Raw genomic sequence first — 71,109 nt, 5'->3', positions numbered from 1 at the left:
GATAGACAGGGTCCATTTGTCAGTTTTTTTTTTTTTTTAATCCCCTTCGTCCCCAACAGAGCGCGACCAACGGAGGCCTGCGGCGCTCGCCTGCCGGTGCGCGGCCCCTCGTGGCGCTGCTGCTTGCCTATGGTCCCTCGCGCCACCGCCGCCCGCGCGCGGCCCTTTGGACCTCTTCTTCAGCGCGCGGCCGCGACTAGACACCCCCGACCTCTTCTTCTTCAGCACCGGTGCCGGTCTGCTTTTCTTCCCCATAGCGCACGCTCGTGCTTGCGACGGAGCGAGAATCGTCTTTCTCCGGATGACTCCAAACCAAACACCAACCAAAGTGGAATATCCTCACCTGGGATGATCCCATTCCCGGAACCAAACGGCACCTAAAAGTACCGAAAACGTAGCATTCCAGCGTCAACTGAATGTCAAACTTCCGACATAAATTTAACTGAATTTGGCTATTCCTTTAATTTAGTTGGAGATACTATCATATACCGAGTCGCTAGCTTGTGATAGCCTTGTCAATCTGAAAGCAACAAACCGATCGAAGGAGGGTTCTTATTATATTGGCGTAGAATCCAGGAAAAGGTGAGGCCATTACAACAAGTAGGCACGCTAGATTCCTCAAAGAAAAAAAAGGTAGGCACGCTAGATCCATCAGACACGTCGTCGCTAGCGACTAGCCGTAGCAGCTGACGAATCACGATTAGGACATCCACACCACACATCTTCCACATCACACATCGTCCTGTTTGTTCAGACTTCAGAGGAAGCGGTTGAGGTATTCGTCGACGGTGGTGTACTTGACGTCCGGGTACAGCTCGGTGGCGTCCACCCCCTTGGCCGGGTCGATCTCGAAGCCCGTCTGCTCCCCCCGCACGTACGCCGCGTGCCCGATCGACAGGATGATGTTCACCGGGATCGGCGACTCTGCACACGCACACATGGACACCGTTATTCACTGCCATGGATCATCCACGGATCGATGAACTGAACCAGAACCAACCTTGGATCTGCTTGAGCACGGCCTCCTCGGGCACGTACTCCCTCTGGAACGTCTTGCCGGTCTTCTTCTCCCACAGCGACAGCAGCTCGTTGTGCGACAGCGTGTTGGCGGGGGGCTTGATGTACAGCGTCTTGTTCTCCGCGCGCGGGTCGTCGGCGGCAAGCACCGTGTAGGTCCCGATGTCGCCTTCCTCCACGTACACCACCTTGGTGTCGCCGTCGCCGAGCACGACCGCCTTGTCCGTGGGCGGGCCTTGGGCCAGTTGCTGCCCGATGTTGGGGAGCGCGAACCCCGCGAAGTAGCCCGCCACGACGTACGTGTAGGGGATGCCCGCGGCCTCGGTGGCGCGCCGGATCGCCACCTTGCCGCCGAGGATCGACTTGCCCGGCTCCACGATGCCCGTGCGGTCCACGTCCAGGCCGAACTCCGACGGGAAGAACCTCTGCAAGCGCATATATGCAGTTGCAGACTTGCAGTGCAGCAAGGGGAAGAAAGAACAAGAGCTAGAAGCCTAAAAACAAGCAGGACACGGCCGGCCGACCTTGACGTTGCCGGCCTCCTTGATGGCGTCGATGAGCCTGGTCTGGTCGGCGATCTGCAGCGACCCGACTGTGGAGATGACCACGTCGGCGCCCTTCACTGCGCTCACCAGGCTGGCCTGGTCGTACAGGTCGCCCTTGAGGAGCGTCACGCCGGCGTCCTGGAAGCTCTTGAGCAGCGCCGCCTTGGCCGGGTCGGAGGGGGCCATGTCCCGGACGAGCGCGACGGTGGGGTGGCCCAGCCGCGCGCTCGCCGCCACGACGTGCCTGCCCAGGAACCCCGCGCCGCCGACCACCAGGATCTTGCTCTTCACCGACGCCATCTATCCGGCCTGATTGTCAATCAGTTACCGGCAATAATAGTGCAGGATCGATGCAGCTTGTCGATTTGTGGACCTGAGAATTGAGAATCAAACACCACTATATATAGGAAAGCAAGATGCTCCTAGCAGCTGGTTCCATCGACCGATCGATGCTAGGACGGACTGGTGGCTGTCGTTGCCGGCGATTGGCCAACAGTGAAATTCGTCAATCTTTTACGGATGACAGGCTCGAGAATGTTCAACGAGTGTGGGTATAGTATCTGAAATTCTAGAAGACATTTGTTTCAAAAAAATTCTAGAAGACGTGACAAAGATAATTTAGTGCTGTACTGCTAGTGTGGTGGTAAGTGAGGATAAAGACTTCATCAAAAATAATTTAGGAACGTAGTACTTTATTATCCAAATAATTTTTGAACGTAATACTTCATCAAAATAATATAATACTCATGGGACCGGGAATCTGATGACCCTAGCAGGCTGGTAGGTGAGGTGGTTAGTGCTGTACTGCTAGTGCACCCGGACGCGGGCTGTGCTCGTCCGATCCGCTCCGCGATGAACCAGTCCGTGTTCACGTCCTAGTGAATCAGTCGACGTGTCCAGGTTCACGAGGGTACCTGTGATTAACTAGGATCCACTGAGAAAGGTCTGGCGCAACTGATGGGCTCGTGGGTCACTTTCGGCTTTGCTTAGAAGTCAAGTGGTCATCAGGCCCTGCTTAGTTAGATAGGACTATCAGTAGTCCCTGCCATTTTAGTCCCGGTTAGTTCTAATTTACCAAATAGATGGACTACTAAAAGGACTAAAGTGGATTTAAGCTGTAGTCCTTTGAGGAAAAGTTTTTTTTTTTGGGACTACTGGCCCAAGTTGACACCATATGCCCCTCAATAATTACAGTCGCCTCGATAGTCCAGAGAAAGAAGAAGGGTATTTTAGTATTTGTTCAACAGTTTTAATGCCTTTTATTTTATTAATCCCCCCTAGTCCTTATAACCAAATAGGATACGAGACTAAAATTTAGTTCATCTTTTAGTCTCTAGTCCTTAAACTAAAGAACCAAACAGGGCCATAAAAATCACGACCATGTGACAGTAATCAGCGTGTGCGGGCCCAGCAAGGACACATGGCACACAACCACAGTTATTTGGACCAGACCGGACCGGCGGTCCGACCGGTATTAGACCGAACCAGGTCCTTGGCCGGTCTGGTCCACCTAAGAGACCGGTATGCAATCGAACCACAAAAAACCGTTGAACCACCGACTTTTTTGAAAAACCGTGAATCAGACTGCCAAAGAACCGGCAACCGAAGGAACCATGCCGCAGTGACATGTGGGAAGGAGATTCGAACACCCCCCCCCCCCCCACTTCAGCTCTGGAAAAGGAGAAACTTCACCACTTAGAGCTAGATACATGCTTGTGTTTGTGGTATAGATCGCGTACTATTTGAACCATATTGAACCGACGGTTCAAATGGTTGAACCAATTAAACCATGAACCGAGACCTTCGTCAGTTCGATTTTTGGTCCGGTCCTAATAACTATGCACACAACTATTGGACATGACATATTAAACAATACTCCCACCATCCCAAAATAAGTGTCGTGCCAGTTAAACTTTCTTAAGTTTGACTAAATTTGTAGAAAATATTAACAACATTTGTATCTTTAAATAAATTTATTATGAAAATAGATTCAACGATAATCTAATGATACTAATTATATATTATAAATATTAATATTTCTTGTATATGTTTGGTCAAAGTTAAAAACATTTGACTCCTCGAGAAACGAAAACGACACTTGTTTTGGAACGGGGAGTACTCTTTCCATCCCAGAATAAATTAATTTCTACAAATGTTTTAAGTCAAAAATTTTATGTTTAATTAACTTTGCAGAAAAAAGACTAATATTTATAACACAAATTAGTATAGCCACATACAAAATGCAATATATTTTTATACTCTATCTCTCCCAAAGTTTTTTTGATAGATTTAGAAAATATACCAAAAATTTGATGATCTTGGTATTGGATATGCACTTTCTCTGCATGCCTTCCTGCAACACACTTTAATTGGAAAACTTAATCGTTACGTCTCTCATTTTTAGGAAATTTCCTGTAACAAAATAGGAGTATTAGAGTCATTTCTCTCCTCTACTAATTCGTCTAAGAAATCCTTGAACATCAAATTTTTTTGGACGGAGGGTGTACTATATTTTTTTAGTGTCATAGATGTTAGTACTCTTTTATATAAAATTGGCCAGACTTAAAAATGACTTAGAACAACTCTAGAAGTTGATTTAATTCGAGAGCGGAGGGAGTAGCTGAATAGTAGCACTGTAGCAAAGCCAATTCTTGGGCGCATGTGAGTTTGGTGGACAATTGGCTTGCAGTTATTGGCTATGCCGTCATAAACACTCCAATTAGCGGCGTGTGAGAGTTTTAGAGCAATTTTAACCAAACTCCTAACTGAAGCCCCATCCTATTTCGAGAGACCAAAACATAAAATTTGCTCTCCAACTGAACCCATATCTAGACCCCGATGGATGAGAGGCTCTGATTCTCAGGAGCCCCTCATCCGTTTCTCTCTTCCCCACAAAGCTGACAAGTGAGGCCGATGAGTAGGGTCCATGACAATCTAATGTAAAGTAGGAAAAAATTAGGAAATCGGTTGAAGTGTTTTGAGAAGTATGAGATGAAAGATGGATGAGATCATTTGAGAGATAGGGGGCAAAATTTGAGAGCTAGGTTAGAGTTGCTCTTAGTTGTAGCCTGTAGGTCGCTTTAGTTCTGTTCTGCTTTAATTTCAACTGTAGTTATAATATTATATTAGTTTCATTGAGTTCATAATATATTTTTAATATTCTAGATATTAGAACATAGGTTTTCAGTTAAAATTGTTAAAAAAAAGTTATAACTTATGATAAGCTAAAATGACTTATAATTTGAAATGGCCAAAGTATTAGGTTTTTAATGCTATTTGGAAAACTCTCACCTAATAAAGTTTTCATTGCTGTTGGGCCTCAGTCTCACCTAACGGCCCAGTTCGTTTCTCTTATAATTCGTACTTTTCAGCTTATTTTTTTAGTCAGAACAGTATTTTTCTCTCACAATAAATCAGCCAGAATAGTGTTTCAGCTTATTTTTTCAGCGAACCGAACCGGACAACGTTGTGTCGGAGGAAAAAGACTTGCTTGCGGTCCCAGAACAAAAGGCAACAGGTACGGATCTACATGCAGGTGAGTGGGTGGGTGGGTGCATCAGCCACTCAGCCATGATTTTTTAACACTTTTTTAAACTAATTTTAAATCTAACACTGTTTTTATTTTTTCTCTAAAACCAACACTTTTGGCCACGCCTATTTCTCTGGCGCGGCGAAACACCTGTGCTGCGCCATGCATGGTGGCGCGACGAGGGGGATGACGTGGCGACGACCGGGACGCTGACCGGTGACGTGGCAGGTTCTGCCGCGCCGCACTGTCGCGCCATCCCTAGCGGCACGGCAGTCACAGGTAAATATCGCCCGCGAGCCGCCCTGGCTCTGTCTGCCTGCCTGCCCCCGCGCACGTCCACCCGCCCGCCCGCCCTGCCGATCGCCTACCGGCCGGCAGCGCCCACCCGTCGCGCCGGCCGCGCCCGCACGTGCTTGCTGTGCCGGCTGCGCCACCCACATAGGTATTTATAAAATTCAGCTAGATTTTATAAAATTCATATAGGTATTTGTTAGGGATATCAATAGTCTCGTGTGCAATGAATTCTGCGAATATGTTTCGTTAAATTTCTTTTGTAAAATATATTCATCACCTTTCGTTTTAGAGTTGGCAAAGAAGTTTCTAGTATATATATTATTATCCTGGGGCTATGGTTATCTTTCTATATTATCTATATCTATTTTTATTTTAAAGTTAGCAAATAAGCTTTTAGCATGCTCAGTGGCACGAAACCATGGTTTTGTTTTCCTAAATTGTCCATAGATACGTTCACCCGCTCATAGATACATTCATCCGTTTTCGTATAGCAGCTAGTAACAGAACCTCTAGCATACTCATTAGCACGGTGCTGTGAATAGCTTCCCGTATTATATGTATTCGTTTTCATTCTAAAGTTGGCAAAGAAGCTTTTAGCATACTCGCTAGTGCGAAGCCGTGGCTTTAATTTGTCTTTTCAAGTTGGGCGTAAATGCTTAAATGTGGGGAGCGAGTGGGGAAGGCCGTCGCTTCTGGTGGATGGAAACGGGCTATCATGAGAGGAAAGAAAGGAAAGCTATATAGCAAATGCAGTTATGGCATCTCCCCAATTATAGACTGTGTAAATTATATACATTAAATCAACAGTGCAATGAAAAAAAAAGAAAAGTTATATAGCAAATGCAGTTATGGCATCTTCTAGTTGTCTTGTGTCTGAACAACTATACATAGAAGTTGCTTATTTTCCTAGTAAAGTTGTTTAATATGTCTATTAATGTTACTTTGAATATATACATGTGCTTTCATATTATGTTCGTATTGCATAACAAGTAGTTCAAATTTTGCAATGCTACATAATGTTAATTTGAATATTGTTAATTTGAATACTCTAACCCTTTGTTTATCAATTTGTAACAGGATGGCCCCTCCCACGCAGCACCCGTTGTACCCCTTCTTGAGGTGGAGTACGACGACCCGCACCGAGCACACTTCTTGACTGACACCGACATAGAGGTGCCCTTGCCTCCTTTGAGGCCCCACACGCACACCAGGACGTACCAGTGGGACTAGCGTTACACGCCGTACATACAGCATGCCGGCTTCCTCGAGCTTGTCCGTGTTGTCAACTACAGTCTTCCGCCCCTTGACCCAGCACAACTTACTGCAGCTATAGACAGGTGCGAGTGCCTTCATTGTAAGTAAACATTCTTATAACAAATTTGAGGTAACTAACAGTCGTTCTATTCTTATAACAGGTGGAGGCCTGAGACCTATACATTCCACCTACCTTGCGGCGAGATGACCTTGACCATGCAGGACGTGAAAGGCTATCTTTGGCCTTCGGTTGGGGGGACTTCCAGTGACAGGTATAGTTGACAACGATCACTGGAGGGAGCTGATGGCTCAGTTCACTGGCTTTCTTCCACAGGACGATGAGGTTTCCAAGAAAAATAAGTGAGCAATTCAAGCCTATTTAATACTTGCATTGCTTTTCTGTAGCCATCGGGTCTCATTTTCTTTGGTGAATTTTAGGAAAAGTTCCGATGTTTCGTCGTCGTGTATCACAGAGCGCTTTGATTACTTGGACCCACAGACTGATGAGGCTCAGATCGATAGGTTTGCTAGAGTGTGGCTCTGGCACTTCCTTGGTGCTTTCCTATTCTCAGACGCCTCGGGCAACACCATCAGCTGGATCTTTCTTGATATACTATGCCAGCCGTGGGATAACATAACAGCGTATAGCCGGGGCAGCGTAGTCCTGGCATAGACATATCGACAGCTATGTGTTGCCTGCCGTCGCACCTTAAGATATGCGAACCTTGGGGGTTGCTCTTACCTACTCCAGGTTTGGTGTTAGGAACGATGGCCCGTTGGGAGGCCCCTTATTACTGGTTTCCCTGTAAGTACTTCGGTTCACTATATTCTTCGAGGCAATTACGACTGATGAAATTATTAATGGCTAATTCATTATTGTGTTCAATGCAACATTGGAACGGGTAGGATACACTCCCTACAGCTCTGTATATCTGGATGCAAGTGTAACACTCTCGGTGTTACATTGTATAGTTCTTGCTAAAACATTGCATGAGCATCATACTTGTTTGTACTTGGGTGTAATCTAGGGTATAAATCAACGTACGACACTTGAAACGTTCATTTGAAACATGAAACAAATGTTATAATTCATGTCTCTTTGTATCGTTTAGGGTCCTACGTGAATTTTTATTGAATAGAAATGCTATGAAACGTAGTAAAGTTGGTAGCCCAAACTTCGTAGGCGGTGGTGAAATACGAGCGGTCGATGATGAGGTTTGCTAGCTAGTATATCAGATAGCTCAGAAATGGAATCTGACGCAAAACCGTTCGAGGTTTAGTCGTTTCGCTTAAGTTTGAAAATGGGTCGACGAAGCCATGTTCGACAATTTTCGTAGAACGATTGGGTTAACAAGTGGCAAGACGTTTTGGCTTAGCTCGATAGCCCTATCTACCCTCTTGAGGATAGAAGAGCTGGTTTAGCTATAGGATCATCGGGTAGGATTTTTCAATAGCTTTGAAAAGCGTACAAGTCACCTGTTTTGAACGGAGCCAGCGCTGGCCGCGGTCACCGCCTCTGCTTGGCTTGGCACCGCTGCTAGCCGCATAGCGCGCGCTACCGCACCGGCCGTGTCCTCACTGCCGTGCCTGTGCAAGCGTGTCCGCGCGCGTGGTCCCTACGCTGCTAGCCATAGTCTTCTACCGCACGCTCTGGCACAGCTCGCGCACGCCGCATGCTACTCGCCGTCGTCGCGTCATGCTGGTCACTCGGCCTTCACTACCACCGGTCCACATAGCTATTACGCGCCTGGCTCACGACTCGCAAACACGCGCATACAGGGGCCAGTGGGCCTGGATGCCCTGCCCTTCCATCACGCTCGCCTGCGCCACTGCTCGCCGCTCGCTCGAGCATGCTCACATGCACCGCCTACATGAGCGTTGTTGCCATTAACACTTCGGCTGCACGCACGTGGCCTTGTCCGCCTAACTTCACAGTTCTATCCGCGCTTCGTGCCACGCTGCTCTGCAGTTCTCGGACATGCCAGCCTTTATGGCGTAGTGCCGTGTCGCCCTCACCTTGTGTGTCGTGGAGCTACGGTCACGCATCGCAGTGCCGAACTCATGCGCACGTCTAAGGGTCGCATTGATGTCCAGTGTCATGCCAAGCCCGCTGCTGTTGCAGTCATACGTTGTCAGGGGCCTTAGTTGGAGTTTTCCCCATCGTCGAATCCATTTAGCCGAACACTGTCGCTCACCAAATTGGCTGAGGTGCAGTCTATCCCTTTCCAATTCACCGTGCACCCTAATAGCTAGAGTAGTTAGCTTCCATTTGGAGTCATCTCGATGGGCTTCTTTTCTACGGTGAGGTAATGGGGAGAATTTTCCCCTCGGTGGTCTGCCATGGCCGGCGAGACAAGTCTTGGCCTAGGGCACTGCTCCTTGCTCTTTTGTTTCAATCGAGCATGGCTATTGCCTCCCCTTGACTTGTTTGCCTCACCCGTGTAGTGGCTCCACCGATGGTGTTGCAGGTCGTCGGGAACGTCTTCTCTACGGCCGATGTGAACCGGAACCACCTCGTGCACGTGGCCAGCCCATTGCAGTTCCTCACGTCTTCACCCAGCCCGTCCGTCACACCGCTGGTGAGGTCCTCTTGCTCCTAGGGTAGATGGTTGACTCAATTAGGGCCGAGGTTCGCCGGAGCGCGTGGCCATCCCCGGTGGACATAGGTAGATGCCATTTCCGTGGCCAACACACTAGAATGTAGTAGCGGTTCAATTTGGACTTCTACATTGCTTAACGTAGTCCATAGATGGTTAAGGAGTATCGGTTGCGGTGTTAGGCAAGGTTTATTCACTAGCATCGACAGCACCATGGCCAAACACCGCTGTGGTGTGTGGCCATGCCTCTGTGCGTCACCAACCGGGCTATTTAGTACCTCTATCGGATGCGCTTGGGTTGAGGAGTGTCGCGGTGGTAAGAATTGAGGCCGTGGAGGTGCATGCTTGCCGGTGTTAGGCCGGGAGGGTCATGGTCTCTGTTAAGTCCGGCCAAGGACATGCGACGTAAATTTGAAGCAAACCAGGGGGCTAAGTGCTAGAGTTAGTGAGAGAAGGGAATAGTGGAATGGACTACGGTTCCATTTGTTTGGAACCCGAGGGCTCTTTGCTTAATGTAGCGCGCGCGTGGGTTTTCCCTTCGTGGGCCGCTGGCTCGCATGGGTCATGCCGCGCTGGGCCTCGCAGGTGAGCTGCGCGAGTGCGCGCGTGGGTGTCGCGAGTTGGGCCAGGTCGCTCGCGTGGGCCGTAGGTTAGAAATCAGTTTCATCTTTCCAGTAAATTGTAAATGATTATTCGATTTAGTTTTCAAGCTAAACTTTGATAATTTGTAGTAAATTGTGTAGTTGTCCAAAATAGTGAAACTAATTTTGTTAGGTTTACAAAAATACCATCTACTCGTTAGTACAGTTAGATTACAGTTAGTTGTGATGATGGTAGGTTCATAAATGCAAACTAAAGAGCTTAGTATTATGTAGATTAATAATTGTAGGAATTTTTGTGGTAAATTGGTAATAGCTATAGCTATGAAAAATGTTACAGTAGACTCACTAGATTATTATGTACTTGCTGTAGATTTGGTAACCCTAGAGTAGGTTGATAAGTAGAGTAGCTATTATTCTTGCGTTATCATATCTACTGTAAATCAACATTAGGCGTAAGAATACCTGTAGTGGCTATATTAATGAATGCCATACTTCAAACTTGTTATCGGTAACAATAGATAGCTCAGTACCGTGGTCAGTAGCACTAGCTTAGTAGTAAACATATGTGCTTTTATTTTAAGAGTTGCTGTTGCTATATTACTAAGCATTGCATCATCATTTCATGCATATAGATCACGAGCTGGTAGAATTCGTGCCAGTCGTTGAACAGGAGTATGATGAAGTCATTGAGGAATACGAGGAGGAGATCCTCGTGCAGGAGGGAGCCTCAGAGCCTTTTGGAGTTGACCCTACTGACCCATCGCCTGCCCAAGGCAAGCCCCGGTGCATAACCCCAATTTTATGAATCACTGAATATATATATATATATATATATATATATATATATATATATATATATATATATATATATATATATATATATGATGTGCATTTAAGTTATAGGCATTTTATGGGAACTACATGCATAAATATATCTACCTATGAGTCCTACTAGTATAGGTCGAATAGTTGCTATGCTCTGGATATCGATAGCATGAGTAACCTGTCGTTACTCACAAATAGGAGATAAGTATGATCACTCATGATAAAATAGTGGAAAGAAAAATGACGACCGGGCAGGGATATGGTTTGGGTATTGGTGGGTGTAAGGGGTTATGTCCTACGGCCAACAGGGCATAGCCCGGTTACACTTTTTCCCTGTCTGTGTCAATTAAGGACCGGTCGTTGCCTAAGTCTCGAGGCAAGTTACAGATCTATTATCCCGAGCACATACTTTGGTATGGGCACAGGGAAGACTCGTTGCTCTCTTTTCGTGGATCCGAGTCTTTTCGGACCGACTGATTGGAGGCGAGGATGGTGGAGGTCCTTGCACCGCACTGAGTCCGAGACTCGGGAGTGGGGGCTTGTAACACCCTGGTGTTACGATCTTATTTAGTGCCGCGATTTAGGTCTAAGTAAAACTTCGAAACGAGTTTCTCGGATGTTGATCTAAAATGCACTAGAGGCGATAAGCGAATCCTGTGACTTAGTTTCGCGGACTTAAGTAAAAGCTCAAGTTAAATCACGCCGGGCGTGGATATATATTTAGGAATGTCGAACGACAATTCTGGCCAATCGATAGCAAACGGTTCGTTCTATTAGTTTAAGCATGAAAAGCAACTTTTATAAAAATTAAATAAAATCCATTAATAAATAGAACGATATATTCCGCTGTTAGTATATCATTCTGGTTGGCGTCCTCGTATCAAATGTGCGCCCGTAGTCATTTAACCACGCTGTTGTAAACCTTTAGCTTTGGCCTTGCCTCTCTTGATGTGTCAGGCCACTCTGTCCTCTCTCACTGTATAGTTGACCGACTATTCTCTTTCTTTTCTTTTCTCCGCTGTGACCCTGTCTGTTCTGGTCTCTATCTGTCTCCTAATTTCTTGTGCCTGCCCTTTTCTTTGGCCCGTCCGCTCCATGCTCCTCCCAGTCTCAGCAGGTCCAATAGATAGCTAGCGATCAGAGGAGATAATAATATAGTGCAGTGCAAGAGACTCAAGTACGTGGTAGGAAATCTCCAACCAGGAAAGCACGCAAGCAAAGCAGAACCAAAAAGAAGCATCCACATGCAAGTAGTGAGCTGGATCAGAGGAGAGAGAAGCGGCAGGACAGGGCCTCCCTCTGTCTGTCTTGGCTTGTCTCGGTTGCATTTTTCCTTCTACTGACAAGCAGCTCAGAGCCTTTATAGCAGAGCACGCAAGCAACGCAGCCGTAGCTCTTCCTTTTCCCTGCCTCTGCGCAAGTACCAGCGCCTCCCTACTCCTCCTCGCTCCTCCATGCTGCCATGGTTGCTTCCTATGCCGCCACAGCGCACGCGAGCGCACGGCAGCTGCAACGCGTCCGAGCCACAGTCCTACTGCGTGGTCCGGTGCTGCGCCCGCATCGCGTTTTTGTCCGCACCGGGCCTCGATGCCTCGCTGGCTGTCTGCGCTGGTGCCAGCCTCTCCCGTGCGCCCGCAGTAGCGCGGCCGCCCTTCCTTATTCTGCTCAGAGCCACTGCCATCCCGTGCGTCGCGCGCCCGTGCCGTAGCTACTGCCTGGGCCGTGACCGCCGCCACCACGGTGCTCCATGGCCGTTTCCTTCGCCGCTCTACTAGCGCCGCCGATTTTTCCTCATGCTGGCCCCCTCCTCGGTTCATTCCCTGCTGCCCGCGCTGGTCTACTGCTTGCACGCATCGTCTTGGCCATGGCCCACAAGCCACCATCGGGCGTGTCGCGCCGCCCGCCATGCCCGCAGTCACTGAGCACGAGTTTGGCGCCGTGCTGTTACTCCTGTTCGTGCCGGGTCCGCCAGGTGCCGTGTCTCCTCCGCGCGCGCTGCTCTTCCGAGCCGGCCGCCTGCTGCACGGAGCCGCCCTGCCGACACCGCTGCTCCACGTTGCGCCTAGAGCATAGTCCCACGCCTAGAACGCCGCACCGCGCGCGAGCACGTGTGACCTGGCCAAGCCGCAACTACCCGTGCCCCAGTCCCGCTGCTCCTCGGCCCGCTGTCATCCGAGCTTCCATCAGCGGCCGTGCCTCTCGCCGCCGGTCGCCGTGTCCGCCCGGCCGAACGTCCCTTGCCCGCGTGGCCACGGCTGGTCCACTGCCGCCGGGCTACCTTCACCGGTCACCGCGCCCCGTAGCGGCACAGCCATCCTGCCAGCCGCCTTTCCGTGCGTCATGCCCGCGCGACTCCTTGCTCCCCTTCCGGCTCGCCCCCTCCGTAGCGCCCACCGGGAGCCACGCTGTGCCGGTGGTCAGGATTTGGGCCGGCTGCGTCCGTCCCGGCGCTCCTCTGCTCCCTGCGTTTCGCTTCTGGAAATGAGAAGGAAGGTGAGGGGTAAGTATCCAAGCCGGAACGTAATACAGGGTCTTTACTGCTAATACATGACTCAAATGAATAGTGTAGTCAAGATTGCGGATCGATTTCGTAAAACTTCAGGGACCTTTTTGCATAAATTTGTGTCCTCTCTGGATCCTGGTCGCATGGGCTGTCTGTTGGGCCACGGCCTGTGCCTCTGGCCCGACTACGCTAGTTTATCGGCCTGCTGTCTACGCTGTGGACCGGCTTGGCTGGGCCGCGCGCCCGCCTTGGGCCTGCTCGTCGCTGCTGAGCCGTGCGTGCTGCCCCACGCCTGGGCCTGCCGGTGGCCGTCGCTGCTGGGCCGCCGGTTGTGCTCGCCAGCTGGGCTGGCCTGGTACCGCCGGTCTCCTCTGGGCCATTGGTGCCCGCTGGTTCCTTTGATTTCTAAAAACAAGTAGCTAATTTAGTTCGGGAATAAAAGTGTAAAATCAAAATACATTTGCGTAGTTGTCCAAAAATTATGAAACCAGTTTTGTTAGTCTCCTAAAATCATGCTCTATTTATTAGTATATTTTGTTCACAAAGTTTGGCAATATTTTTGGGAGCTATATATAATTATTTTAAAATGCTTAATATTGTTCAAAGATGAACTTGTAGGAATTTTCCTGATAAATTGGTAATGGTATTGGATCTGAAATCTTTACAGTAGGTTCCTAGCAATATTAGCTGCTCACCGTAATTTTGTAGCTCTAAAATAATTAGTTGCTAGATAAATAATAATGTCTTATTTCGAATAATGATTAAATTGATATAACGGGATAAAGAAACATCATTGGTTTATATAACTAAACTAATTGTTGGGAAATAACGCCTTATCCGACAACGTGTATATGTAGCCTAAGTATGATCATCATTAGAACTAGCCCATTAGCTCGAGAGGCGTACGTCGTATGTTATGAATCACGATTGCAGTTGATTAATTACATCTTTGCATTGCATCGCATGCATATCATATAGGTACGATGATGGATCAACGGATCGATCGAAGGATGATTGGGGATCCAAAGGTGGTGTACTGGTATTCTCTCCAGGAGATGCTGCAATGGGCTTCTATCTAGTTGATGGTGGATGGTCTGAAGATGCAGATACTAACTTTTAATATATCTTACCCAGGCAAGCCCTGGTGCATAACCCCTACTTTCTGCAGTTTAAATTATATTTGTGCATTAAGTTTTAAGGAGTTGAATGAAACCCACTTGCATATATATATATATATATCTTTATCCTATGAGTCTTACTAGTATGACAGGATCATGTAGATTGCTATGCTACAGGACTCCGGTAGAAGTCGAGTGATTGCCTGTCACTCGTGAGATATAGGAAATATGTTACTATATGATTATCACCTGGAATATATAAAATGGTGGAAAGGAAAATGGTGACCGGGTAGGGATATGGTTTGGGTATTGGTGGGTGTAAGAAGTTGTGTCGCCGCGGAGGCGGGTCATAGCTTGGTTACACCATTTTTCCCTATCTAGTCGGTTAAGGACCGATCGTTGCATATGACTCTGGGCAGGTCACAGACTTATTATCCTGAGCACATACTTGTGTATGGGCGCTTGGAAGACTTATTGCTCTCTTGTCGTGGATCTGGCTCTTTCCGGACCGACTGTTAGGGTTTTATTTTGGTGGAGGAGGTCCTTGCACCGCGCTGAGTCTGGGACTCAGGGGCGGGGGCTTGGAGTCCTAGTTTGGATGGGGACCTGGACACCCGGGACAGGAGAGTGATGGGTTGGTCCTGCTTGTGCCCGAGGTACAAGTGGGGCGTGTGTTTTCGGGGTACCCAGCTGGGGGCATTGATTCACGAATCGCCGGGCTATCCGGTACGGCTTGTCTATGGTTTAGCATCGTAGTAAGAACTGAAAGATGAAAGATGGAAGATGGACAAAGGAAATCTGATTGCTTACCACCTGCTTGAAAGTAGCACAGGTGCTTACATAGAATGGTTAGTTAATGAACCAATGTGGCTATCAATAAAAATCGAATATAAGGACACACGCTTAGTAATGCTTCCTGCAAATGCAACCCACAAGCCAGATAGCCTTGCATATCCTCGGAGTCTTTTCTTTTCTCTTGTCGGGTAAGTCTTGCTGAGTACAATTGAGTACTTAGGGTTTTATTCCCCCTGTTGCAGGTAACAGGTGGAGGCTTGAGCTGACCTTATGTGTGGATTCCTTCTAGTGGGTTCAGAGAGGATTTCCTTTACGCTGCGATCGTAGTTGTTATTTATAACTCTCACCCAATACTTTTATAAATGAAAGTTTAATAATCTGTTGTTGTTGTTTATATATATCAATACTTCATCATATCATTAATAGATGTTTATTTCCGTTGTAACTCAGTTCACATGTTTCTATTCCACTGTTCAATTAAATTGTTTATAACTCTGATAACATGATTTCATTCCGCTGTTATATTAATAAATATTATACTCTGATGTTGTATTAAAAGTGATGTAAGAAATGGTTACGAATGATGTAAGCTTTATTCTCTCATTTGTGATCCTGATGGCAAAAATATGGATTTTCGGGTTCTCCCCTGGGGTGTGCCCGATGGAACCGAGTAATCTAGTGTTCTCCCTTCAGTGCTTAGTGTCTGAAAGCATCTAGGCCCCTAGTTGGATTTCGGTGATTAATGTCAATACAAGATTACTATGACTAACGTGTGTTTTGCAGAGGCAATTAAGTTAGGTCATGGTAATGGAGATCGATTGGGCAATCGAGGTTGTCATGCCCCTACGATGGAAATCGTTTCGGTTTTCAAAGGATGGACGACAAGGTTAAGGATAACTAGTTCTAAGTGTCGATTGGAGTTGGAGAGACACTTAGAGTAGTTTAGGACTTTGTTTTTCCTTTGGCCGTACTATGAAGGGGGGTATGAACGAGTAGCTTGACCCAGTTGAGTCTAGTGAGTTAGGTGTGGTGCACACTTGTTAAAACTAGCTCTAGGTAGCTCCTATGAATGCCTAAGATCCTTTGGAGCAAACTTCATTCACATATGTTCGAAAGTTGAAAGTGAATGGAGGGTCAAACACTGACCGGACGCTGGCTCCGGTGCAACCGGACGCTGGCCGCAGGGTCCGGTCAGTTCGTTTGACTGAGGTGGTTAAGTCTGTTGTGACCGGACGCTGGAGGGTCGTGTGACCGGACGCTGAGAGCTGGCGTCCGGTCGACTCCAGTAAGGGTCTAGACTTGGAAAAGTGTGACCGGACGCGTCCGGTCAGTGCGACCGGACCCTGAGGGTTCAGCGTCCGGTCGAGTCCAGTAAGGTTCCAGTAAGGGTTTTATGCGACCGGACGCGTCCGGTCAGTGCTGACCGGACCCTGCCAGCGTCCGGTCGACTCTTTAAATACAGGTTCGCGGGTAGAACTGACCGGAGCGTCCGGTCATCACGACCGGAGCGTCCGGTCACCCCGCAGAAGCTCATAACGGATAGTTTTTCAGGCTGCCTTATAAATAGAAGCTCCACTCGTGAGTGGAGTGACTTTTGCTCATTCCAACAGCTGAGAAACACGTTTGTGAGTGCCAAGAAGAGCAAGGTCCTAGTGAGGTGTTTGTGATTTGAGAATCCAAGAGAGTAGCCTCACTAGCAAATCAAGAGTAGCAAAGTGTGCATCCATCGTCTCATTAGGCTTCGCGTGGTCAAGTGAGAGTTCGTGCTTGTTACTCTTGGTGATCGCCATCACCTAGACGGCTTGGTGGTGATTGGGAGTTTGGTGTTCACCCGGCGGAGCTTGTGGGTGACCCAACTCAAGTTGTGAGCGGCTTTGGGTGATTCGCCGCGACGGAGTGTCGAAGAATCAACCCGTAAAGAGCACTTGATCCTTGCGCGGATCAAGGGGGAGCTACACCCTTGCGCGGGTGCTCCAACGAGGACTAGTGGAGAGTGGCGACTCTTCGATACCTCGGCAAAACATCGCCGCGTTCCTTTCTCTCCCTATTTACTTTAAGCAATTCAAGACTTGTTTTACATCCATAGAATTGCTTGCTTGAGTAAGGTTGGAACATAGGTGGTGAGTTCGTTGTGCATTAGTTTGATAGAAATACTTTTCTAGGCACAAGGGGTTAATTGGGCTATCCGTAGGATTTGTTTATTGCAAGAGAATTTCGAATTAGCCCAATTCACCCCCCCTCTTGGGCATCTTGATCCTTTCAATTGGTATCAGAGCCTCGTGCTCACGTTTATAAGCTAAATCGCTTAGAGCAAGATGTCTCACGGGGATGGACCTCCTCCTATCTTTGAGGGAGATGATTTTCCATATTGGAAAATTCGCATGGAAGCATACTTAGAAGCTCTAGATATTGGAATTCTTAGAGCCGCCTCCCAAGGGTTCCCCGCACCTAGGAATGCCGCACAACTTCAAGGCGATGAAGTAAATTATGAAAAATGGAATGCAAAGGCTCGCAACACCATTTTTAGAGGCCTTTGCAAAGAGGTGTTCAATCGTGTAAGGAACCACAAAGACGCCCATGCACTATGGTCGGACGTTTGTGCGCTCCATGAGGGAACCAAGAGTGAGCGTGAGGAACGCTATCATCTTGTGATTAAAAAGCTAAATTCTTTTGAGATGTTTCCCAAAGAAAGTGCTAATGAAATGTATTCTCGATTAAATGTTCTCGTAGAGGAAGTCAATGGGCTTGGACTTACTCAAATGTCACCATCCGACGTTGTGAGAAGAATCTTGAGTGTCCTCCCCATTGACAAATATGGGCACATTGTGACCGTGCTACATCAAGGTGATCTTTCCGCCGCTACACCGACACAAATCTTGGGAAAGATCAATGCTCATGAGATGTACATGCACATCACACCACAAGATGGCTCATCCTCTACAAAGAAGAAAGAGAAGGACTTAGCATTCAAAGCTAGTCAAGACAAGGGCAAAGCAAAACTTGAGTATGAGAGCTCAAGTGATGAAGATGATGAAGAAAGCCTTGCCCTCATGGTGAAGAAGACCACCAAGATGCTAAAAAGGCTAAATAAGAGTGGCATCAAGTTTGATGGCAAGAAGAAGAAGTTCTTCACAAGCTCAAGAAGAAAGCCAATCTCCGAGATGGATTGCTACAATTGTGGCGAACTTGGCCATCTAGCTCATCAATGCACAAAGCCCAAGAAAGACAAGTTCAAGAACAAGGGCAAGAAAGATGAGTCAAGTGATGAAGATGAAAAGAAGAAGAAGCCATACAAGAAGAGAGATGGCAAAAAGAGGGACTTCTACAAGAAGAAGAAGAGTGGCAAGGCCTACATTGTCGGTGATTGGCTCACGGACATTGATTCATCAAGTGGATCATCCGATGATGAGAGTGACGATGAAAAGGTGGCCGCCATTGCTATTGATCTTGCATCTTCACCGCCACCATCGCCATCATCCTCTACACACCTATGCCTTATGGCCAAAGGTGAACGCAAGGTAACTAAGAGTGATGATAGTAGTGATGATGAACATGCCAGTGATGATGATAGTGATAGCGATGATGATGACTCACCTACATATGATGATCTTGTCAAAATACTAAGAAAATATACTAAGATCATTAGAAAGAGTAGAGCTACAAATGAAAAACTTGATGCTAAAAATGATTCACTCTTAGCTAAGTGTGATACATTAGAAAAGACTAATGATGAGCTCAAAGAAACAAATGATTCCATATCATCCAAACTTAAGGAGCTCAAATCTTCTAAGAAAGAGCTTAAAGATAAAAATGATAAACTTGAGTGGGTGCACAATGAGCTTATCACTAGTCACAATAAGCTAAAAGATGAATATACAACTCTAAAGATCAATTATGATACTCTTATTATTGCACAAGAATTCTTACCAAATGAGCCACATGATGCTACTAACCATGTTGTTAAGATTGATATAGCTACCTCATGTGATGATTTAATTGATGAAAGCATTAAGCATGGATCTAGTAGCAAGGGCAAGCAAGTGGTTGAGTGCAATGACTATGATGAGTTTGTCAAGCTCAAGAGTGACAATGAAAAGCTCATGAAAGATCTTGAAGAGATGAAAAGTCACAACACCATTGTGCTAGAAACTCTTGATCATGACAAAGAGGTGATCCTTGAGAATGAGAAGCTAAAAGAAGAAATCAAGAAACTCAAGGAGGAGAAGAACAATGATATTCTCAAGGAAGAGAATAAGAAGCTCAAGATGGAGAAAGAGCATCTCAAGGTGGGATTGAGCAAGTTTGCTAGAGGCAAGCATCTCCAAAGTGAGCTACTCATGAATACCGTCTTGAAGATGGATAGAAGTGGCATTGGATATATGGCAAGTGTAGAGAAGAAGAAGGCTCAAGCTCAACACCAACAATCAAAGCCAAAGCCAAAGCCAAAGAGATGTTTTGAGTGTGGACAAGAAGGCCACTTTGCTCATGAGTGTCAAACTCCACCACCACAACCCTTGCCCAAGCATGCTAGACCCTTTGCCTTCAATGCTCACTACATGCTTAGAAAAGATTCGAGTGGAAAGATGAAAGTCATGTTCTTAGGTCCCCCCAACAAGAGTAGGCCTAAGAAAATTTGGGTGGCTAAGTCACTTGTTGAGAAGGTGAAGGGCCCTCAACAAGCTTGGATCCCTAAAGCTTGAATCTCTTGTGTGTAGGTGAACTACAAGACCGGTGGAAGTCATTGGGTTATTGATAGTGGTTGCACTCAACATATGACCGGTGATCCTCGTATGTTCACCTCACTAGATGAAAAGGTAGATGGACAAGAGAAAATAACATTTGGAGATAATTCAAAGGGCAAGGTCAAAGGATTGGGCAAAGTGGCAATATCAAATGATTATTCCATCTCCAATGTGCTCTATGTTGCTTCATTAAGTTTCAACTTGCTATCCGTTGGACAATTGTGTGATCTTGGCTTCCAATGCTTGTTCACCGAGAAGGAGGTTGTTGTATCCAAGGTAGATGACAAGCAAGTGATATTCAATGGATTTAGATACAACAACTTATATCTAGTTGACTTCACCTCCGAAGATGCAAACTTGAAGACTTGCCTATTCACCAAAACAACACTTGGGTGGCTATGGCATAGAAGACTTGCTCATGTTGGGATGAGCTCACTCAAGAAGCTTATGAAGAATGATTTGGTGAGAGGATTGAAGGATGTCAAGTTTGAGAAGGACAAGCTTTGTAGTGCATGTCAAGCCGGCAAGCAAGTTGCAAACACTCATCCAACCAAAGCCTTCATGTCAACCACAAGAGTGCTAGAACTCCTACACATGGATTTATTTGGACCAACAACATACAAGAGTTTGGGAGGAAATCTCTATTGTCTTGTGATTGTGGATGACTATTCAAGATATACATGGGTGTTCTTCCTTCATGACAAATCCGAAGTTGCATCATGTTTCAAGAAGTTTGCCAAGAGAGCTCAAAATGAATTTGAAGTGAAGCTAAAGAAGATAAGAAGTGACAATGGCAAAGAGTTTGACAACACAAATATAGAAGCTTATTGTGATGAAGTTGGAATCAAACATGAAGTCTCCGCAACCTATACTCCTCAACAAAATGGTGTAGTTGAGAGGAAGAACCGGACTTTGATCACTCTTGCAAGGACAATGCTAGATGAGTACAACACCCCCGAAGCTCTATGGGCGGAAGCAATCAACACCGCATGTTATGCATCCAACCGCCTATTTCTTCAAAAGTTCCTTGTCAAGACACCATATGAGTTGCTCAATGGGAAGAAGCCGGACGTCTCCTTCTTTAGGGTGTTTGGTTGCAAGTGCTACATCTACAAGAAGCGGCAACACCTAGGGAAGTTTCAAAAGCGTTGTGACATAGGTTTTCTTGTTGGTTACTCATTGAAGTCCAAAGCATATAGAGTATTTAATCATGCCACCGGCTTGGTTGAAGAAACATATGATGTGGAATTTGATGAATCTAACGGCTCCCAAGGAGCACATGAGAATCTTGATGATGTAGGTGATGAACCATTGAGGGAGGCTATGAAGAACATTCCGGTGGGAGACATCAAGCCAAAAGATGATGAAGATGATGTACAAGTCATTAACCAACCTTCTTCATCAAATGTACCACAAGATGGTGAAAAAGTTGGGAGAGTAGAAAATGAAGATACTCATATCTCCCATGAGCAAATGGTGGTACAAGCACAAGATGTTGATGCTCTACAACCTCCTCCTCAAGTGGTCAATAGAAGAAATACACCTCTCCTACAAGATCATCCACAAGATCTCATCATAGGGAGTCCAACAAAGGGGGTGATGACTCGATCTCAAAAACTTACTTCATTTATTGCTCATCACTCTTTTGTCTCTTGCTATGAGCCTACCAAGGTAGAAGATGCTCTTAAAGATCCGGATTGGATCAATGCCATGCATGAAGAGTTGAACAACTTCACTCGCAATGAAGTTTGGAATCTTGAAGAGCGACCAAAAGGTGCAAGAGTCATTGGAATGAAGTGGGTGTTCCGCAACAAGCAAGATGATCAAGGTGTTGTTGTGAGGAACAAGGCAAGACTAGTTGCAAAGGGGTTCTCTCAAGTTGAAGGTTTAGATTTTGGAGAAACCTTTGCACCGGTTGCAAGATTAGAAGCCATCCGTATCCTTCTTGCATATGCATCACACCATGAAATGAAACTATATCAAATGGATGTGAAAAGTGCATTCTTAAATGGCTTTATTAATGAACTAGTCTATGTTGATCAACCTCCCGGGTTTGAAGACCCTAGATATCCTAATCATGTTTATAGGTTGTCCAAGGCACTATATGGGCTTAAGCAAGCCCCAAGAGCTTGGTATGAGCGCCTTCGGGACTTCCTTATTGAGAAGGGCTTCACCATTGGGAAGGTCGACACCACACTATTCACCAAGAAGCTTGATGGGCATATCTTCATTTGTCAAGTATATGTTGATGATATCATCTTTGGATCGTCAAATGAAGACTCATGCAAAGAATTTGGTGAATTGATGTCTAAGGAGTTCGAGATGTCAATGATTGGTGAGCTTACATTCTTTCTTGGTTTTCAAGTCAAGCAAATGAAAGAAGGCATCTTCATCTCTCAAGAGAAATACACAAAAGATCTTCTCAAGAGATTCAAGATGGATGAATGTAAGCCAATCAAGACCCCAATGCCTACAAATGGACATCTCGACCTAGATGAGGGAGGTAACTCGGTTGATCAAACTCTCTACCGTTCTATGATTGGTAGCTTGTTATATTTAACCGCATCTAGGCCCGACATCATGTTTAGTGTGTGTATGTGTGCTAGATTTCAAGCTAGTCCTAAGGAAACACATTTAATTGCCGTAAAAAGAATCCTTAGGTATCTTAAGCACACACCAAGCATTGGCCTTTGGTATCCCAAAGGAGCTTTATTTGAATTAATTGGCTATTCCGATTCGGATTACGCCGGATGCAAAGTTGATAGAAAGAGCACATCCGGAGGGTGCCATTTGCTTGGTAGATCACTTGTGTCTTGGTCCTCCAAGAAACAAAATAGTGTGGCTTTGTCCACCGCCGAAGCGGAATACATTGCCGCGGGTGCTTGTTGTGCACAAATATTATACATGAAACAAACTTTACTAGACTATGGAGTAGTTCTAGAGAAAGTACCTCTTTTGTGCGACAATGAAAGTGCGGTAAAACTTGCAAATAATCCGGTTCAACACTCTCGCACCAAGCATATAGATATCCGCCATCACTTTCTAAGAGATCATGTAGCCAAAAATGATATATCACTAGAAGGTGTAAGATCCGAAGATCAATTAGCGGATATCTTCACTAAACCGCTAGATGAAGCTACATTTTGTAGATTGCGGAACGAGCTCAATGTACTTGATTTTAGTAACTTCACAAAAAATTGAGCTTGTGTTGTCCCTTGCATTCATTGTAAAATACAACATGTTTAATTTGTGGCAATGCATATAGGGCTTGTCTAACATGGTTAAGATAACCGCCGAAAAGCGTGTGAAGAAGCTTAACCTTGGATCAAACTTGACAAGCAACTAGATTTACTTACAAACATTACATATGCATGAATGTTGTTTTGTCGTTTTGTTCCATTTGCCCTCTTGTTGCCTACTTTCTTAAAAAGAATTATAGCCTAAGGCAAAATATTTTGAAAAATATGAGGGTTTGAGAGAGGTCACTCACATCAGTCCCAATTGGTGTTTATTTGGATCTTATTCAAGTTGGGACTTGATTGGGAACAGGTAGCGCGAAGGTATGTTGAAGAATTGCTGAAAAAGGTGCACCGGACGCTGCACCGGACGCTACTGTCCAGCGTCCGGTCAGTTCACAGGAGGTGAACTGCTGTTGAAGGAGTGACCGGACGCTGCGTCTGTGCGTCCGGTCAGAAAGGGCTCAGCGTCCGGTCGATCGGAGGATGACAAAGTTGTACTGACCGGACCCTGCCTGCATCCGGTCAAGGACCACCGGACGCGTCCGGTCGCGATTCCAGAGGATTTGGACCTCTCTGGAATCGACCGGACGCTGGGTGGTAGCGTCCGGTCGCTACCACCGGAGCGTCCGGTCAGTGGATCCCGCGCGACTTCAAGTCTCTTCTCCCGTTTCCTTCTCTGTCACGTTCTTGGGGGATTATATTAACAGGCCTTCAATCTTTTCTTCCCTGACCTAACCCGTGACCCGCGCCCAAGTCGCCGCCGCACCAGCGCCGCCACCTCTTCGCGCCCTATCTCGCGCACGCGCCGCCGCTGCCTCGCCAAGACGCCGCCGTACCTCGCGCCCGCGCAGCCGTGCCCTAGCCCGAGCCACCGTCGCAGCCTCGCCGCGCCACGCCTGCCCAGCCGCGCGCCACCACGCCGTGCCCTAGCCACGCGCCGCCGCAGCCCAGCCGCGCGCTACCGAGCCCCGCGCCGCTGTCCCGCGCCACCATCTGCCCGTCGCAGCCAAGCGCCGCCGAGCTCCGGCCCTGCCTTGCCTCTGCTCAGCACCTCGCCGATCACCTCGCACCCAAGCTCGCTGCCCCATCGGTGCCGAGGCTGCCAATCTTCGCCGCTCTTGCCCGATCCTCCCACTGGTTGGTAAGGCAAAATCCTGTGCTTCAAAATTGATCTCAAATTGTGACCTAGATCAAATTCTAATCGCACTGATTCCCCATTGCATTCAGGGCATTTGACATAACCCTAGCCCGGTTCTGAGATCCCCCGCGTGACAACTTACCTCTTCTCGGTTCGCGTTTCGTCAGGTAGAAAGCCATACGATTCAATTTCGCATCTACATTGCTTTCTCTATTAGGATTTCGCATCTATTAGATATATTGTATTTATTTGTATATCCATCTATTCCATCGTGCAGCGAGTCGGTTCCGTTGTGTTTCGTCTGGCAGTTGGCAGCAAACTCGGAGCCAAGCTCGCGAGTAAGGATCGAGGCCAAGCCTCGAAAGCAGCAGTATTGACAGTTGATCTTCATCAGCGGCAGTTCACCATCTTGTCAGCTCAGATGGCTCGCACCAAGAATGTTGGTGGTGGCCCAGGCGATGATGATCGGAGGCCCCCGCCTCGTCAGCCAGCCGGATCCAAGGGCAAGTCAACCAAGCAAGTAACATCCAAGAAGCGCAAGTACCCCGACGCCGAGACAGCGAGAGCAGCAGCTGTTGCAGAGGCCGCAGAGCGTGCCGAGAGAGGTGGTACCCGCAGCGGAGTTGTTATTGCAGATCAGCCGGTTTCACCCGCAGTCAGAGCTGCGATTGAGGAGGCTGAGCGTCGTCATGGTAGTCCAGCTGGGACTGCCACGTTGGCAGGACGACGGGTTGCCATTGAGGAGGGTCCGTCAGCACAGCAGCAGCCCCCACCAGCAGAGCCTCAGCCAGCCCAGGAGGCTCAGGAGAGTCAGGAGACCGAGCCGGCACCTCAGCTACGCCGCTCGAGTCGTACCAGTGCTACAGTTCCACCGAGGCCAGTTACACGGCGCAGGGGTTCACGTCCCCCGCCCAGACCAGAGGGTCCGCCTCCAGTGGTACACCTCGACTTGAGGGCCGCTACAGCCAGGCAGGTTCAGTAGCTGCGGTTTGTTGAGTTCGAGATCTGGTTTCCTCCGAGGAGGGATGAGAGAGCAGCTGAGGGGTTCTACACGCCACTGCATGAGGATTTCTACAATGCATATCTTAACAGTGGGGCAGTGTTCAGATCACAGAGGGTCTGTCAGATAGAGTCCATTGTGGCAGCAGCCGGAGAGGGCATTCGGCAATACTTGTCATATTTGCCAGGACTGTCAGATCTGATTGGACGGACGGGGATATATGTACCATCTTGGGTCCGTCAGTTTTATGCCTCGCTCTATGTTGATCCTCATCACAGATTCATTCACTTTGCCTTCAACGGCAAAGACCATAGAGTGACTAGTGGCAGAGCCAGGGAGATACTGAGACTACAGGAGCAACCCATAAAGATGCATGAGGTTTGCTATGGACAGCAGGGACCTCCCAGGCGTCCCCATGGAGGGTTGGTGCCCCCTACAGACTTAGTGAGGCATTGCTTCAAGGAGCCGTTTGGTGAGGGGTCGAGCAGGAACCCCAGTGACTTGACTCCTACAGCGAGGATACTAGAGGCCATCATCAGGAGGACACTGCTTCCCAGGTTGGGATACAGGGAGGGCCTGACTCGCTTACAGCTCTGGCTTCTCAATGCCATCATGCAGATGACAGTGTTTGACATCTGGGACCTCCTTCTTTCTGAAATGGAGGATACTATAGCTGAGGGATTCAAGGGTCGCAGGCAGCTTCCCTATGCTCACTGGATCACCTTCCTTATTCGCAGAGTTGTGATGGATAAGCCCCCTGGCATGATGGATGAGTATACAGGTGCCACCACAGAGTTCCCAGCTTACAACCTGTCACAGCGGATCAGACACGCCACTCCTCAGGCACCCAGTCAGCCTAGCCGTCGCCCCGACGTGCCAGAGTCTGCAGCTCAGCAGGATGAGATCATCAGAGGGATTGCAGCTACTGAGGAGGCGGAGCTAGAGGCACAGCAGGAGGTGAGCGAGTACAGTGATAGCTCCGACGACGACTACCAGCCTATACCTCAGATGCCTCCACGCAGACACGATGCAGAGGCCGGTAGCTCCAGTTCTGCTCCACCTGCTCCACAGACAGACCCCGCTCTCATTGCTATTCTTGAGCGGATGCAGCAGGATCAGACACGACAGGCACAGGAGACAGCTGCCAACTTCGCACAGTTTCAGGCTCGTCAGGACGAGTTCCAGCGGCAGCAGCAGCTCCTTCAGCACCAGCAGCTACTAATGCAGCAGCAGCTCATGGGATTCATGCAGCATGTAGTGACAGCTATTGGGGTCCCAATGCCACAGCCTTCGCCCCAGCTTGCACAGCCTCCTACCACTTCGACGACTCCAGCAGTACAGCCCATCGGGCCTCAGAGTCAGGGACAGCCTCCAGTTCAGTTCACGTCACCTCCAGTACAGGTGTCCCAGTGGTTAGCCTCACCGGGTGTTGCCCCGCAGTTCACGCCCTTTCAGACGGGCTTTACACCAGAGCAGTCTTCCTCGCTCTTCGTGCCTGAGTCGTCAGTCTCCAGGAGTCTTGGAGCATCATTCAGCGAGTTGACCGGCATGCCTACTCCGCCTCACATGCATACTGCCGGTCCGTCTACAGCAGCTCCAGCTATCATGACCACTCAGAGGCTCCCCTCGTCTGTCGCCTCGTCAGATCCTACGACAGACTTACTTGCAGCGTCACAGGCAGCACCAGCCCCAGCTCAGACCCAGACCGCTTCAGCGACACTTCCTGCTTCAGAGGGTCAGTCAGTTCAGAGCTCAGGATCTGATGATGATGGCGCCCAGTTCCATCTTGCTCCACGTACTTCAGCGCCCGACTCGTCCGCTGCAGCCCCGCCGTCCGACCCTTAGGTTTTGGTGTTTGACGCCAAAGGGGGAGAGGGTTTGAGTATGTAGACTTAGGGGGAGCTAGTTATCTAGTATTAGCTTATTATATACATTTGGAGTTTTATTTGTGTGATACACTATTACTTATGCATTCATGTGTTTACTTTCATGCATACTATTATATATATGTGATAGTGCTATCTACGTGGTTGTGATATTTGACATGTGTGATTTCTACTTCGCTTTTCTATATGTCATATCACTTGTGATTATGCTCATTTGCGTTTGCTTCCGCGTTTATACTTCGAAGCAAATGAGCTTTGTTATTTGTACTCATGCTTAATTCATATCCTTTGAGTACATTGTGTTGGCTTGGGTCATATAAGCTTGACTAACTCTTTTGTGCTTATTGACAAAAGCTTATATGAACCAAGCCCGTCAAAAACCTCACTCCATAACATACTCTAGGTGGTATTGTCATCAATCACCAAAAAGGGGGAGATTGAAAGCATCTAGGCCCCTAGTTGGATTTCGGTGATTAATGTCAATACAAGATTACTATGACTAACGTGTGTTTTGCAGAGGCAATTAAGTTAGGTCATGGTAATGGAGATCGATTGGGCAATCGAGGTTGTCATGCCCCTACGATGGAAATCGTTTCGGTTTTCAAAGGATGGACGACAAGGTTAAGGATAACTAGTTCTAAGTGTCGATTGGAGTTGGAGAGACACTTAGAGTAGTTTAGGACTTTGTTTTTCCTTTGGCCGTACTATGAAGGGGGGTATGAACGAGTAGCTTGACCCAGTTGAGTCTAGTGAGTTAGGTGTGGTGCACACTTGTTAAAACTAGCTCTAGGTAGCTCCTATGAATGCCTAAGATCCTTTGGAGCAAACTTCATTCACATATGTTCGAAAGTTGAAAGTGAATGGAGGGTCAAACACTGACCGGACGCTGGCTCCGGTGCAACCGGACGCTGGCCGCAGGGTCCGGTCAGTTCGTTTGACTGAGGTGGTTAAGTCTGTTGTGACCGGACGCTGGAGGGTCGTGTGACCGGACGCTGAGAGCTGGCGTCCGGTCGACTCCAGTAAGGGTCTAGACTTGGAAAAGTGTGACCGGACGCGTCCGGTCAGTGCGACCGGACCCTGAGGGTTCAGCGTCCGGTCGAGTCCAGTAAGGTTCCAGTAAGGGTTTTATGCGACCGGACGCGTCCGGTCAGTGCTGACCGGACCCTGCCAGCGTCCGGTCGACTCTTTAAATACAGGTTCGCGGGTAGAACTGACCGGAGCGTCCGGTCATCACGACCGGAGCGTCCGGTCACCCCGCAGAAGCTCATAACGGATAGTTTTTCAGGCTGCCTTATAAATAGAAGCTCCACTCGTGAGTGGAGTGACTTTTGCTCATTCCAACAGCTGAGAAACACGTTTGTGAGTGCCAAGAAGAGCAAGGTCCTAGTGAGGTGTTTGTGATTTGAGAATCCAAGAGAGTAGCCTCACTAGCAAATCAAGAGTAGCAAAGTGTGCATCCATCGTCTCATTAGGCTTCGCGTGGTCAAGTGAGAGTTCGTGCTTGTTACTCTTGGTGATCGCCATCACCTAGACGGCTTGGTGGTGATTGGGAGTTTGGTGTTCACCCGGCGGAGCTTGTGGGTGACCCAACTCAAGTTGTGAGCGGCTTTGGGTGATTCGCCGCGACGGAGTGTCGAAGAATCAACCCGTAAAGAGCACTTGATCCTTGCGCGGATCAAGGGGGAGCTACACCCTTGCGCGGGTGCTCCAACGAGGACTAGTGGAGAGTGGCGACTCTTCGATACCTCGGCAAAACATCGCCGCGTTCCTTTCTCTCCCTATTTACTTTAAGCAATTCAAGACTTGTTTTACATCCATAGAATTGCTTGCTTGAGTAAGGTTGGAACATAGGTGGTGAGTTCGTTGTGCATTAGTTTGATAGAAATACTTTTCTAGGCACAAGGGGTTAATTGGGCTATCCGTAGGATTTGTTTATTGCAAGAGAATTTCGAATTAGCCCAATTCACCCCCCCTCAAGCTCTCCTGTGAGGCATTAGATTAGGCGGTTCTGCCACAGGTGGTATCAGAGCATAAATGAGGAAATGAAGCTTCCAAATCCTTTTCTAAGCTAAAATTTGACAACCCATTGTTGCAAAAAGTTAGGACATTCATATGCGAAGTTATATAAGTAGCCCTATTACTATGGTTATGTATCTAGTATAGATGGCACTCTACTGACTTAGATGGGATTAATCATGTTTCTGCAGGTACACTGACTCGAGCATAGTTCGATAGTATCGACTAGTTATAGGAAGAGGACGATGTGCCAAAAATCTGAGAACGATTGCCCTATATGTTGGCAACAGTGAAAGGACATATAGGACGTGCATTCATGCATATTCCATTTGTGCATTATAGCGCTCATATTGCTGGTAGATACGCCATCCATAGGTGTCACGCGCGTCATATTGTACATGAATGACTCGTTCCTGTTCTAGAGTTAGGTCCGCACTATGGCTTCATGCTACGCGTTCGCCCATGGTTCACGCCGGTCGTGACCCACATCTCCCCATACCCCTTTCTACGCTCTTGTCGGACCCTTGACCGGCAGTCGTACTAGTCAGTAATGGCATCGCACGTCGCTCTCCTCCAACGCACAGAAGTTGGTCGATCCGCCGTAGTGATCTCGCACGGGAACCCTGGTGAACCATGCCAGGACCACTGAATGCTCCACCTTTATAAGTAGAGCCTGGCTTAGCCATTGGTACCACCACTCGGTGCATTTTAGCTCGCTTAGCTTTTCCTTTGAGCCAGCTTTTCGCTCAGCCTTCCTTGCAACCACCACCAAAGATGGCAGGAGCCTGGGTTAGTACCTACTGCATGAACATTGAGGGTTTTCCCAGAATCCTACATGCCACCCTACAAAAGCTCAGAGTCAATGATCGCCCCGAGTATGAGGGCCGTGAGTATGAGGAGCATGGCACTGTGAGGTTATCGTCTACATCGGGAAGAGTGAGGAGTTCCCTGACCTCACTGAAGCCTAGAGTGTGACCGCAACCGGGTTTTGCTTCATCGACACCTACCAGGTTGTGGCCCGCAAAGCCTTGCGGTACCTCTGCCAGATCTATGAGGATCCCATTGACCATACCCCCATGCGGTTCTTTCCTCCTTTGGACAAGAATCAGCGGGCATGGAGGGCCCACATGGAGGCTTTGCAAGGACGAGATGTGCAAGAGGACAGTCCCACCATGGTGCACTTGACCACGTACCTGCTTGCTCTGGATGAGCAGTATGACCGTCAAGCCTTGGAGCTGAGGGCATGCCTTCGGCGCGTCGAGGAAGCCAAGATCTTCAACCGGATGCTCCAGGAGCAGCTCGCCGAAGCGCATGCCAGTGCTGCAGCTATAGAGAGCCAGGAGACTGCCATGTCGGAAGCTCTAAAGGAGGCTGAAGATCAGCATGTTCATCAGCTACGGGTGTCCTATCTTGTCACCAGGGCCGAGCGGAGGATGCTGGCTACTGAAAGGTAGGATGCCCTGATCTTGGAAGGGATCCCTATCCACCCACCCGAGAGAAGAAGAACCGGTGTTGCAGCACCGCTAGCACCTCCACCCTCGGAAGTGTCAGAAGAAGAACCCTTGATTCCTCTCGCTGAGCTGTTGCCCTACGAGGATGTAGATTAGTTGCCTTAGGATGTTGTACCCGTAGTAGTAGTGTTTTTCGTCACTATCCTCCGGTATTGTACTCTTGCTGTTGTTGTCATCCGTAGTGTTGAGATCGCCCGACCGTAGGTGAATGCTATGTCATGAAAGGGAGCCTGAATGCCTATACATTGTACCCGTATAAGATCGTTGGAACATGCATTTTAATTATTTCGCTGTGTTTATTGCGTTCATTTACTTTAAAATCTTGTTAGACGTGCTCCAAGTTTCCAAGGGCGATGTTAAGTGAGTTACAAGAGAAGTTGCCATTCAGATACCAGCAGATCAGCCACGATTGGATAATATAGGACACTGTATCGGCTAATTGTGGGTGTCCCAGCAGAACACTTGAATCTTTTTAAAACAAATCCATCGTTGGATTTGAATTCCTTGTCCCTTGTTGTGAAGGCGACTTTTGTTATTTGAATTTTCCCTTACAATACTCCCCTTACTCTGTGGTCTATGACCCCACCGCCTTCATGGCGTGTAAGTTGGTAATAGTTGCCTGGTTAAAAGCTTACGGTGCCACGACAAAACCGAGGGCTCCCTGTGGAACAGCTGCCACATGGTGATGCTGCTCGGCACGTGCTGGTATCGAGGTTGTTGATCAAGTACCTTTACCAAGTTACACCACCGTACCATTTTGTTTCAAAATTTTCTCCTTGGAAATGTTCAGGTGTTCAAACGAGAATTCCACAACGGGTGATGCAGAAGTGTTCTCTCAAGGTACACAAGAGATGGTTTGGAGAAAGAACGTATGGCATGATCTAGGTTTATAGGAAGGTTAGCAGTGGATAGTTGGGAGTAATTACAAAAGTCGGAGTGGACGTCTTGTCCCAATCCCTGTGCTTAGTTGACCGCGCTACGCTTGTTGGGTCATTTCACTGCGTCCCGTACAAACACCGCCTATGTCGGGATCTATAGCATCCTGTTTTCACGTGGCCACGGCATCGTGCAGTGCTCGCCGTCTTTGTGCACTGTGCGCTTCTACTTTTCCTAGCATCCGGTCGGCTCTCGACTCTCACGCCTCGTTCCCCGTATCGGAACCCCCCCATTTCCCCTTCCCTTTCTTTCTTCTTTTGGTGACACGATCGCCTGCATGCCTGCCTTGTCGAGCAGACCCTCCTCCCATCTCCTTTATTTCCCCCTCCGCCGCTCGTGCAGGAAGCGCACCGTGTCTCCGACCTTATCTCCACAGCATGCACTGTCTGTGTACCCCAGCTCCGTCGCATCCGCCGTCGGTGTGTTGCTTTTCCCTCTCCGTTCGCCTCTATAAATATCCTTGGTCCTTGCTCTTCTTCTTCATCCCCATTCCCCCGTATTCGGAGCATATCTACGAGATCCAAACGACGTTGTGAAGCTAGGCTCGTCTATCTGAGGTGATGGTGTGATCTAAGAAGAAGAAAGGATCTGGTTCATCGAAGAAGTTCAAGTTCCCTTGGTTAGTTGGCCTTAGGATTCATGATGTTTTACTTATCAGTCGACTGCTTCTGGATTTGTTGGTGCTACGCCATGATTTGGATAATCATTATCTTGTTGTTTCTCCATTGTCCTCGTCTATCTCGACTTCTGGATTAGATCTTGGTTGTACCAAGTTGCTCTTAACCATGTATCCCTAGATCCCTATGTGAGTTTAGTATTCGAAGTCATGTAATATTTCGTGTAATCCTTGATCTACGTAATGTGATCGCGTTCCTCCCATCTCTAGTGACTGTGCACTGTGCTTGTTTATCATTCCGCACTCTGACATTTGGTATTGTAATAATGAGATTTTAAGAAATTTTGATGTATGAAATGAACAAGTATTATAACTCGTTCTCATTATTGGGTCCTTGGGAAAAATGTGGATCTTTCGGGTTCTCCCTTGGGGTGTGCCCGACGGATACCGCCCGCTGTAGCTTGCTTCGGGGTGCTTAGTGTCTGGTGGGAGACGAGCATCTTCGTAAACATGTTATTTCAGGCGGTTCTTCCATAGCAAGCAGAGTTAGTTAAAGGGAATGCAAGGCGCAAGTACAGAGAGTACTCGAACTGTTTCAACGTCCTGACACAGCACCAGGTTATGCTCTCTTTACTATCATACGTGTGTCTTGTTCGATGTACACTATATCACAACCTAACTCAATTACGAAATGTTCAGGTGCATTGGTGTCCTTGGGATGCTCTGGAGCTCTAGGACTATATGAGTCCTCTCACTAGGGATGAGTCAGATGAGTATCGCTACAACGTTCCTATTATTTTTCTTCCACGTGGTTGAGATTCACTTGCCCATCAGGGTTTGCAGGCAGTTTGGAAGAATGACAGGCTACCCACCACCGCTTTACCCCACCAACCAAGAATTGCACGGGTGCGTTATTAATTAATAACAAAGCTACAATTCAGAGGTGTGTATGGTATAACTAACAATCGTTTTGTTGCAGGTATGACCACAGGAAGAGGTACAAGACCAAGGATCGGCGCGTGACACACAACGCGTACATCTAGTTGTGGCAGACCAGGGACCGGCAGCTGGTCGATGCGGGTCCCCCACATGACCAGCACACCTTCAACGAGTACCTATGGTGGCTTCATAGGTCTACGAGGACACATATCAAGCCCCCATACACTGAGGAGGCGATTGACGAGGTCGACGAGGAAGATGTGATCGAAGATGTGTACGACGTTGCCACTAGGGACGACACACAACTACAGAGAGCCCCGCTTCAAAGATACATGGTAAGATACTCGAATGGTACAATTTGTTATCCATTTGGTATTAAGTATGTGTACTAAAACTGTCCAACCGCATTTTTGTACTCAGGCGACATAATTATCAAGGCTATCCAACGAAGCAGCGTTTCGGCTTCACGAGTCTAGAGGGCAGGGGCCAGGCGTTCTCAAGGCTTTTGTGGAGGTAATAATAAACTTGTCTATTTCGAAAATATTTCTTTAGTGTATATGCGTTTGGGAAATGCACTAACTTTAATGTCTATTTATGCAGAAGGTGAAGCGGAGCCACAGGAAGCTAGCTCAGAAGTTGAGCTGCATGGACACTCCTTGGGTGGAACCTGATTACCCGGTGCGGTCGGGTGGCACGTCTTCTGGCTCTGTGAGGACACCAACCAGCTCTTCTCAGCCGGTGATAGGTGCCGTTTCTATAGTGCGTACACCACCACATCATAGCACTGGGAAGGACCATGCAAACGAGGACAACAACGACGACGACCCCCCAGGCTTCCACATACAACACCACTAGTGGGACGATTGGCAGTAGGATGAGATTAGCATGTCTCAACTAGGTGGTGCCCCGCTTGGTACCCAAAGAGCCTCATAGGTAGTAACAAAGTTAGTTTCTTTAAATACGTAGGCTCCATGAACTAACGGTCAAAAAGATTATAAGTAATCGTGCATATTATATACTTGCAGGGTACGAGCCGTACGCACCGGCAACGCGACCACGCCGAAGTTGGCTACACTCCCAATGTGTTGCCTACAAATCCAAAGAGACAAAGGCGTCCGAGGGATCCTTACATTCCTGGGGCTTAGTTGGTTATGTCGAACGAATATTATCGTTCAAAACTTGCAGACTTAGTTGGTTATGTCGAACTTATGTCGAACCAATGAAAATGTTATGTGGCAACTTGTCAACTTGCGCATGGACTCCATTTATTTGCTTCATATTTGTTTCAATGTGTCGCGACACTTATAGTTGTTCAGCTCCCGTTCAATTGCAATTGAGGCTGGTCGACTTCTGTCTGCGTCTAGGTCCTGCCGTGCCGTGGGCCTTGGTGCGTCAGTCCCATGCCATGGGCTATGGCGCGTTATTGCTGTGCTAAGATCAGTGGCGCAACAAAACCTGCCACATCACCGATCAGTGCCCCGGTCGTTGCCACGTCACCCCCCTCACCGTGCCACCATGCATGGCACGGCACAGGTGTTTTGCCGCGCTAGGGAAATAGGCGCAGCCAAAAGTGTTAGTTTTGAAAAAAAAAATAAAACAGTGTCAGATTTAAAATTAGTTTACAAAAAGTGTTAAAAATAAAAAAAATCTCAGCTGTCAGTTCCTGCGCTTTACTTACAGTAATCGTGGTAGTAATTTGGTGACGATGAGATGGCCTGCTCAGAAACTCCCATGTTGATTTTTTTTATTTTTAACACTTTTTATAAACTAATTTTAAATCTAACACTGTTTAATATTTTTTTCCAAAACTAGCACTTTTGGCCATGCCTATTTCCCTGGCACGGTGAAACGCCTGTGCCGCGCCATGCTTGGTGGCGCGGCGAGAGGGATGACATGGCGACGATCGGGGCACTGACCGTTGACATGGCAGGGTATGCCACGCCACCGATCTTGGCGCGGCTTTGTCGCGTCGTGATCGGTGGCGCGGTAGAGCCCGGTAAATACCCGCAGTCCAGTCTCGCCTGCCTGCCGCGCCCGCCGCGCCTGGCCACCTCCCCGCCGCGCCTATCCACCTGCCTGCCCGCCACTCCCAAGTGCTATCAGCGCCTGGCCCTCTATTGCCGCCTCCCTCCCTCCCTTCCCTTCCATTCCCTGGCCTCCTCCCTCCCTCCTCGGCCTCGTTCAAGGTAATGACACACTTTTTATTTTCGTTTGAATGGTGGATTGAAATATTATGAATGGGAGTTAAGGTTAGGAGGAAAATTATGTTTGGGAACTATGGGCTATGGTTTGGAGGAAGATATTAGTTTGATTTTGTCGATGTTAAGGTTAATTATTTAGTTATAAGTATGTTTACCATGTATATTTTTGTTGCTATAAGTGTTGGTTATATTATTTGAGTTGCAATGCAAATGATTATATTTTACATTAATTTGTGTTGTTTTGATTGATGTTTAATTTGAACCATTTTATTAGATGGAAGACATGTTTCGGTAGCAGTTGTGGTGAAAACGGGATCGTCCTAGAGAATTGTACCCCGATGAGTCTAGCAAAGATGCCCCTGTCTCTCCTGACCTCCCTATCCCTAACTATGACTATGGTCGTTCGACCGACGTGTTTCAATCGAGACATCCGGACACAGTGGCTCGTTGCTTCTACACGTGCAGTCGTTTTAATGTAAGTAATTGTTTTTGTATGTTTTTTTTCTTCATTTGTATTACAAGGTTACTAATATTTTGTTGCAATTTTGTTGTGTAGGCCCATGAGAGGTGCTTTTTCTTTTAGTGGATCGATGGTGCAGACAAGTTTGACCTCAGGTACCTCCTTTTCGATGATTGGTGGAGAGGGCGACATCCACCAGAGCACTTCAAGCAGTGGGTTCCACCTCCCCCTAACCCCCCTCCAATGACGGCTAAGGAGAAGCACTTAGCCATAGTTAGACGACTCGAGGAACCTCCTCTATACGATTACGAAGATCGAGCTGTGATAAACCCTGAGAATACGTTGGAGTTGGTGTGTCCAAACAAGCATGAAGTAAGTGCAAAGTGTATGTGTTGAAATATTGAGCTATATGTGTTCATGTACTAATGTCACCTAATCTAGGTGTTTTCAATGGCGAAGTGTCATTTCATGGAGTGGTTGTATGGTCCTAAGAACCAATGGCCGGAAGAACCGCCAAAGCTTAAGGAAAAGAAGAAAGAAAGGGTAATTTACAAAGCACATCGTGTCATGTGCGAATGTCGTGTTAAATCCAACTATGGCCAAGTCCCTTCGAAGCTTGGAATAGGCCATTATTGTGGCCATATGGTTGACTATGATGAGGTTTGTTATTTTTGTCTTAAACATGAAATTGTATTTTGTTTCTTTTGTTAAGACATATATGATATAATTTTTCGTTTGAACAGAGCACTAGAAAATGCAGGTGGAAATGTTATGATGGTCAAGCTAAGTTCTTGGATGAACTGAAGGGGAGGCAAGTAATTGCATAAAAGAGGGGATATGGACCTGACTACGTCAACCTATTCGTTAAACATCATAAAGACAAGATGCGTGAGTTTGCTAGACAGCTTGGTATTCATAACCCGATTGATGTTGGGCTTGATAAATGGGGATTAGAGAGATGGAGGGTGTTAGAGGAGGAGAGAGCAAGCAAGGAGGCAAGGGAGGAGACAAGAGTACAGATGTAGGTCTTGAATGAGCATGTTGTTGCATTATGTGCCAGTGAGTGCTTGAAAGCCATTTTTTCGTTGCTTGATTTTAAATGTAATATAATCACGTTCCTAACTAATTGCATTTTATACATGAAGGGATTGGATGCAGCGAGGACCATGATAGAGAGGTGGCTCATGCAAGGTATGAGGAAAAGAAGTTAGATGAGCATAGAATGCAAGCTGGTCGCACCGTTCAATCACCGATTGTGTTGTCTAGTGAGGGGGACGAGGATGAGGACGACACTGCTAGACTGAGCGAGCTCATCGCTCTAGCAAAGGCGAGCTTGTAGGCGGAGGAGGCTAAGGATGACACTAGCAGACTCAGCAAGCTCATCGCTCTAGCAGAGGTGAGCTTGCAGGTGGAGGAGGCTGAGGATGACACTGGCAGACTAAGCGTGCTCATCGCTCTAGCAGGGGCAGGCTTGCATTCTTCACTCAAGCCATAGAGATTGCAGATGAAGCAAAGGCCACAGATGAAGCGAAGGCTGCTTACTACAGGCGACACGCAAGTCAGAGCAATGCAGGTGAGCCTAGCCACATGAACAAGAACGCGTTCTTGTCTCAGGCCGCAGATGAAGCGGAGGCCGCTTACTACAGGCGAAAGGCATATCAGGGCAATGCAGGTGACCCTAGCCATAGCAATAGGGTTGTGGTAGAGGATTAGTACTCGGACGACGAGTTGCTTACTCAGTATGTTTCTGACTGAGGGTTTTTTTATTGCGCTATCTGTTAGTTCCATGCTTTATTAATGATCAATGTAGCTGTGTACTAGAACTTTCATTGTGTTGTCTTGTTTTTCTTTTGAACTATTGATGTATTGTACCCATGTATCATGTACTCAGATTACCCATGATCGATCTTAAGTGATCCCATCCATTTGTCACCCTCCAACGCATCCGTTTGTCGCTCTCCGATGCATCCAAGTTTTTTTAATAATAGCGAATGCGTTGAGAATTTCTAAAATGAACAAAATCGAGTGAAATTATTTCAAATATGGTTGGCTAGCATATATATCTTGCATGTTTCCCATGTATTTTAAAATAGTAGCATGTAATTTATGTTATTAGCATTAGATCAATGTAAAATAACAGGCCCATAGTGCGGCATGTTTGGCAGATCAATGATCTCGTTTGGCACGCAACCCTAAGCCCAGGTTCTACCATGCCATAGCCCATGGCGCGGCACTCACGCGCCAAGGCCCACAGTGTGGCACTGACACGCTAAGGCCCACGGCGCGACAGGACCTAGAAGCAGATAGAAGCCGACCAGCCTCAATTCCAATTGAATAGGAGCTGCTGTCGGTGCTGTAAACAACTACAAGTGCTACCGCGATGCATTGAAATAAATATGAAGCAAATACATGGAGTTCGTGCGCAAGTTGACAAGTTGTCACATAACATTTTCATTGGTTCATGAGTCTGCAAGTTTTGGACAATAATATTCGTTCGATATAAGTTCGACATAACTAACTAAGTCCCAAGAGTGTAAGCATCCCTCGGATGCCTCTGTCTCTTTGGATTTGTAGGCAACACAGTGGGAGTGTAGCCAACATCGGTGTGGGGCCTTCAAAGGAGTCAAGGGAACCTCTACGTCTGTGTTAGTCAAGAAGTGTGCTCGGTGCGGGTCGTCGTACTCCACCTCAAGAATGGGGTACTACTGGTGCTACGTGGGAGGGGCTATCCTGTTACAAATTGATAAACAAAGGGTTAGAGTATTGAAATTAACAATATTCAAATTAACATTATGTAGCATTGCAAAATTTGAACTTCTATGTATGGATCTGTTGCCCTCGTCTTCTATGCCTGCTAGCCTTATGACCAGGGTCTTTACAAATGGAGCAAAGATTTCAGCCATGGGTCTCGTTGAAGTCTCCCCCTCCGTACATGTCTTTGTTGTACCCTCTCATAGCATCCATGTCCCCCATGAGATGCTTCTTCTTCCTCCTATCCTTCCCTACCTTCATTAGATCCAGATACGACATGTAGTCATAACCATTATAAGGTGGCCACTGTGTTGGGTCAAGGTATGGCTCGAAGCTCATCTCCCAAATACTAACAGTGTTCGAACGAAGATACAAGGGCGACATATATGGCAGATCCTCATAGTTGTACCCATGAACTCTGTAGGCCATGATCATATGAGAGCAAGGGGCATGCATGATCTGAGGGACGTTGCAATTGCACTCTACCTTTTCAACATCAACTCAGTAGTTTCGTCCACCATAACGTTCGCTGCCCAAGCTTGTGCCACCCTTGCCCCATACACTAAAGATATGGTGGCGAGGTTCATATGGCTCGGCGGTGTGCTGCTTGGCCAATTCCTCGGCCTTCTTCAAATGTTCTGCTCCGGCCTTTCCAAAATGCCCCTGCTCAGCTATATTCCTCTGTGCAAGTTTCCACCTCTTGATAAAATATTTGTTGCACTTATGAAAGGAGAACTCAACAATTCCAGACACAGGCAACGACCGAACTCCGATAAATACACCGTTGATGGACTCCGAGGAGTTAGTGGTCATGATGCCATACCTGAAACCCCCCTCGTCATATGTTAACGCCCACTAGGCCTTCTGTTCCATCTGTGCCTCTAACCAGGCCTTTCCCACTTCATTTACCATCTTGTCTAGTTCTCTCTTTATCTCCTTAAACTGGTGCTCTGTACATACACAACATAGAGCCTTTACCTTTTCACATACCTCCTGCTTCCTCTGACGCCCCTAGAAATTAGCGACAAAGTGTCTCATGCACCATCTATGCACTAGAGGTGGGAACCCATCTATATGCTTAGGTGCAGCATTAAGAAGCCCTGGGTGATGGTCCGAGATCAAACATATAGTGCGAGATGGGCCAAGCACTTGTACACGTAGAAACCACATGAATCATGACCATGATTCATTGTTCTCTCCCTCTACCAAAGCAAATGCCATGGGTACTATCTGGTCCTCAAGATCAACAGCAGCAGCCATCATCAAGGTGCCCCTATACTTTCCTATCAGGAAAGTGCCATCAACAAGTATGACTGGCTGACAAAACTGAAATGCATGTTTTGTTTCTACGAACGACCAGAGCACATGATAGAGGACATGCCTCAATGGGTCCCGAAAGCACATCCCTCCGGTGTCCACAAACCATTTCAAGCCAGGGTTGTAGTAATGCATTGCACATAAGATGCAGGGCACCCTGTTATACGCTTCCTCCCAACTATCCTATCGAATCACCAGGGCAATTTACTTAGCACGCCAAGCCTTTCTGCACTTCACATCGTACTTAATGAATCCAGATATGGACTATTGTAAAGAAGACACCGAAATGTCATTATTGTCATCAATGAGCCCCAATATACGACGGGCAAGGTAACGTGTAGTGAGCTGCTGATGATTTTCCTTCCCCCTATTTGTTAGGCAAGTGTGGGGTTCGACAACTTTACTTATCCTCCACTTGCCATCACTCTGTCTCTTTCGTGCATTTAACCTCCACATACAACTATTTTTGCATATCACATGGTACCTCAACTCCTGGTCTGAATGAGTGACGCTGTACGGCCTATGGTGATACACAACATAGTCCTAAAGGAAGAGCTTCATCTCTGACATTGTATTGAATATCATCCCCTTCATAAGGATTCCTTTCTCATGGTCATACAATGATTTCCTACACATTTGGACACCGGTGTCACAAACTGCCATATTCGTCATGCTGACATCCCTATAGTTCAGAACGCCCCTGAAAGGTACGTTCATCGACCTTAGTTGCTCAAGCTCAGTCACTGTGTAAGGTGGTGGTGGAACATACTGCTTCGCTTCGCTAATTCTGGCCCATGAATCATAGGGGGTATCATCTGCTGGTAAATCTGTGGCTAGTCTACCCTAAGCCTGGATAGCATGCAAAACCTCAGTTGGCACTAGTAATGGCATACCATGACTAGGTACTAGCCTGGCATCAACCAGTGTGGGCATAGCATGTCTATCTCCCTAGTCACCATCTGAATCGTTTGAATCACTACTAACTACATCACTGATCCTGTCCTCCTCCTTCTGCTCCTCCTCTTCTAGTTTGAACTCGTTCACATCAAAATCATTGCTTATACAACCTATTTGACTTGAATGAAACTGCTCCTGCATCAACTGACCGTCCAAATCCATGTTACCCTGAGCTGCTTCCCCTTCAACCCCCAATTCTTGCTCATTGCCTCCAACACCGTCAAGGGACGGCCCGTCCAAGACACCCTGCATCATGTATCCATTCTCCACCACCACCTTAGCCATGGGCACATTGGAATCTTGGAGCACCCTAGTGTAGCGGGACCAGTGAGCAGGGTCGCACAAGGACATGAGGACATAGTATGTCCTAGTCTTCACAGTATCAAACCTCCCCTTTAGTGTGAAATCACCGTCAAACTTTGCATTCAAACGGACATAAAGGTCGTCGAAGCTAGGAGGTTCATCAAACCATTCCAATTCTTCTTCCATATCCTCAAACATACCATCTTCTCTCCTAACACTTTCTCCATAAAAAACTCTAACACAACAATTCATATACAAAAGCAATTCAAGAAACTTCATCAAGTCATCGAAATCATCGTACGTAATGTCCATAGTAATATTAATACCTATTCTAACTATAACTATACTAACTAATCTAATATTAATATCTATACATGGCTAACTACAACAACTAATTATACTAAATACAATGTATAACTAGACTCACTAACTGTACTAACTAAACTAACTTTACTATCTATACTAACTTACTATATTGCCTATACTAACTAAACTAAATAACTATACTAACTATACTTTACTAATTATACTAACTTTATTTATTTTACTAACTTACTATACTAACAATGTCGATTCAATAAACAAATACACTAGGGGAGTACCTCATGGCTGCGGCGCTCGTCCTTGCGGTGGCAACGCGCTAGACCGGGACGGGAGGCATGGGCACGACAGTGAGGGCGGTGGCGGGCACGGCAGGTAGCTGCCATGCGTGCATGGAGGGCGCGACGGGCGGCCAGAGGGGGTGGCACGCCGCCGTGCGGGCGTAGCAGGGGCAGTGGGTGCATGTGGGCTCGGTGGGAGTGGTGCGCCGATGTGCGTGGCAAGGCCGGTGCAGCGGGCAGGAGCGAAGGCGTGGAAGTCGGCAAGCGCGGGCGGTCGCGGCGGTATTTACCTGGCTCTGTCGCACCACTGATCAGGTCACGGCAGAGCCGCACCAAGATCGGTGGCGCGGTAAACCTTGCCACATCACCAGTCGTCGCCACGTCAATCCTCTCACCGCGTCACCATGCATGGCGCGGCACAGGTGTTTCACTGTGCCAGGGAAATAGGCGCGTCCAAAAGTGTTAGTTTTGATGAAAAAAAATAAACAGTGTTAGATTTAGAATTGACGCGGCACAGGCGTTTCGTCGCGTCAGGGAAATAGGCGCGTCCAAAAGTGTTAGTTTTGAAGAAAAAAATAAACAGTGTTAGATTTAGAATTAGTTTAAAAAGTGTTAAAAATAAAAAAATTCCCCACATCCCACCTTGACGGACTGTGATAGAGCTCAAAAAAGGGAGGGCCCATCGGAAATAACCCTGTACCTGGTCTGGTTTCAAACCGCTGAACCGGTAAAACCAACCAGGCGGAACTGTAGTGCAAGCTATGACTGGGTTAGGTTAAGTACGGTTCCAAACCGAGCAAACCGTGCTCGATCCTCCTAAGGTCACGACTCCATGCGCTTGCATGTGGCGCCGTGAAAAAAACTACCACATCGACGACATTGCCATAGCCATCGAGCACCCGGCCGGAATACGGACGCGGTGCACACCGCCATGGAGTTGTAGTATGCTTGGCATGTAGCATTGAGTCCTCGCCCAACTTCCACCCAGGAACTACGCATCCATATGTGCCCCTTGCGCGCCTCCATCGTCTTCCCCCAGTTCCAACAGCATACCGACAACATTGAATCTTGAGGATTGAGCACACCCAATGTGAAATCGGTGACGGGGATGAACTGGATCTACACCTCAGATGCGCTGAGCAGGAGCAAGATCCAGATGTTAGTATAGTTCTAAACTCTTGGTGTAGATCTAGCGGGTAAAGAACATCTGTTGGTGTACCTTGGTAGCTAGTGCGCCCGCAGCGACCAGAGATGAAGTGCAGTCGCAGTCCCTACGGCGATGCGAGGTACAACATCCTGGTAGTGGCACTGCAGAGGCGACAACGGAGTTGGTGGGGCTTCTCGTCGCTGGCAGCACTCACTTTAGATTAGGTTAGGTTTTCTATAGGTGGTTACGGCGGCTCCGGTCAACCTCGTAATACGAGCCCTGATCCCCACCTCTCTTTTTATAGTTCTATGCGACAGGGGCCCACCAACCATATTAGGGTTGGGCGCCCCCGATCAGGGTGTAGATCCAAGGGCCCAATAGGCCGTTGGGCCTATTGGTGGAGATCAACTAACATTCTCCCCGTTGATCTCACTACCATCTTTCAATTTCATATCATTTACTTTTATTTATTCCATTACAGATTAGCGCATAGAGCATGTTTCATCATCATGGTCAATTGTCGATAGATTTAACAACTACAACACACCACTCTGTTCTAAAATAGATACTTAACTTTGGGCCTTCTTTTGTCCAGGAATTATAGGCTTTCCCTTGAACCCATGCTAGCTACATGTTCTCTGAACACATTGGGTGGTAAGCCTTTTATAAGCGGATCCGTTGCATCTTTTCGGTACTTATATGCTCAAGACTTATGACACGATCCCATACTTTATCTTTCATAACATAATACTTTATGTCAATGTGTTTGGCAGCACCACTTGACTTATTATTGTGAGCATACTATACTGCCAGATTATTATCATAGTATAACTTAAGTGGTCTATAGATATCGTCAACCACCTTTAAACCAGGTATGAACTTCTTTAGCCAGTTCACCTGCCCTGTTGCCTCATAACACGCTATAAACCGTCATACATTGTGGATGATGTAGTGACGGTTTGCTTTGAGCTTTTCCATGAAATAGCTCCCTCTTGCGAGAGTGAATACATATCTAGACGTGGATTTTCTATCATCTCCCGCATAATAAGAATATGAATATCTCACTATATGGAGTGAATCAGATCTTCTATAAGTCATCATGAGGCTTTCCGTTCCTTGCAAATAACACAAGACTTTCTTTACTAATTTCTAGTGTTCTATTCCAGGATTGCTATGGAATCTGCCAAGTAACCTGGTAACAAATGCCAAGTCAGGGCGCGTACATACTTGAGCATATTGTAAGCTTTTGATAGCTGAAGCATATGGAACCACTTTCATTTGATCGATCTCATATTAGTTCCTGGGGCATTGAAAATCCCCATATCTGTCGCCCTTAACTATAGGAGCAGGTGAGGGACTACATTTGTGCATACTAAATTTCTTTAAGATCCTTTCTATGTATGCCTTTTGTGACAGTCCTAATACCCCTTTACTTCTATCTTGGTGAATTTTGATCCCTAGAACGAATGAGACTTCACCAAGATCTTTCATTTCAAATTTTGAGGACAAAAACTTCTTTGTCTCCAGTAGTAGACTAACATCACTACTAGCAAGTAAGATATCGTCCACATATAGGACAAGGAAGATAAACTTCCCATTCTTAAACTTTGCATAGAAACAATTGTCCTCTACATTCTCTTTAAACCCAAATTCCTTATTGTCTGATCAAACTTCAAGTACCACTGTCTTGAAGCTTGTTTTGATCCATAAATGGATTTCTTTAGGCAGCATCCCATTCGTTCTTTTTGTTCCATGACAAAACCTTTCGGTTATGCCATGTAAATATTTTTCTCTAAGTCCCCGTTGAGAAATGTTGTCTTTACATCCATATGATGTAATTCTAAATCGTAATGTGCCACTAATGCCATTATGATTATGAAGGAATCCTTACATGAGACTGGAGAAAAGGTCTCATTGTAATCAATCCCTTCTCTTTGCGTAAAGCCTTTTGCCATAAGTCGTACTTTATATCTCTCTATATTCCCTTAAGAGTCAAGTTTTATTTTGTAGACCCATTTGCAGTCTACTATTTTGGCTCCTTTAGGAATTATTTCCAAGTCCCAAACTTTATTGGCATTCATAGATTTCATTTCATCTTCTATGGCCTCAAGCCACTTTGATGAATGATCACTTCTCATGGCTTCTTCAAATGAGGTGAGATCATCCTCCATTTAAAATTCCTCTGTGTTGTATACTTCATAGTCGGTAAAAATAGCTGATTTTCTAACTCTTTAAGACCTTCTAGGGGCCTTCACATTTGGCACATCTTCTATTTGAGGCTGTTGTTGCTCTCCCTTATGTGTGGCAATAGGTTCTACAGGATCCTTAAGAATAGGTTCCTTATCGTCATTCATTGTTGCCACAGGCGGAATAACAATAGGTGCTGGCACCATAGTATCCTGCACTGTTGGTGCAGCGACAGCAGGTAGTGAGAAAAATGGCTCATAAATCATCGGAGTGGGCGCAAACACCCGCTTCTCTTCAAGGTCAATTTCTTGAGCTACCATGCTCCCCTTATCATTTCATCCTCTAAGAAGAGAGCGTGTCTCATTTCCACAAACATTGTATGTCTGTCTAGACAGTAGAAAATAAAAACATTTTAACTTTTCTGGGTAGCCAATGAAATGACAACTTACTATTTTGGGATCTAGTTTCCTAATGTTTGGGTTAAATACTTTAGCCTCAACAGGACTCCCCCACACACGTAAGTGGTTTAGTGAGGGTACTCTTCCTGTCCACAACTCATACGGTGTTTTGGGCATCGACTTACTTGGTACTCTATTGAGAATATGAATGGTGGTTTTTAATGCCTCCATCCACAGGCTCAGCGGTAAGGTGGAGAAACTTATCATACTACGCACCATATCCATCAGGGTACGATTGCGTCTTTCAGCTACTCTATTCTGCTGAGGTTCGCCCGATATAGAATACTAGGCTACTATGCCATTCTCCTGTAAGAACCTTGCAAGGTCCAGGAACTTGGCCATATGGGATATGCCGATCGTAGTACTCCCCCCACGGTCGGACCTGACTGTCTTAATCTTTAAATTATGTTGGTTTTCAACTTCTGCCTTAAATATCTTAAATTTATCCAATGCTTCTATTCTTTCTTTGATTAGATAAATGTAGCCATAATGGGAGTAATCATCTGTGAATGTTATGAACGAATCATAACCATCCACACTCTTTATAGGAAATGGACCATAGATGTCTATGTGAATAATCTATAAAATTCCTACGCTTCATTTGGCATCTTTCTTAATTTTCTTTACATACTTTTCTTTTATGCATTCTCTGCATTGTTCTAAATCTGAGAGCTCTAATGGAGGAAGAATATTATTCTTAACTAGTCTTTCTATTCTCCCCCTCGAAATATGGCCTCAACGACAGTGCCATAATTTCGACAACGCATCGTGAGCTCTCTTATCCACCATTTCCAGAGTAACTCTCTACCACCAGCTGCTTTTATAAGCTGTGTAGCATATGTCATTGAAGAGCCAGTGAACTGACTCTTTATTCTATAGAGGTACTTGGTGACCATGTCACACTCTAGGATTGAGCCCACAATTGCAGGCTCAATCATGTTCTTTATCACAGCCAAATATTTCTTGTTGGCAGTGACCCACTTCCTATGCTCAAGGTCATAGGACATCTTTTGGAATTCAAATCCCCTCTCTTTAGTTGCCTAAGCGGCATCAACCTCGTTTGTCTCCCTCACCGGTGCCATAGGCTCAGTGGGACACAGTGAGGTGACTACGCAGTCCACCTCAGCCAAGATAAAGGCCAAGTCAATCTTTTTTCTTAACATAAAAAAAACAACAATTGCATGCCTTGATTTTAACGTTGGTCAAAATTAAAACATACAACTGTTCTTACACACTAATTCTACATCACCGTTGGGCAGAAATAGAATTAATGCATAAAATCATTAAAATTATGATATTGTTATTAACAACGTTGGTCAGAAAATAACAACATCGTAATCATGTCAAAATCTCTTTTTCTCTAATTAAATATCACATTGGTTCAAAATAACTGGAGAATAAACAATTTCTTTAGCAATCAAGTCAAAATCTCTTTTTCTCCAATTAAATATCATGTTGGTTCAAAATAACTGGAGAATCAATAATTTCTTTAGCAGCGAAAAAATAATCTCAATTTAGTGAATTTTACCCACAGGAAAAATCACTTTTCATATTTTCTTTAAGCCATTTATCCATTTTCTAGGAAATAAAACCTTTTCTGGAAAATAAAAAGGAAAAATGACTCCTTCGCTTGGGCTCAAAACTTGCAACAGCTCGGCCCAGCTCTGCTCTCAGGTTGGCCCATCTCTCTCTCTCGCGCGCGCTGCCTTCCTAGGCCACAACGTGAGCCTAGGCCGACAAAGCCGCGCGGCCACCAACGCCCGCTAGGGCCGGCCTCCGGTCCGGCTACTCTCCGCCATCGGATTGAATCGGACGACCGAGCGGCCGTTTCGATCGATCAAAACCAGCGCCGCGTCGACTCCCCATAACCCTAGCATCATTCTCTTCCTGCCCTTTCTCTCTCTTCGCCTCTCTCCTCAGCATAGCGAGCAGCAACCGAGCCTTGATTTCAACGTTGGTCAAAATTAAAACATACAACTGTTCTTACACACTAATTCTACATCACCGTTGGGCAGAAATAGAATTAATGCATAAAATCATTAAAATTATGATATTATTATTAACAACGTTGGTCAGAAAATAACAACATCGTAATCATGTCAAAATCTCTTTTTCTCTAATTAAATATCACGTTGGTTCAAAATAACTAGAGAATAAATAATTTCTTTAGCAATCAAGTCAAAATTTCTTTTTCTCCAATTAAATATCATGTTGGTTCAAAATAACTGGAGAATCAATAATTTCTTTAGCAGCGAAAAAATAATCTCAATTTAGTGAATTTTACCCACAGGAAAAATCACTTTTCATATTTTCTTTAAGCCATTTATCCATTTTCTAGGAAATAAAACCTTTTTCTGGAAAATAAAAAGGTAAAATGACTCCTTCGCTTGGGCTCAAAACTTGCAACAGCTCGGCCCAGCTCTGCTCTCAGGTTGGCCCATCTCTCTCTCTCTCTCTCGTGCGCTGCCTTCCTAGGCCACAACGTGAGCCTAGGCCAGCAAAGCCGCGCGGCCACCAGCTCCTGCTAGGGCCGGCCTCCGGTCCGGCTACTCTCCGCCATCGGATTGAATCGGACGGCCGAGCGGCCATTTCGATCAATCAAAACCAGCGCCACGTCGACTCCCCATAACCCTAGCATCATTCTCTTCCTGCCCTTTCTCTCTCTTCGCCTCTCTCCTCAGCATAGCGAGCAGCAACCGAGCGAGCGAAGCGATGGAGCGGGCAGCCATGGTGCCATCGCCGGCTCCCTCGCCGATGTGCGCGCTCCCTAGTGGGTGAGCGCGCCGCTGTCGAACGGCCTGGCCACGGCGCCCCCTTGGCCGAGCCCGGGCGAAACAGCTCCCCCGGCTCGGCCTTCTTCTCCCGCGTCGACGAAGGGTCAGCCCGACGCATGGCGAGGTAGGTCCCTTTCCTCTTCTTCCCCGTCCCCTTCTTCTTTTGGATTTAGATTCTACTTCTTTTATCCGAACCGGTGTTGGGGATTAGGGTTTAGATCTAGGGTTAGGGTTCGGAATTCGACCCACTGTTCTTCTTCCCCAGAGGGTCTTCACGGGTTTAGGGTTGGGCTTTGATCCTCTTCTAGGCCGAATCCTTCTTCTTTTGTTCTTTCCTTCACCCAGTTAGGGTTAGGGTAAGGGCATCGTTAGGGTTAGTATTAACCCGATTCATTTTGTTCGATTCGGTTCATCTCTTTCATTTGATTTCTTTTCCTTTCTATTTGTACCGAATCGTTCTCTTCCCCTTCCTCATCGTGAGTTGGGGTTAGGGTTCGATTGAACCCGATTCGGTTTTTCTCTCGGTTTTGATTCGAGATCGGCGAGATAAGCCCCTTCCCCTCTTCTCAGATCCGAACTGGGTCAGTTCTTTTCTTGCCATGCGCCGGCGAAGATGGCGGTGCGGCACCTTTCCCCGCGCGGTGGCGGTGGTGACCGGCAGTCAGTGACGTCCGCCACCCTCGGTCTCTTTTCACTTTACTTTTACCCGGTTAGGGTTAGGGTTTCAATCCAAAATGGATCGAACCCTTGTTCTTTCTTTGATTTCTTTTCAATGCTTTACCCATACTAGATCTACACACTGACAACCTTGGCTCCGATACCATTGTTCGAATAGTTCTAAACTCTTGGTGTAGATCTAGCGGGTAAAGAACATTTGTTGGTGTACCTTGGTAGCTAGTGCGCCCGCAGCGACCGGAGATAAAGTGCAGTCGCAGTCCCTACGGCGACGCGAGGTACAACGTCCCGGTAGTGGCACTGTAGAGGCGACGGCGGAGTCGGTGGGGCTTCTCGTCGCTGGCAGCACTCACTTTAGATCGGGTTAGGTTTTCTGTAGGTGGTTACGGCGGCTTCGGTCAACCTCGTAATACGAGCCCTGATCCCCACCTCTTTTTTTTATAGTGTTGTGCGACAGGGGCCCACCAACCATATTAGGGTTGGGCGCCCCCGATCAGGGCGCAGATCCAAGAGCCCAATAGGCCGTTGGGCCTATTGGTGGAGATCAACTAACACCAGAAGCAAAGTATAGAAATTTCAGTAGGATTGTGCTCATCAGGACGACAAAGAAGGAAGCCGGCTAGACAATCTGAGATCTCACTCACTTCATACGAGCGGGCTGCAAGGTGCGTAGGCCGCCATTGTCCCGCACGGCCGGATGGCCGGCAGCAAGGCCCCACGTCGGCGTCACACACCTGCGACGACGGCAAGATCCCACTCCTACGCTGATGTCGTTGCACACGGACTCTACTGAACCACTTGCTCGCGTAGAGACGAAGTCAGTGAGGAGGGAGGAGACCTTGTTGACTAGCGCAAACCGTGAAAGCCGTGGAACCCGGCATACCCAAACCGCGTATGTTTGACATGAGGCGGGTTGGGTCGGGTTTACCCTCGAAACCGCAAAACCCGGACCATGTACGGGCCGAATCGGAAAGAAGATAAACCGTTCGGTAAGGAGCGATCGACTTTTGAGCTAGCTCTAAGCATTTTTCCATATTTTAATAGAAGAGAGAGAAAATCTAGCTCTTATCCAGAGCTAGGCTCTCACTCAAATTCCAAGTTCACGTGAAATGTTACGTGTGTTTAATCATAGTAAGAGTCATTGCTAAAAGTTAATATTTTTTTTTTGAGACGTTGGCTTAGATCTACTAGCTCTTGCCGTTGCGGGTGTGTACTGCTCCGTACTTGAGTGATGTGGCCTCTGCACCGACGGCCTGCTGGTCGTCCTGACGCAGACGAAGTGCGCGGCGGACAGCTATATGTCCTTGTAGTCGTATAGAGGTGATAGTGGATTTGGATCATAAAGAAATGAATTAGGATATTTGTTTTTTTCACAAACGTGTGACACGTATTTCATTAAGACAAGCAAAAATGAGTTTACAACAAGGTACGGTAATCAACAGTTGCCGAAACCTTCCTCGCTCAGCAGTTTAATTTATGTTAAAATTTAACTTATGCTGATGTTTATGTTGAAATATTATGAGAGAAAAAATATTGTTCTATGCCTGAAAAGTAGTCGAACCGCACACTCAACTGAACGGCGTCCCAAGCACTGCAACTCATAAGGCCTCGATTAGCGGCTGAATATGCCTGTAACCTGCACGCACCCAAATATTTGCTTCCTTTATAATTTTGTGCGGCAGCTGCCCAGAAGTGGAAGTCCGCCTTCCAAACGTTCTGTTATTTCGTTCCTTCCATAACATCCACCCAACCAGCAGGAACAAAGCTGTCAAATCCTCTTTGCAATCCTTTCGGGATCAATTTCCTTGAGAGCAGCCACCACTCCAGGCAACCAACATCCCAGACGCTGACAACCCCATCTCTAGGAGTAGCAGCCGATCACTGTCACCCAAACCTCCTTACTGAACACGCAAGCCAACAAGAAGTGGTCCAGTGTTTCGGATTGCTGATCACAGAATATGCAGTTGCCGCAGTTTTGCAGACCATGCCGATGGCTTCTATCTGGTGTCCAGCATCGCCCATACATGTATTTCACCCTCGGCGGAGCACTCGTCTTCCACAACAGCACCGATAAACATCGCCCCATAAGCCGAGGTAGCCGAGTACAGCTGATCTGATGAACTCCACCTCCAGCAAAACCTGTCAGGAGTTCCAGGTTGCATGCAGCTCAATGGCCGCGGTCATCTCCCATACAAGGCCGGGTTTAGTTGGCGAATTTTTTTGAAAATGATACTGTAGCACTTTCATTGTTATTTGGCAATTAGTGTCCAATCATAATCTAATTAGGCTTAAAAAATTCGTCTCGTGAATTTTGTCTAAACTTTGTAATTAGTTTTATTTTTTTATTTATATTTAATGCTTCATGTATGCGTCCAAAGATTCGATGTGACGGAAAATCTTGAAAAATTTTACAAAATTTTGGGAACTAAACCGGCACCAAGAATGTAATCGAGCAGCACCTGAATTGTCAGTCAAGGAGCCATGTCGGACACCCAAAGCCCCTCCTGACAAAGCTGACGCGACCGTTCGCCTGTGTTGATCACCGCGAATAGAGCTGGCGCTAACTGCTGAATGGACCTTCCCTGCAACCATCTATCAGTCCAGAAGGTAAGGCTCCCATCACCAACAACCGATTCAGTAGCGGCCTGGAACATGGCCTGAACAGCTTTCTCCAAGGAGGACGGCAGGTCACACCACGTTCTACGCGAGTCAGTACGCCGGAGCCATTCCCAACGCACTCTGAAGGCAACGCCTGGTCTCCGAAGATCGAGCATGCCAAGTCCACCGAGCTCCTTAGACCTGCAGCTGCAGACGACCTCCCAGGCAACCGGCACTGACCGTCATTCACCGAAACCAATCCAGACCAGATGAACGCCCGTCGCCTCTTGTCAATAGCTTCTATAGCCCAAGCCGAAAGGCAAACCACGATAGATAGGTGTACGGTGTACCGAGATTGCAGACAACGTCCATCTGGCGAGCGTCGTTCTCCTAGCCAAATTTTAAGAAGGTTCCCTTTCCATCCCGAAATCCTTCTGGCCACGACATCAATAAGGAACTGTTCGTCACTACCTCTTACCTTGTAAGGCCTTGTTTGGAACGGAGGAGGTTTATAATAAAGGAATTTCAAGGCTGTTCGGCTGGCTAAAAAAAAAAACCAAAATACTATTCCGGCTAGTTTGTTGTGAGAGAAAAATATTGTTCCGGTTGGAAAATACCACGTGAGTGGGCTGGCCAGCACCAGCCAGCCAGCCGAACACCCTGTTCAAAGGAACGCCCAACCATTGTTTTGCTGACGTCATTATGCGTTTAGTTTGGAGGAATCGACAAAGAACTTTCCATAGGAACCGTGGAGAAGCATGTACTTTTGCAGGAAACAAAAAAATGAGCTCCGAGTCGATGGAAAGCTTTCCTGTGGCTACTGCAGCTTCGCTCGCTCTCTGAACATGTTTATATTGCTAACAAAAAAATGAGCTCCGAGTCGATGGAAAGCTTTCCTGTGGCTACTGCAGCTTCGCTCGCTCTCTGAACATGTTTATATTGCTAATCTTGCTTAAACAGCGAGGCAACATTCAGCTTCCTGTTTGAGCCCCATGGCACGCAAAAGAAAAGTTCTGTACGCTTGGTTAGGTATATCTTTCTCTCTCTAGTTTATATACTAATACTAAACATGATGTTCTTAAGGATTTGATTAGTACAAAAAAAGTTAATATTGCAATAAAGTTTGAAAGTTTACTATACGCTTTTCATTCCTATATTTCAAACACCCATCTTCAAAAATTCCTCTTGTTTTCATTTCTCTGTTTTGCAACTACGTTCCTTTCCTATACATGTGTTTTCTCTCATTCCTGTGTTTTCTATTCATTTGTTCCAAATAGGCCCTAAATGACCGCCCAAGTCTTGATGGGAACAATGAATGCGTGGAGCCTCGCTACATTTTTTAACATCGAGTTGGTTCACGCTAACTTCAGCTAGCGCGTGATATTAACATTCCTAGCTATCCTGGGTTTGGGTATTCAATAAATAGGTCCGCAGCAGGAGCCACATTTTTTAACACTGTGTGCTTGGCCAGTGTGACAATGAAATCCAAATGGATGTTTTCATACATACGTGCAGCCGGCCACGGTTATGTTACCGGAAATTTGAATAAGCGCTTGTTTAGTTGCACCCCAATATCCCAAAAAGTGCTACAGTACCTATCACATCGAATGTTTGCGGCCCGTGTATAGAGCATTAAATGTAGACGAAAAAAAACTAATTGCACAATTTGGTGGGAAATTACGAGACGAACGTTTTGAGCCTAATTAATCCATGTTTGAACACTATTTGCCAAATAAAAACGAACGTGCTACAGTAGCCCTAAATTCCAATTTCCTGGAACTAAACACAACCTAAGCAAATGAATGGAGCTTAGTGTGCACCCTATGTCCCCTGAGTCCCAGACCGTCTTCCTCCTGGTTGCGTGTGGTTACAGTGAGGATCTTGTTTGCATTTGCAAAGCAGAAAGTGACGAGGTTGGGTTTCAAAATGTCATCTCTTTTCAATTGGTAATTGGTGCGCACTGGATGGAGGCTTGTTTAGTTGGGTGGAGTTTGGGATTTTGTCTACTGTAGCACTTTCATTTTTATTTGACAATTAGTATTCAATTATGGACTAATTAGGTTCAAAACGTTCGTCTCGCGATTTCCAACCAAACTGTGCAATTAGTTTTTTTCGTCTACATTTAATGCTCCATGCACGTATCGCAAGATTCGATATGATAGGTCCTGTAACACTTTTTTGGAACTAAACATGGCCGGAGACCCTGCGGGTCAAGTTCAGAGCAGCCTGTTGAGGTAATCATCGACAGTGGTGTACTTCACGTCCGGGTACAGCTCGCCGGCGTCCACCCCCGACGATGGGTCGATCTTGAACTTATGTTCCCCCTTGATGTACACCGCATGCCCAATTGACAGTAGGATGTCCAGCGGGACCGGAAGTTCTGCAGAATTGTTAACCCCATGGTTATCAATCATATCAGTTCAGTTCAAAGTTCGAACCAAGTCTGCTGTAGAAAACCGTACGTTGGGTTGGGACATAGACTGAGTGATCGTTGTCCACCTGATAGATGTTTGAGGATTTATCAATAGGACATATATAGACGTGATTGACATGTTCTAATTAGAATATAGAATAAATGTCTCGTAAATGTGTGAAATTGTGAAAGTATTTTTCAAAAATAGATTTACACGTATGCTTTTAATGCTTACAACACCGATCGATTTTAAAAGCTATCGATCGACAAAGTCCATAAGTTAATTAAAATACTCCCTGTTCTCTAAATTATAAATAGTTTTAATTTCGTTCTAAGTTAAGTTTCTCTAGATTTGATCAAGTTCTCATAAAAATACACAAAGGTGTACAACATTTTCTTTTTGACATAAACGGGAGGGAGGAGCACTTCCCCACCAAATTCATTGATTAGGAACAACAAATGACTGTTGCTTGGTTACATGGCGAGAAGACCGGCAAGACATTGGGTTACAACATTAAACATGATTGATTAATTAAATATATTATGATAGTGTATTTATTTTAATATTATAAAATTTAGTTTTTTGTATGAACTTAGTTAAAGTAAATGAAATTTGACGTTGTATAAACTTAAATGATTTATGGTTTCAAAGAGAGAGAATATGATTTATTAAGGTAAAATACATTTTGCAACCTCCAACTTGTATGATGTCCGATTTTTCAACCTTGAACTAAGAAACCGTGTAATGGACGGCCTCCAACGGTTGTAGAAGTCTGAAATTGACCTTGACATTGCCTGCCTCCTTGATCGCAGCAATGATCCTTGTTTGCTCGCCGACTTGGTGGGGGCCCACTGCTGAGATGACTATATCGGCAGACTTAACGGCCTTTACCAGGCTTCCATGGTCTGATACATCTCCCTAGCATACACATAGAGGATAGGTGAAAACCCTCAAGCGAGCTTGTACTTTCAGAGTGACTTGAGCCACTCTGAACAGGCCCAACAATGCATAAAATGCATCTGCTCTATTGGAGTAGTTCTGGCAATATACTTGAACGATCACATTGCGAAGCACATCACATCCCAGCTCATAAGTTATTCTACTAGTAGTTAACTACAAATAAGAACTACTAAGCATACCAACGGGGGGAGACCCAGTGCCGGAGGCTCCGATATGAGTGGGGTCTGGGGAAGGGAAAACCTGAGGAAGCCTTCTCCCGCAAATCTACGGAGAGGCTGCTTCGAACCCATGACCTGGTGACTCAGTGAGACAGCTCTCACCACTGCACCAGGCCTGCCCTTCTAAGCATATCAACAGAGCTCAATAAAATTTAGTATTATTTTTAGATGTCAAAATCACTATCATAGTATTATCTTGCAAACAAGGAAAGAAAAAATGGTGCAAAGTAGCACATAGAGGATAGAGATGATTACTGGTACCTTGATGAGAGCAGCACCGGAATCGGCAAAGCTTTTGATGAGCTGCGCCTTAGCTGGGTCAGATGGTGAAGAATCCCTGGTGAGGACAACAGTTAGGTGGCCAAGCCGGACGCTTGCAGTAACAATATGCTTGCCAATATGGCCTGTGCCACCAATGATGAGGATCCTGCTCTTCTCCATCTCCTGGTTCTCCTATGGAGACGTGTTCCAGCTCCAAATGTGAATAGTTGCCCACAGTTGCAAGCTGCATGCAGGGACTCCTTGGTTGTGGTCTCAGGTTAAGAGAGGAAATAGAGTTTTGTAGCTCTTACTCCAAAAGAAACCTTCTTAAAGAAATGATTAACAAGTTTCAACCACCCTCCACCTAACATTTAGTTCTTCCCATCTTCATTTCAAATACCACACAACAGAATAAGACATTAACATAGAAGGAATTCATTGAAAAAGTCACTGACTCTTCTTCACAGTTTTTTGTCTGCAAAGATACTTTTGTACCCTGAGCAACCTCAGGGATCACTATAAGTCAAAATAAAAGTAACAGTATAAACTATACCATTCAGGTAAATAAAGAAAAACTGTGCAAATAGAAAACTCCTAAGGGCGTGTTTGGTACCCTTCCCAGCCCGACCAGGCCAGCTCCAGGCAGCCAGGCTACATTTGCCCAGGCCAGATGCATGCAACAAGGGTTGTTTGGTTGCATGCATCTGTGGAACCAGGCTGGGCTGAGACATTGTTTGGTTGCATGCATGTGTTTGTAGATTTAAAAAGCCCATGCATGGATCATTGTTTGGTTGGCTGCATACAACAAGTTCTAGTCACCTCTTACATGTAGTGGTAACATTACCACCCACTAGTTGACATCAAATATTACATCAATTTCCAAATGAAAAAACATACTAGCAAGGCAATAACTACTACTATTACAAGTATAAATGAACTGTGACACAAGCGAAAGTTGTCATTTCCATTATTTTCTAGTAGAGGTGCACTGACACGTTGGAGGAGAGGTGGATTTTCAGGTTGATCACCATAGAAAGCTAGCAAAGCTTCATTTCTTGTTTCGTATTTTTTGTAGCAGTTTCCCTTGAAACCAACTACTTGAGCATGTGCTTCGGCCCAGCTGGAGTAGACCCCAGGCTCCTTCCCAACATGAACAACATACCAAGCCATAGCTGAACATGTTCTCAGATCAATAAAAAAAACATCACAGGCAATGAATATGTACTCAGATTAATCAAAATAACATCACAGGCAATAGGCATGTGCTCAGATCAATCAAAAAACATCACAGGCAATAAACATGTGCTCAGATCAATCCAAAAACATCACAGGCAATGGATAAGTGCTCAGTTCAGTCATAAAGCATCACAGGCAATGGACATGTGTTCAGATATAAGAAAACAAACATCACAGGCAATAAGGCAAGTGCTCAGAATAAAATTGTGCAAATCACAGGCATAGGCTGGTGCCCATATCAAGTTCAGAACCACAAGGTTCACATCATTGGCAATGGACTCATGGTCAGATTGCCACCACTAGGTTGATCTAGGTTGTAGGTGCAGGGTTATCTAAGACACTAACTATATGTTAGTGTTAGTAAGTAAGCTATGCAGGATCAGATCAACTGCACAAAAGAGAAGGTCAACCCACTACACATCCACCAGCTGTAGTTAGGTATGCACAAAAGATGCCACCACTGCACACGGATAGGCCACCACCATTGCATAAGGGCAAATCAGGCTCTCAGGATACATGTCCAAAGCCTCAGCATAAGTGTAGTATCACAGAAAATTTATCATCATTGCACATGCCCAAAGCCTCAGTATAAATGTAGTATCACAGAAAATTTATCATCATTGCACATGCCCAAAGTCTCAGATCAAGTGTAGTATCACAGAAAAAAAAACATCATTGCTATTGCCCAAAGTCTCAGATCAAGTGAAGAATCACAGAAAAAAACATCATTGCTATTACCCAAAGTCTCAGATCAAGTGAAGAATCACAGGAAAAAGGGTGCCCTTCTCATTCTAAGCATGTTCACACACTCTATATCATTGTAGTTGTAAATTAAGTTCAAGTTCCTTTGGCGCTCCTCATCCCTAATGCTCATTGGACCATAACTGATCTGAGGCCGCTGACTCTGAAGCATTCTAAGTGTAGCAAGCAGCACGAGCAAAAAGAATGTGTCTCTTCTCTTCCAAGTCCATCTAGAAAAAATGAATGGAAATTAAGGACAAATGCTCAGAATGACAATGTCATCATCATGGACTTGGACAAAAGCTCAGAAAAAGGATTCATCATATACTAGAACATGCTAAAAATAAGACTTTCATCATCACAGACTAGGGCAATAGCTCAGAAAAAGGCATCATCATAAACTAAGGCAATAGCTCAGGACAAAAGGAATCATCACAGACTTGGACAATAGCTCAGACAAAATGGCAACTTCATATACTTGCTCATAATCTCACAAAGTAGGACATGCATCCAAATCCAAGAACGCAGGACTCACTATCGCACGGTACAGATTAGGGGAGAGGCGAGAGGGGGAGTAGAAATACAAAATACCCACGTCAACAAGCAGCAGCACCAGCAAAAGCCCAACCCAGCAGGTGAGAGAGCTCAGATCTGCAAGCACACAAGCAAAGAAAAGAGGATTAGCATACAGAAAATAGGATTTTTACTTGGAAAAAACAAGAAAAAAAATGAGACCTAAGAACAAGGATCCATACCGCAATAACAGCCAAGAAATCAGATCTGGTGTGCCTGCAGCGAGATCAACAATCAATGGTGACCTAGGGTTTCAAATCGCACAGAAAAAATAGAGAAAGATAAGGGGAAAAACTCACTTGCTTCGAGAGGACGCAAATCCACGGCACCTGCAACAAATCGAGAGAGAGGGTAGGCATTAGGAGGCCACGAATCCATCAAGAACACTGGGGGGAGGAGGAAGAGGAGGTGGAGCTTACCGGCGGCGCAGACGGGGAGCGACAAGAAGAAGAAGAGAGGGAGGCGGCGGGAGGGAAGATATAGAGGCGGTGAATGGCGGGAACGGGGGAGGTAACCCTAGGATCTTCGCGCCATCTCCCCGCGCACGGAATCGCCAAGCGCGCGAGCTCGCGGGAGGACGGAGCGAGCCAGGCTAAAGAAAAACGGCCGATTTGGGCGTTCCTCGTGAGCCAGGCCAGGAGAGGACTTTTGCACGAGCGGAGCCTGGCTCGGGAGGGTGGCCAAGGAACCAAACATGAGCAGGCTGCATCCCAGGAGCCTGGTTTGCCCTTATGCGGGCGACCAAACACGCCCTAAGTGTCTTTGCAAGGGATCAGTTATGTCAAACTCTGTCAGTCTGTCTGCTGCAATTTCCTATCAGAACAATTACAGCAAGTCAAAACTGCCTATGAATTTTGCTCAATCAAGCAAATTATATATATGTCTGTCTGTTTGTTTGGGGCACAGGCATTACAGCACTAGGCAGAGCATCACCACCTTTCTTAGTGCTAGGCATTCCATCTAGGCACTATTCCCAATTTCGTCCATTGATCTCTCTTTTTTTTACATATTTTTCTCTATTTTTTGTACACTAATAAGCTACTAAATGTACAAAGGCCTAGGCACCAATGTTATCAAGTCGTCCGACTAATCACGATAAGTCGGGCTGATCTGTGCCGTGGCGATCAGCTAAGCACTACAATTAGTCGCGATTAATCGTGATTAGTCATGATTTTAGTCAGGCTGATTGGTGCCATGGCGACTAGGATCAGTAAGACGATTTGATAACATTGCTAGGCACTAGGTGGCACCTGGCCACCCGCTTAGTTCCTAGCGCTTCATGAATGCTCCTGCATAGCCATACCATTCTAGTTTGACCTAGATGAGACCAAATGGCGTAATGCAAACTTGCAGATGTTATCAATTTCAAATTGACAGATGAAAGTTTCAGCAATCAGAAGCCAAAAGTACAATTCCACTAAACATTAAAATGTCCGTGAGTTACCATGGTTAAGAATGCAAGCAAGAGTCTTGGTATACGTTATATCAGTTACAACAAACAAACACCATTACAAGATAAGAAAATTCAAAGTTGAATGACAGGTGAAATTATTGTAGTATTAGTGTAAATAGCATACGTTCATACTGAAATATCATTTGAGATTGTCAACACATGATTGGTGCAAAGGTAAAAAACACACAAGAAAACTCACATATTCTATATTCTGTGAATCAAATCGTCATGGAGACATGGATAGCACAGATCTGCCAATCCTTGAGGGGGAACAAAACAGATGTAACCATATTAATCAATATGCCAAGGCAGCAATCAATCAAAGTTGGCTTTAGGCTTCAACTAGAAATTTCAGAAATTTTATAGATAACATAAGTTGCCTAATGGACAAGAGAGCAAATTTACAGCAAGTTAATGCTGCAAAACAATAACCCCTATTATGAGCCTTTCAGTTCAAATCGCTAGTTTAATTGGACAAAGCATAATTGTCCAACTTCCAAATATGAGATCAACAATCAATTAAAACACGCAGAACTGTTTCAAAGTTAAACAGTCAATGAAAACATAATGAACTGTTTCAGTGTGCACATTATCAATAAAATGTTAAATTTCGTATGTATAATTTGTTGTGTCCTGTTTTCTCTTAGGTGTAATTGGCAGTTCTAATAACAGGGTATAGCATGAAATTCAGAGCATTTCAAGTAACAATTCAAAGGGTAATATCATTGCTTGAGCCTCATGGCCATGGCATATAAATTGGAGGTTATACAGAAAAAAAACTGTGGAGTCTAGCATAGTAGCCAAAAGAGCCCAACCTTAATCAAACTGAAGCCCAAAATACAACAGCAGGAACAACCTCACCCGCCACAAATTCCCATACATCTCCAATGAGTAAGGATTCTCCTAACTAATCTCCAGAATGCTTCTTTTGCTTCTTCTTTGTATGTTCTACCTGCTCTGGAGCATTATCATAAACGTCACCTCTACCCCTCTTCTTTTTCCTCTTCTTCTCTATGTCTAGATCACCATCAGCAATCCTCTTCTCCTCCTTCACAACCTCAGTGCCGCCTTCCTCTTGTTCATGCTTCTTTTTCTTCCTTTCCCTCTCTGTTCTGGCAACTCTCTGTTCTGCTGCACTGCCATTGACGATTTTCTCTTCCACCTCATTCACATCATCTTCCAGTTTCACATGATCCTTCTCTTTTTTCTTCTTGCTCTTCTTCTTTTCACTCACCAGCTCTTCTTCCACCACGAAACTAGGCTCCTGCTTCACATCGACGATGATTTCCTTATTCGGATGCTTCTTCTTCCTCTTCTCAGTGGCAATTTCTGGTGACGGGGGGATGTGCGAGTCAGCACGGGCAACCGCTCTATCCTCCGGGGGATTCTCATTCTTCTTCTTCTTCTTGCCCTTCTTCTTACTGGAGGCAAGATCTAGCTCCGCCCCCGCGGCAGAATCGCGGTGGGAACCATAAGCGGCAACCGCCATGTCCCCTTCGCTCTCCTGGTCTTGGTGCCTTCTATCGCCCTCCACCGGATCCTCATAGTCGTGGGCATCGAAGTTGGCGGCACCCTGCTGGTGCCTGCCGCCGAGTTCTTCGCGGAAGTAGATGAGCTGTACTGTGGCGTCGGTCACGGTGCGGAGGTAGGTATCGCAGTCGGAGGAGGGTAGGTGGGAGGCGGCAGACTTGGAGAACCAGAGGAGGGTGCGGGCAGCCTTGTCGAGGGAACAGGGCTCGGAGGAGACGACGCCGCCGGTGATAGCCCTCATCGCCCCCGCCGCCGGCAAGACGAGTGTGGGAGTTGGGGTTAGGGTTTTAGGACGAGGAGAATTCGGCAGGCCCTCTCCTTTCCTCAGCTCGGCTAGGAGACTCTGGACTGGACTTTGGCGCGCCGAACTGGCCCATTAGTCAGCCGCAGAGAGCCCAACACTTACATTGAGCCTGTATTTAGGCACGGAAAAAAAGTCCACCTACCTCCTCAACTTTTGTAAAAATCTTTTTTTTTTTTCTCCATGGACTCTAAAACCGAGTAAACCACTTTCTAAACTTTTAAAAATCATAAATATTTTTTTACAAGAATACACCAAAATAAATCTATAACTAAATTATACATGATCCAATGAGTATGAAATTTTTTCTATAGTTCAAGCATATAATAATTAGCACATCATAAAAATTTCACCACAATTAGACTATACAAACTGCAGTTATGAATTAATTATAGAAAAGCATAGATCCAAAGTTATAATAAAAAATTTGTATTAAAGCATACCATATTATATGTTCACTGTGTAGATCTACTCATGTGGAGTCCAACAAAATTAGATTTTTTTATTTTATGATTTTTCTATAATTTACTATTATTTTTTAAAGATTCAGCCAAAATAAATAAAAAAGAAAAGAGTAAATTGCACGGTCGGTCCTTAAAATATTAGACTGATTTCGTCTAGGTCCCCAAACTATGAAATCGCACTGTTAGCTCCCCAATCTACTTAATTCAGTCCATGTAGGTCCAAAACAGCCCAGGCGGTGTTAAGCAGTCGACATGGCTGTCCACGTACGCACGATCTCATCTTCTCCACCCCACTCCTTTCCTTTCTCTCGGACGGATCTCGGGCACATCCGCCACTGCCTGGAGCCGCGGAACAGCTGGTGGGCGCACGCCGCCGACTGCGTGGAGCAGCACATGCACAGTCTGCCCTGGAGCGTCGCCGTGGTGCTAGAGGCCGTCGAGCTTGTCTCGGAGGTCACGGGGTCTGACCCAGACGAGCTCGCCTAGCGGCGGCTGCTGTTCGCTAAGGACTATGACAGGGACATGCTGGAGCCGAGGCTGTTCCGGCAGAGGCTCGGCGTGTGGTACCTGGCGACGCGTGAGCTCGCCGCTAGGATGGACGCGGCGTGGAAGGAGGACTGGTGGCTCCTGTCGTAGTACCTTGACGAACGGAGGAGCCCGGGCTCGCCAGAGCCGCTGACGGGGAGCGAGCACCGGCTGGCCGACCTCCTGACCGCGCCGCGTGGGAAGGTGCACCCGGTGTTCGTGCTCCTGCAGGGCGACTTCCACGTCTGGAGGCGGCTGGTGGGCAACCTCAAGGAGGTGCAGTGGATGGGGGAGGCCTTCGCGGTGAAGCACTTCGTCAGCGTCGACTCCGTGGGCGCCGAGAATGCGCTGCTCACCTCCGTGGTGCACTCAAACATGGCGCACTGCCGGTACTACTTCCACGACGAGGAGAAGCGCGAGTTCTTCCAGTGCAGACCGGCTTCCCGACCTCCCTCGCCGACATTGTCGTCAAGAACCACGACCGCCTCGGGAACCCCATCGGCGGCACCGTGGCCTCGGCGCCGACCTACCGCCCACCGCTGCCACGGAGCCGGCGCTCGTTGTACCCTAGCAAAGGCACGAGCTTTCGGTGGATCATGACGTGGCGGCGATAGTGGCAGCGGCTTCAGCATCCGGCCGGGCTCATCGTGGCCTGCGGCGCCGTGGTGCTTGTGCCGCTGGTGATCTAGAGCAAGCAGCTGGTGGCCGCGGCCATGCTCATGTCGGTGGCGCTATCGTGGATCGAATCCATCAGGACCGCTCATCCTCGGTGGTCGGAGACAAAGAAAGAGCTGGATTCGTGCCACGGGCATGAGTGCGGATCTGTCTCGCCGATCCATGAGGCGGCGGAGTCACCCAGGCTGAGCTGCGACGAGTGCGAGTCCAACAACGGAGGCAGCGATGCCACCTCACTCTGCTCTCCCGACACCGATAGACGTGACCTCGATTGCGATGACACGTCGTCGTCTCTGAATAATCCAAAACAGAGCAAGAGGTCGCTGCGAAAGCTAAAGCTACTCGCCAACAAGTTGCGGAATGGTAAGACGCCTCGGGGCAGGGACTCCCATCATGGTGGCAAGGTAGGCGAGCACGAGCACCCGGAGACACCGAGGAGACTCAATGCGAAGCTCGCAGCAGCAGCTATTACTCCGGCCGAGGAGATGACTACGTCGCCACTAGTGGTGATCACCGTCAACGACGAGGATTGCTGCCACCGCCAACACGGGGGCACATTATCATTGCCCGCGTTGATGCCAATCATCCTCGCCGCCCTCGTCGTCGGGAAGCTCCCGGTGCTGGCGCTGGCCGTGCTCTGCACGGCATTCTCTAGCTCGGTCGAGAGAGTTCCTGCAAGATAGGCCAGCAGGTAGTAGAGAGTTCAGGGAGCAAGGAGCGGCCCCGTGCGGCCCGATGGGCGTAGGGACACCAGGAGGCGGTGCAGGCGGCCGCCGCCCGAGGACGGGCGCTTCAGCGTGCTCGTTGGCATTGCGTACGTGGACAGACACGTGTACTGCTTGACACCGCCTAGGCTATTTAGGACCTACATAGACCGAATTAAGTAGATTGGGGAGCCAACAGTGTGATTTCATAGTTTGGGAACCTAGACGAAATCAACCTAATACTTTAAGGACCAGCCGTGCAATTTACTCAAAAGAAAAAGACAAAACCACCTTTAAAAACTGCTTATAACCGGCCAGGGAGGTAAAATGAATGGTTTTAAAAGTTCAGGGAGGTGGTTTACCTGATTTTAGAGTTTTAGGGAGGAAAAGCGGATTTTCACAAAAGTTGAAGGAGGCAATGTGGATTTTTTCTAAAAAAACATTCTACCTCCCTGAACTACATCTTAGTCTGAGATTTCTTTATTCTCAAACTCTAAAACCAGACACTTTACCCTTGAACTTTCAAAACCTTTCAAATTACCTACTGTGGTTTTGAAGATAGTTTTATCTTTCTTCTAAGTTAAAAATGGTAAATACTTGATAAGGTTTTGAAACCACAGAAAATCTCTCTAAACTTTCAAAAATTCCCAAAAATTCCTAAAGATAGATTGGGATACGCCAACACTATAACACAACATACTTTTGCCGACACTTTCTATTGTAGGCAAAGGACACCTTTGCCGACAGATAATCTCCCGTGAAAAGTTTTGCCGATAGTTTAGAAACAGTCACGCTAGAAGTCGTTGGCGAAACTTTTGCCGACAGTTAACAGAATCCCCGACACTCTATGTGTAGGCAAACGGTCTACCTACGCCGACAATTAACCCTTTGTCGACAGTTAAGACCTACGCCGACAGTTAAGACATTTCCCGATAGTTTGTATGTTAGCCAAACTATTTTCAAGGTATTTTACAAACCATACCCTGTCAAAAAAAAACTATCGACAAAACTACATAGATATAGTTATAATTAAAATAATTTGACAAATTCACTTTTGCTCATATAGAAGGCATCACATTGAACAAATTCACTTGATTTTTGTATAAATAATATATTAGATCTTCCATACTAGTATATTAAATCTTCTATACATACTGGTCACAGACATATAGCCAAATACATGTCCAAAATATAGATAAGTTATTCGCAAACATAGACTTATACTAAATTATTACAAGCTGTAGTGTAATTATTCAAATCAAAAGCAGAAGTGTTGAGCAACACTATGCTATGGACTGATGCATTAGCTATCGGTCTTTGAGCTAAATGGTTATGGCTAGAAGAGATGCCACTCCAAAACACGTGGAGTAGTTGCTTGCTTGTTCCACAAAAGGTTTGTCAACCCAAAATACTTGCAACACCTCATAGCTGAAGTACCTAACATGAAAAAAAGCTGAACTATCAGCGCAATATGCTCTATGATTTAAATTTGTGCCATGCAATTCACACTGTTATATCACATATAAGTCGAACTCTCCAAGTAAGTTTCAACAATACCTTCCAGCTATGATGGCCTTCCTGTACCACCAATATTTGAATGTGCCACTACTATTTAAATGTTGTAGTGAATGAGTGCATAGGTGTTCCTGAAATCACACATGCTTGAAATTTGAATGGCTATGTTGCAGCCAAGACCATCACACGAGCATTCTCTGAAAAGATATACAAATTCTCTACTGACCTGTCCAATATTTGGTTGTCTAAATGTTTAGTTACCTATCTTTGCATGAGGATATATCTTTCTGCAAACATATTTTACCAAAAAAAAAAACTAATGATGAAAGGCATGCATGGGAGAACATTCCAAGTCCAACAACAAGTAAAATAGAGTAAGGCTAGTATAATTGTTATCAATAAACAGATGTGCTTTAAGGTAACCAAAACAACAGAAGAGCCATACCGTCCTATTAGTAGAGTCAACATCAGATTGCCTTGGTGGAGAAGAGCCAGAATCACCTAAAAATAAGCAATTATAAAATCAAAAGACATGTCTAATGGGAAAATTATTAATAAAAAACTACACACCTACCCACAGAGCCCCAATATGCTGGAGTAGATGCTAGGAAAACCAGGCCCCAAATATTACTCATTTGAACATGTATGCATGATGCATGTATTAACATATACTCAAAATATTGAAATATAACAGAACCACCTTAAAAAACCATAGCATCAAGCAATAAGGAGTAGATATGCAGAAAAAATGATTGTTACAACTCCCAGTTATATGTGTGGAACTCATGGCATATTTATTATAGGGAAAATTCATATGGTAGCAATAAAATTCTGAACAAATAGCACTGACTAATATAAAGTCAAGATCATGGAACCTGGAAAAACATTATAGATGTGTAATAACCGGAGGCAAGGGCTAAATACAAAACAATAATATCAAATTCTGGAAATACCTTGAGATCCTCTAGGAGTCGCTGGTCCTACACGAATTGGTCTTGTGGAACAGTATACATCCAGTATTTCCAAAAACCCCACATGGACTTGCATTATTATAGGTAGACATGAGTACACAAAAGAAAAGACTAATATTAAATATTAGGATTGTAGCTATTTATAGGCCTGTTGTCTGATATGGTACCGAAACAAAGAATGGTAGGGACAAAAAGACTAATTTATGCAGAAAATTAAACAAAATTACACTAGAAGTAGCAGTAGTTTATTTCTAGAAGTCACATAGAACACAAAAGGAAAAGGCTGATATTAAATCTAAGGAACTTAGCTGTTTACAGTCTTGTGTTGTCCATTCTATGGTACACAAACAAAGAATGACAGGGACAAAAAGACTAATCTCTGCAGAGAAGTAAACAAAATGACACTAGAAGGCTATAGTTCATTTCTAGAAGTCACAGACAAGAAAATATAAGTTGGCCAGAAACTTGATTTTGTATTTTCCCCATGAAATACAAAATATATAGTCAATGGTGACTAGCAAGCAAACACAATTTATAACCAATACAGAGATACAGTTGTTCAACTATGAAGGTGATGGCTATTCTAAATAAGCACCATACTGTATGCATACAAAGTTTTTCTGAAATATAAACATGTGACAAGAATTACCATTCCTCAGGACATGGCACCATCTCAGGAACTGAATGGAAGACTCAATTTAAAATGGAGGTAGGATAGGCATATCGAACCAAAAAATGAAAAATCAAATAGTCGAGTGCAAACAAGAGATAGAAGTAGCAGACACCTTATATTTCTACTGTTGTCCTCCTTATGAATTCAGTAAACATACCCTAAAGGCCACATATCAGGCACGACTTACCAAAGATAATTTGAGTGGCCTAACTTTTCGTCAGCCTTGTGTTATGTTATCAGATGTTGACTATAAATAAATTATAAATGTTAGGCACAATTCATAGCAAAATTTCATGAGAAAACAGACCCTTGAGCTAAAATTTTCAGCAACAGATGGCATTGCAATTTCAGAATTATAAAAATCTAATATGGTAGAGTAGGAACTCAAAATGTGGCATAAATGCATATAATTTATGGTTGCATTAACAACCAGGTGTGCATGCATCAGGTTGGTAGAGTCGAAATGATCAGGTGCCCATATGAGTTTCTGCTAGTTCCATTTGTGATGGAGCCTTATTATTTTTTCAGTGCTTCTAAAATCAACATTGCTAAACAGCCAACCACTCTGCAATAAGTTATAAATTAACAGATCCTGCGCATAGAAATTAACACACACATTTTGATTTGAGTATAGGTGTTCCTCCTAAGTTCCTAACACACACACACAAACCGTTAGTGTTCATAAATAGATAATAATTAATCACCAATTCTCTACTGCCCAGACGTATACACAGAAGACTCAAATTCACCACAATTAAACATAAATAGTTTCTTGACAGTCAAAACAAATATGAATAGTTTCTGCTCATCACAAAATTGAATTTAAACATAATTAGTAACTTCTAGAAAATGAGTCTGTTGAACATTAGTACAGCTGTGCATATGAATTGAGTATAGATGTTCCTCATAACCTTCAAAGATCAAAGATTTTTCTAATTCTGGTTTTGTACCTAGACTTTTTAGTAGTTTATACATATAAAATCTTAGATACAAATTCAAGTAGAAATCAGTTAATAATTAGATACAAATATAAACAGAAATTAAAAAGAAAGGAATTTAACCTTCTTTCTCAATTTTTTTTGAATGGAATCTGTGTGTTCTTGCTGTGAGCAACCACCGCCGCAGTGAGCCCCACCCTCCTAATCATCGCCCCTCAAGCACCACACTACACACGTCTAAAAACCAAATCGCGATTAAGAAGACAGTAGATCGAGGGATGGAAAATGGAGATCGAGATAAGTGGAAGAGAAGCTGACCGATCGACCGAGAGAAAAGAATGTTGGGGAGGTGGTCGACCGCATTCAAATGCGAAAGCCGTCGAGGACCGGGAGGTCGGATCTATGCGCCCTCCCTAGAGATGCAGCTGTAGTCGGCGAATCCATGCGCCCCTCCTCGGTGGGCGGCCACGAAAGCAGCTTTCTTCACCAGTGTAGAAGGGGTTGGCGTGGGGGCAGCCGGTAGGGGTTGGCGTGGTTAGGGTTTCGGCGGGTGGCGGTGCTGTGCAGGGCGGCGATGGCGGGAGCTGGCGTGGGAGGCAGAGGCGGCGTGCACTGGCATGGGAGGCGGCGGCCACTGGCGCTGGCGCTGGCGTGGGAGGCGGCGGCACGCGAGGGGCAGCAGAGAGAGAGTAGGGTTGGATTGGGTTTCCCTTTGCGTGGGCTACAGACTCCGTCCCAAAAGGCTATGACTCCGTGCATACGGTGAAAAGATCTAAAACCGGAATCTGGGTAAGACCGTATATCCTTTCGCCGACACTTAGATAGTTGGCTTGTTTAGGAAACGCCGACACTTATTCTGTCTAAAAACATTTCCCGGCAGTTTCATTGTCCTAAGAGAAATGCCGACAATTAACCTATAGCCATACAACATCATTGCCGACAGTTTACATGACTTTAAACAGGTTGTACAATTACCAACACATAGTATGTTGTCAAAACCAATCATTTGCCAACAGATAAGTGTAGGCAAATGTGTGTCGTGGTGTAGTGCAAATTCAATTATTTTTAGCTCATTAAAATATCTCTAGATACTTCAAAATCGATTTAGCTCTACAAAAATGGAATAATATCCCAAAAATCTTAGAAATTCCCAAGTTATAATCATTGTATTTGTACATGTATATGTAACAAATGCCACTCAAGCTACATATATGCAAGTCATCCAACCCTAAAGGGTTGTGAGGTGTTTTTTCTCGATCTCTATCACTAATTATTTCGAGAAAAAAAATAATACGGTTATTATACAGGCCATTCAGGCTACATATATGTTACTCACCCAACCCTAAAGGGTAAAGGGTGTGAGGTGTTTTTTCTCAATCTCTATCGCTGATAATTTTAAAAAAATGATATGGTTATTGTTCGAGGGTTCCAATTTTTCCTTACAAGTAACATATGAGGTGTTTTTTCTCAATCTCTATCGCTGATAATTTCAAAAAAAAAATGATATGGTTATTGTTCGAGGGTTCCAATTTTTCCTTACAAGTAACATATGGAGATTCCTTTTAAAAATAACAAACATAAAGAGATCAGACCATGTGCACAGAGATTTGGTCGCTTGATTCGCTCATTTTGGCACCTTGTTAAGTTTTACAGGCATCGTTGAGCACGAATTTTTGCGAACTCTCACATCCATGATTGTACATATAACAGATAAAATTATCAATGCTAACCAGGTCCGTCCAACTCTCTGTTTTGATTGATATACTTAACAAATACTCTTATTAGTCACTGCTCGATAGCCATGCGCGCGCCAGCTATCATAGCGATGGATGAAGCTTGATCATTTTTTCGGCGCAGCAGCAGAGCCACTCTAGCCCCCACCGGCTTCCTCGCCGTCCTTCTTGTTGGCCTTGGTGGACAGCTTGAGGTGCACCCCCGGGTCGCCGCCGTTGCAGGAGCTCTGCAGCAGCAGCGAGTTGTTGATCACCTGCACGTTGCTGTTGACGAACGCCGTCAGCCCTTTGCCGCCCCCAGCCTGCTCCTTCCCGCTACTGACGACGACGCTGCCGTCGAGCTTGTGGCCGCGGCGCTCCTTGCTGCCAGCCGCTGCGTCCCCCCTGCCGTCAGCCACGGCGCTGCTGTCTACCTTCATGGACGCGCCCTTGTTCTCGCCGGCCAGCGTGATGATGGTCGTTCCCGCCGCCGCCGAGCCAGCGCGTTCGTGGCTGCCGCCGGTCGACGGTGCCGTAGAGCTGAGCTTGTGCACATGTCGGCGACGCCCGCCTTGAGCTCCTTGTGCAGCTGGCTGCCTTCCTTCTCTTTATCCTTGTCCTTCTTCTCTTTGTGATCCTTCTCCATCTCCTTGTCCTTCTTATCTTTGTGATCCTTCTCCTTCTCTTTATCCTTTTCCTTCTCCTTCTCTTTCTCCTTGGCTTTTTCTTTCGCCGGGGCCTTGGTTTGTGTCTTGGATGCTACAAGCGGTTCATGGATGGTTTTCTCTTGCGGAACGGTGATGTCTTTTTGCTTAGGAACATCATGCACAATAGGATTAGGACGAATAGGAGAAGGCGGCTTGTTCTCTCTGGCAACCAGTAACGGTGCCGGCTCCGGCGCTGGAGCATTGGGCTCTCGAATGGGCGAGAGTGGCGGAGCGCGGGAAGGCGACGGGGACGGCCTGCTGGACAGCCGCGTCGGCTGCGGCTGGGCCGGTGGAGCGGGGCTACCACCACCGCCAGCGCCTCTGGACACCGGCGTCGCCGCCTGTTGCGGGTGCGACGGCCGCCGCGACGGCGACGCTGTTGCTGTTGCAGGAGGCGGCGATGGCGGCTGCGGTGCCGGGCGAGATTCCCGCCTCGACAGCTGCGGGCGGACGGCCGGCCGAGGAGCAGGCGCGGGCGGCGGCGGCTGCGGGGGCGCGGTCCAGTATGGGAACCAGTACCGCTGCGCCGGCGGCTGCTGGTCGTCGTCAGCCATGCTGCCTGGAGCCCGGTGCCCCGGTGGTGCTGGACGATCCGCTTTGGTCAGGAGATGTTCGAGAGATCGCGGTGATTTTGGCTGGTTACAGACTACAGAGAGACGCGTTGCAATTTGCAAATTGCAATGCCGGGCGCTCTGCATTTATAGCTGGGGAAGGATTCACTGGGAGAAAAAGCATACGCAGCACACAATTAATCAACGCGTGGTGATTGGGAAACGGATTCTGTAAGGCAACATCGCGATGCATTTCCGGCATCTGATTCTGCGTCCTCTTTCATGTCTCCTGCGTCCGTTGGCGCTTGCTCGTTGATCACGACAAGAAGGGCTACGTGTGTGTTCCTTGCTTTTGCGGTCCTCTCACTCTGCGGTTAACCTGCTGCCAACGCTTGGAATATATGTCAGCGTTGGTGAATAAAGGACATTCCTCCGCTGAAGTTGTATACTTTTTT

The 71,109-nt window shown here is 46.2% G+C and overlaps 3 protein-coding genes and 2 pseudogenes across 9 annotated transcripts; 1 reads left to right on the top strand and 4 right to left on the bottom strand.

Moving 5' to 3' along the window:
- Positions 1–521: 521 nt before the first annotated feature.
- On the bottom strand, positions 522–2,058 carry LOC136457942 (isoflavone reductase homolog IRL-like). Its single transcript, XM_066457964.1, has 3 exons — positions 1,542–2,058; positions 1,001–1,442; positions 522–924 (listed from the first exon to the last, which is right to left on the bottom strand). Exons 1-3 carry the CDS (start codon positions 1,860–1,862, stop codon positions 758–760), a joined length of 930 nt encoding a protein of 309 aa, XP_066314061.1. The 5' UTR covers positions 1,863–2,058; the 3' UTR covers positions 522–757.
- Positions 2,059–53,015: 50,957 nt separating this feature from the next.
- On the bottom strand, positions 53,016–55,640 carry LOC136457940 (isoflavone reductase homolog IRL-like). Of its 3 annotated transcripts, XM_066457961.1 has the most exons (5): positions 55,386–55,640; positions 55,086–55,247; positions 54,730–54,864; positions 53,995–54,031; positions 53,016–53,912 (listed from the first exon to the last, which is right to left on the bottom strand). In XM_066457961.1, the coding sequence occupies exons 1-5, from the start codon at positions 55,563–55,565 to the stop codon at positions 53,749–53,751; spliced, it is 678 nt and encodes a 225-aa protein (XP_066314058.1). In that variant the 5' UTR covers positions 55,566–55,640; the 3' UTR covers positions 53,016–53,748. The 3 variants fall into 3 exon arrangements, with proteins under 3 accessions (XP_066314058.1, XP_066314059.1, XP_066314060.1); XM_066457962.1 differs by lacking the exon at positions 53,995–54,031; XM_066457963.1 differs by lacking the exon at positions 55,086–55,247.
- A 523-nt stretch (positions 55,641–56,163) lies between these two features.
- On the bottom strand, positions 56,164–61,292 carry LOC136461923 (uncharacterized). Of its 5 annotated transcripts, none has more exons than XM_066461309.1 (6): positions 60,204–61,292; positions 58,355–59,648; positions 58,235–58,264; positions 58,118–58,151; positions 57,958–58,013; positions 56,164–57,592 (listed from the first exon to the last, which is right to left on the bottom strand). In XM_066461309.1, the coding sequence occupies exon 1, from the start codon at positions 61,157–61,159 to the stop codon at positions 60,296–60,298; it is 864 nt and encodes a 287-aa protein (XP_066317406.1). In that variant the 5' UTR covers positions 61,160–61,292; the 3' UTR covers positions 56,164–57,592; positions 57,958–58,013; positions 58,118–58,151; positions 58,235–58,264; positions 58,355–59,648; positions 60,204–60,295. The 5 variants fall into 5 exon arrangements, with proteins under 5 accessions (XP_066317406.1, XP_066317407.1, XP_066317405.1 ...); XM_066461310.1 differs by having other exon boundaries at positions 58,235–58,748; positions 59,588–59,648; XM_066461308.1 differs by having other exon boundaries at positions 58,235–59,648.
- Positions 61,293–62,205: 913 nt separating this feature from the next.
- Positions 62,206–63,566, top strand: LOC136460391 (uncharacterized; annotated as a pseudogene).
- A 5,639-nt stretch (positions 63,567–69,205) lies between these two features.
- Positions 69,206–70,817, bottom strand: LOC136457939 (uncharacterized; annotated as a pseudogene).
- Between the last annotated feature and the right edge of the window lie 292 nt (positions 70,818–71,109).

Source organism: Miscanthus floridulus, chromosome 6 (assembly GCF_019320115.1).
Source record: "Miscanthus floridulus cultivar M001 chromosome 6, ASM1932011v1, whole genome shotgun sequence".
Lineage (NCBI taxonomy): Eukaryota > Viridiplantae > Streptophyta > Magnoliopsida > Poales > Poaceae > Miscanthus > Miscanthus floridulus.
This window is presented reverse-complemented; position numbering and strand designations above follow the sequence as displayed.

Bases quoted from the DNA above. Each gene is read 5' to 3' on its own strand.
- LOC136457942 (XM_066457964.1), bottom strand. From the start codon at position 1,862: ATGGCGTCGGTGAAGAGCAAGATCCTGGTGGTCGGCGGCGCGGGGTTC. The intron at 1,443-1,541 runs GTCGGCCGGCCG...ATGCGCTTGCAG, and splicing joins AGGAGGCCGGCAACGTCAAG to AGGTTCTTCCCGTCGGAGTT. The intron at 925-1,000 runs GTTGGTTCTGGT...GTGCGTGTGCAG, and splicing joins CGTGCTCAAGCAGATCCAAG to AGTCGCCGATCCCGGTGAAC.
- LOC136457940 (XM_066457961.1), bottom strand. From the start codon at position 55,565: ATGGAGAAGAGCAGGATCCTCATCATTGGTGGCACAGGCCATATTGGC. The intron at 55,248-55,385 runs GTACCAGTAATC...TGATATGCTTAG, and splicing joins CCGGTGCTGCTCTCATCAAG to AAGGGCAGGCCTGGTGCAGT. The intron at 54,865-55,085 runs GTATGCTTAGTA...TGTGTATGCTAG, and splicing joins CACTGGGTCTCCCCCCGTTG to GGAGATGTATCAGACCATGG.
- LOC136461923 (XM_066461308.1), bottom strand. From the start codon at position 61,159: ATGAGGGCTATCACCGGCGGCGTCGTCTCCTCCGAGCCCTGTTCCCTC.